General features: G+C 38.6%; 1 protein-coding gene and 1 long non-coding RNA gene across 4 annotated transcripts in view; both read right to left on the reverse strand.

Moving 5' to 3' along the window:
- Positions 1-10156, reverse strand: part of LOC122828474 — a 26943-nt gene extending 16787 nt beyond the window's left edge. For 2 of the 3 annotated variants that reach the window (XR_006370234.1, XR_006370235.1), the window contains exons 1-2: positions 10037-10156; positions 9689-9754 (exon numbers count right to left, since the gene is read on the reverse strand). This is a non-coding gene — a long non-coding RNA (uncharacterized LOC122828474). Of the gene's footprint in view, positions 1-4805; positions 5964-9688; positions 9755-10036 lie in introns of those variants that run through there. The other variant, XR_006370233.1, reaches the window with a different exon arrangement.
- A 6605-nt stretch (positions 10157-16761) lies between these two features.
- smarca2 (SWI/SNF related, matrix associated, actin dependent regulator of chromatin, subfamily a, member 2) lies at positions 16762-54520 on the reverse strand. Its single transcript, XM_044112073.1, has 34 exons — positions 54369-54520; positions 53144-53404; positions 52282-52414; positions 51112-51564; positions 49710-49811; positions 49227-49473; positions 48369-48495; positions 46995-47168; positions 46723-46896; positions 45793-45963; positions 45181-45231; positions 44530-44660; positions 42533-42590; positions 42261-42358; positions 41970-42117; positions 38330-38493; positions 37825-37891; positions 37631-37741; positions 36378-36620; positions 36042-36155; positions 34924-35028; positions 34403-34489; positions 34043-34089; positions 32856-33022; positions 32334-32497; positions 31469-31696; positions 31035-31112; positions 30239-30457; positions 27538-27761; positions 21837-21942; positions 21446-21547; positions 20377-20503; positions 19837-19970; positions 16762-19322 (listed from the first exon to the last, which is right to left on the reverse strand). Exons 2-34 carry the CDS (start codon positions 53375-53377, stop codon positions 19287-19289), a joined length of 4824 nt encoding a protein of 1607 aa, XP_043968008.1. The 5' UTR covers positions 53378-53404; positions 54369-54520; the 3' UTR covers positions 16762-19286.
- Between the last annotated feature and the right edge of the window lie 17569 nt (positions 54521-72089).

The following is a 72089-nucleotide window of genomic DNA, read 5'->3' on the forward strand; positions in this document are numbered from 1 at the left end:
AATGATATTTTTTGATATTTAATGAATATTTCATGTGGATAAACGGCCGAAGCACATAAAGATGTATTAGTTTTCCCAGAAATCCACCTACATGTGGACCAGGCCTGAGTCTTTTAAGATTAAATGTTGGCTGATTTTTTTTGCATTTTTGTTAGACTTCCAGGCGCCGCATTTTTATATCAGACAGAGAAAACTTGGTCTTCAAATGATGACTTCACTTCTTGAGGGAAAAAGCTACCCAGAGCAGCCTGACCCTGTGTGAAAAGGTTACAACCTCCTTAATTTGATAAGTGGACGGCTGACATGTTGATGTGAAACATTTCTGAGGTTTCTTTCTTCAGAGACTCCAGCTTTAACAGAAATACCATCTGTGGTTGAGTTATGTCACAGCTGATCTCATCTAATGCTTTTTAATTACATCCATGTGGATCAAACAGCAAAACCAAACTAGAGAATTTATGTTTATAGTAAACATTCAGAATGAAGCATACTGATGACTTCCTGGTGTAAAATATTATTAGTATTACATTACAATAGTACATCTGCACATCAGTTTGCATAAATTGACTCAAAGCTACTAGTGGACAGTAAAGGGACCAAATGTCACCCAAATCCATCCGTATCTTAACTTGGCATTTGGCTGCAGAGAAATGGAAATGACTGAAGATCGTTGCATAATCTGGAAAGTGGTTTATTTACACATTTAGCAAACAGCAGAGTGTCACTTCCTGGATTTTCACATTGCTGGGATCAAATGTTCTTAATGTTCCCCAGTTTCTGATTACATTTGATAAAAGTTTTGAAAACTTTCCAATCCTTTCCAACAAACTTCACTACTCTGTGTGATTCCAGTGAAATACAATGAAGTTTGGGATCCTAAAATGGAGAAAATGTTGGACATTTGAAATAGAGAGAGAATGACACAGTGGGTCACCCGTTTTTGCACAAAGAGGAGAAGCTGTAAATTTATGGAAAACCTCGGTGTCCGTCACTCACGTTGAACCTCCAGCTGCTCAAACAGCATCACATTATTCATATTAACAGAGAGCGCTCCATCTGGGCTGATGGTGAAGAGGGTCATGCAGAAATTTAACAGCTTCCCTGGAGATAGTCAGAACTCAAATCTGTCTGAAAAGCTCTCCCTCAGGTGTTTGAGCAATGCCTTCATCTTTTTTGTGACATTGCTCCACCTTGTCTTCAGCGTTCACAAGTAGCAGAATAAGAAATCAATTCAGTTTTTAAAGATGTCAAACTTTTTTCTGGGTCTGCTGCAGATTATCTGATATTCAAATTAAAAGTTTAGGAGCATTATCAGGTTTTTATTTGGGGTAATATTGAAATAAAACTTGCATTGAGACGAGACTGCTACATAAATGGAGGTTCATTTTCAAAAGTAACATTTTCACCATGTCATTTATTAATGTCAGGGTTTCAAACTAGCAACCTAAATACTTAGCTTATAAACTAAACATTTAGTTATCACTAAATATTTAGCTCTAAACTAAATGTTTTTAAAACAAAAGATGGCTCTTGCGAACCTAAACTCCCAATTAAGCTAAATATTCAGCTTAATTACTAAACATTTAGTTCAAGCAAAATATTTAGAGGCTAAACATTTGGCTTGTTAAATAAATGTTGAGCTTCAATCTAAATATTTCCAAGCATTTGAGTGAATTCCAAGTAAATAATTGTCACATTTGTTCATTTTTCATCACTTTTTATAGTCAAACAATAGAAGCTGAATTTTTCTCCTGTTTTTCTGGCTACCTTTTTTTTTAGTGTAATGAAATTTCAGGGAACTTTAAGTGGCAGCGTTTGATGGGTGAACGATGAGTCCCATCAACTCTTTGTGCCGTTCTGCTGGCTGCTGTCAGACTCTGCGGAGACGTCGTTATGCAGATAATGTTTTTCTCATCACAACATGTCACTAAAATGAAAAACAACCGACAGCTGCTCCGTCCTTGATGAAACCTCAGTCACTGTTTCAGTACTCCTTTTGTCATTGAGGGGTTGGATATAAATTACATTTTATTTGCACCACTCCCACTGACAACAGCTGAGTCTTGTCAGATCTCATTCCTTACAAAACGTATAGACTAAATGAAAAATGACATTCAACCCAAACCAATAGACGTAAATATATGCAGGTTCTTCCAATAGAAACAGGACGCTCAATCGTATGTCACATGGTGGTCAGTAAAATAAAATATCACTTACAGAATCTGAAAAGGAACACAATATTTTACTACATATCTGCCCCCAACACAACACCAAGTCTTAAATGTAATGATGTGATATCTAAAAGGAAAAGGCACGCGGTGCTTTGCTACTAATTCTCAACATTTCAACAATTAGAAAAGGTCAGGAGAAAAATTTTAATTATGACAAAAACAGCAAGGCAGAAGGAAGTAGCTCATTTATGCTAGCTTGACTTTGACAATTTTAAGATGTAGATGTGCTGTGGAAATCTGTGACTTTTGGGTTCAGCTATAAAATAGAAAAGGTGATGTAAATACAGACTCTTTGACAGATCATCAGCAGAGCAGGTGTTTAAATTATCTGATCTACGTAAGTATTCAGTATTGTAGCTAAATGTTTAGTTTCTATCTAAATATTCTTAAATGAAGAACACTGAATACATGACTTTGAAAAATGAGCTCCCATTTTTTTATTACAATAACCAAATTTTTTACATATTAAACCGCATAACCTTACTAAATTCACCCGTTATTCCTCAGTAATCTCTCTGAAAGCCAAACTAATTACCCAGAATCCTCTTCTTTCTGCAATCCTCCATTTCTATTCAATCAATCAATCAAATTTTATTAGTATAGCACATTTCAGCAGCAAGGCATTTCAAAGTGCTTTACATCAAATCAAACACAAAAACACAATGCAACATAGAATCAACAATAAAAACAGAACATCAAGTCAGGTTCCGTCAATAAATTTGCAATTGATTACGTTTTGAATACAACTCTAAACAAGTGGGTTTTTAGTTGAGATTTAAAGGAAGTCAGTGTTTCAGCTGTTTTACAGTTTTCTGGAAGTTTGTTCCAGATTTGTGGTGCATAGATGCTGAATGCTGCTTCTCCTCGTTTGGTTCTGGTTCTGGGGATACAGAGCAGAACCAGAACCTGAGAGGTCTGGAAGGTTGATACAACAGCAGCAGATCTTTAATGTATTGTGGTGCTAAACCATTCAGTGATTTATAAACTAACAACAGTATTTTAAAGTCTATTCTTTGAGCTACAGGGAGCCAGTGGAGAGACTTTAAAACTGGTGTTATGTGCTCTATCTTCCTGGTTTTAGTGAGAACTCCAGCAGCAGCATTCTGGATCAGCTGTAGCTGTTTGATTGATTTGTTGGACAGACCTGTGAAGACGCCGTTACAATAATCAATACGACTGAAGATAAACGCATGGATGAGTTTCTCTAAGTCTGGCTGAGACATTAGTCCTTTAATCCTGAAAATGTTCTTCAGGTGATAGAAGGCCGTCTTTGTGACTGTCTTTATGTGGCTCTGAATATTCAGGTCAGAGTCCATCACTACTCCCAGGTTTCGGACTGATCGCTGGTTTTTAGTGATAATAACTGAAGCTGTGCACTGACTCTAGATCTATAACTCTAGATCTATAACTCTAGATCTTTAACTCTAGATCGTTCCTCTTTAGGTCCAAAAATAATAACTTCAGTTTTTTTTCTGTTCAGCTGGAGAAAGTTTTGGCACATCCACACATTTAATGTGATATCGATCTGTCCACACACAATCTGCACACTAAAGAAAAACTTTGTATTTTTGTAAATTCCCGCTGTGGAAGTTTATGATTTATTTACCAGCTGAGCTTTACAACAGTTCATATTAAAAATGAACTACAGCAAAAATCTTTAAAGGCTCATATTTTAACAAATGTTTTTGAATCAATCAACAAATTATGTGAATAACTTAACTATTCCCAATTCACAACATCATTTAAATTTACTCATGTTTTAAAAAAACATTTTCTGAAACAGAAATCTTGAATATTTCTTTGATTGGGCCTCAAAGTTTCACTGCACTAAAATCACCGGGAATGAAGTGGAAGTTAAGAAGTTATGAAATATTTTGAGTGTGTTACGCCCCCTGGTGGTTTGTCAGCAGGAAGGCAAAACAACATGAAACTACTAAAAACTCCCAAAAAGTTTCCAAAACATCACATTTTACACTCACGAAAAACATCAGGACTTGTAGAGCAACTTGAGAGTCGGTCCGTGTTTGATAATGGAGTCCATTTTATTTTCTCTGGTACTTTCCTGAATTTAACTCCAACCAAGACGATCCAACTTTCCTTTTACTGTAGCAGAGTTATCTTTGTATAATTCAAAGACCTGGTCTATAATCTGTTACCATGGAAACTATAATTTTCTTGCCTAAGGTGGAAACGATGCATATTGTTAATACTGACTGAAATAATGAATCACACCTTAAAGTTAGATGACAGTTTGCCAGAATAGAAAAAAATTATAATTAATAGGAAGTGTATTTTTGAAAAATATCCTGAAAATTTTACACATGAAAACGTCTTTAGCTAGATTTATAAAATAAAAAATGTAAATAAATGTATTTCCTAATCCAATTTGTTTGCTATTTTTAACACCTGAATGTGTTAAAAATACAAATCGATTTACATCTATTGATCAAAATAAAAAAATTTTCCATTGCAATTTTGAGAAATATTTTAATTTCAATACAACCGAAAAACCAAATCATCCAATTGCAAAAACTTTTTATCAAAAATTTTTATTTATTTATTTATTTGCTCATTTTAATTTTTTTTAATTTGGCATTTGCATTAAGCAAATTTAATTCTGTAATTCCAATTTTGGCAGAATGGAAACGCAGCCAATGTGGTTTGATTCAAGTCCATTTCCCACAAAAACCTTTTTTTTTTTAAATGTCACAAACAAAAAAAGAAAAAACTGAATTCAAATCTATAAATATTGGCAACAGAAACTTTTACCAGAGGTCCAAACCTTTGGTAAAAAAAAAATAAAAAATCACTGTTTTCTTTAGTTTGTCAGAAATAATTTGAGCTTTTCAGAGGAATCCTCTATGGAGCGTTTTAAGCTGGCTGAGCTCTTCACTCCTGCAGTGCTTTTGGTTTTTAAAGCTCTGAGAATAAAGTCACTGAGTGACGGGTAAAACAGGCCGACATTCTCTGCTTTCACCCAACATATCCCAAACCATCCATCATCCTCCACTTCAGCTTTCTCTCAAAAGCACAACAACAAAAAACAAATTTTGTTTAACCTTCTGCTGTTTGAGTCTTGAAGTACGTATTTATAGCCAGAGCGTTTCAAAACGAGCCCACTGGGCGGTGAGTGATACGGCAGAGGGAAAGCTCCTCCTGATGCTCCGGCTCTGTCTGCAGACCCTGCAGGGCTGCAGGAATGCAGATGGCTCACCTTCACGCCACCCAATGTTTGGTCAGCAGGGTGTGTGTGGGCAGCAGAATTAACTTCTGTTTCATGCTTCAGAGGCAGTTCAGCTGCCACAAGGACATTTCCAAAGGTCATTTTCAATGTTCCTTCGTCTTTAATTGTCAGTCTGATAATGTGTGAAGTTGGGTTTTAAAATGACTGGAAAATGGAAGAACCTCCAGCTTCTCTGAGGGATTTTGTAAAATGGAAACTAGCAGCTCAGACCTCATTACTAACACATTTTCTGTTTTAAACGAAATGAGAGTCTCAGGCTCGTCTGTGAGGCTCAGGACCGGCTGCCGTCCTGTGTGCCTGGAATCAGAAGCGCTCTGTGCCGCTGCTCCAGGTGTGACCCTGATGACAGCACAGCTGTCCGAAGATGACTTGGCTGCTCTCAAGTATCACACCGCTACACTTTGTCACATCACTCAGTCACATCATCCGCAGGATAATCATGTGGCAAAGCAGTCAAAATGATCACATGGAGGAGTGTTTGGATTTACCTGGATAAAAGGTAAAAAGATGCTGAGTTTTAACATATTCAGAGCAAAACTCATTTCTTTAGGAGCAGAGGAAAATAAGTGATCATAGAGAACAGATAGAGAACAGCAATTTAACAGGAGCTAAGAACTATAGAGTTTATAGGCTTTTATTTTTATGGATAATTATTTGACTTCTATTGAAAGAATTAATCCTTTTTGTGAGTGGGATCAGATATTTTTGATAACCTTCCCAGTTCTCACCCAGTCCTGTTGGAAACTCTTAGATTACGCCCCAAACGGCCACACAGTTTATCTACAACACTAAAACCGGACAGAATATTTTAATACAAATTTTACGGCTTTAACTGCAGCAACTTTACAGACGTGCAGTCAGTAATGAGCAGAGATCATATCACCAGTTCGGTTTCAGCATTTTCTAATGTGCATCTATTGTGAGGAAATCTCGCTGCCTGGCCAGTTCGTATAAAACCGTAAACTTATTTAAACGGAGGTCAGATAAGACTGAGTGTGGAGGAAGTGTTGGTAATTATCAACGTTCTGTTATGAATAAAAAATTAAACGAAGGGCCAAAAACATGGTGGGCATAATCTATGTTTAAACAACCAAAGAATCCAGAGTTTAATTAAAATCACTGAAGTTAAGAAGACGTGAAGTTTGTAGAAAACCAAGAAAAATCTAAGAATTGATTTTCAAATGAAGTGTTTATTGTGATTTTTGGACCCTAAAGACTCAAAGCAGAAACAAAGCTGCTCTCTGAGGCTTATCTCAGTAAATTTATTCACTGATTTATCTTTGCTTGGCTAACAAACCCCAGAGGCTTTCTTAGGGGTTTGTGTCGTTTCCAGGGTTACTTCATTTTAAGCTTAATTTGTTTTTCATTTTGTAACTGAAAACATTTGCTTTTTCCCTTCATTTCATTGGTTTCCTTCCATCTGCTTTTAGACTTAACGCCAGTTTTCCATCAAAATATTTTTATTCTAAACTTTTTTTCTTCTTCAACAAAATAATGACAGTGACAGAAATGAGCCCTGCTGATGAACACAGCCAAAGGCTGGAGACTCGACTTCTGACACCATTTCTTCTGCTTGTGAAAGACTTGAAACTGAACTTGTGAGATTACTGACTGGCATAGCAAATATTTAAAACTAAACGATGAACTGCATTCCAAAAACCTTACTCCGATTCTCCTCTGAAAGGTTTTGGAGACTTGAATCCAGTTTTTCGCTAAACGATTTCAGAGACTTTTTATCGATTCCGTCCAGAGTTTATTTCGACTTCAGATACTGGCCCCTAACGGCATTAAACCAATTTAAAATGGACTTTCCCTTTAAAACTTAGACTTGGGAAAGTGAACATTTCTGGTTTTAAGTTGTGTCTGGTGTTTCCAAACAGCCAACAGTTAATAAACCTCAGCAGATGCCTTCAGCTTGTTGATTCTCCGCTGAGTTCAGACTCATTTAAAGTCGGCTCTTCAGCGCCACGCTGAGGTTTTAATCTGATCTTCAGAGTAAAAGCTGCTCCCCTCCTCTCCTGGCCATTTGTCACTCTGAAGATCACTTGAAAACTCAGTGATGGAGGAAGAAAATCTGAGCCTAATGCGTCTCAGGAAGCAGCTATAAAATCATTACTTCCATTTGAAAAACGTGTGAGGAATTAAACAAAAGAGAGGCACTTGTTTATATTCCCACTGTAAATCATGGTGTTATGATTTATTGTGCTTCCCTAGGTTAGGATAGAGCTATATTCTATAAAAACACATTCATTACATTTTTTTGCACAAAATAATTTTTAGATAATGAGATTTTTAATCTGCTCAGTTCTGCCCATTTTGAGCTGTTTTTAGGGTTCTGTCACTTTAAAACCAAACAATCTGCTGATGGCCACAATCTCAACGTTTACACTCACATGAGAAAATGGCTGCAAACTGATGCGCAATCATACAAAAATACATATTTGAAAAGCAGAAGTGGAGCCTACTGCACAAACAGCAAGGATGCAGCAAGTGGTTTCTGGGAGTTAAGTCAACAACAAAACACGTCTTTTCCAGCAGCCATTGTACAGCAATAAAACCAGCTGACCTGCTGTGCTGGAGCTACATTTCATTGCTAGGTAACGGGCAGAGCTCTGCTGGGGTTGCTCGGTAACAGGGAGTGTCTGGTGATTTGTGATGTTACATTTTAGACGTTTTTTAACGGCTCGTTTTTCAGACATCAAAAAAGTTCAACTTACAGCAAAAACTGGCTGGCTTTTTTTATGTTTGGGATGTTTTTAGAAGCATATATATATATACATATATTTATTTTGCATAATATATCCCCTTTAAAACATATTTACCTGAAAGGGGAGTGCTTCTTATAGCTGTTTTTTGGTTTTTTTGATTCGTCACGCAGCAACTTGACGCCTGTCACAACTGGAAACATTTCACACTGAGGCCAATTAGCCCCTCACCTCTTCTGCTAAACGAATGCTCTAATTCTGGGACAGGTCTACGTCACAGCAGGAGGTCAGGCTGTGGTTTTATGCTGCAAACTGATGGAGGGAGCGAAACCAAACATCCTAACATGCTGTCTTATGGTTGGCATTGTTTTGGACAGAAGTAAAAACTGTACGGATGTGGAAAGAGAACAGACTAAAAAGAAGAAGAGAACATGAACATCTCAGGTGGATTAAAGGAAAGCAACCGATACGTTCTGAGAGTCTGAGCACGTCCAACCAGTGAACTGGGCATCTGTGAAACAATTCAGAGTAATCACATCACAACGCCAGCAGCATTTCAACCGTCCAATCCGTCTGCGGGGAACGGCTAATTAAGATTCTACAAAGTGCGTCTGAGTGGTCAAAGTGGCCAATGAAATAAGTGAAGCTGCTTATGAGCAGCAGGTTGAGTGAATATCCAGACCGGAAGCTTCCCTGAGCCCAAAGAGGCAAACATGAGGGTGAAAATGTCTTAATGTAATTTATTCTTTAAATTATTTCATGTTTAGTAACTTGTGAGGGTTTTGTTTGATGTTTGATACTGGATGTGAGCTCAGTGTTTCATTGTTGGTGGCAAAGTGAATTTTCTGACTTGGACATGAAAGGATGATGATATGAAATTAAACACAGAAGCACACAACCACATTATGAAGTTTTATAGTTAACTGTGGTGAAAAACAGGGAGTTGTTCTGTTACGTTTGTGCCGCTCAGTTAGAAAATGAACGTTTTGCTTTTTATTTTCAGGCACAACGATGATCATCTGAATGCTCCAGGATTTAATATTTATTTGTTTTTTATTTCAACATCATGCCTGTTTGACCAATAAGAGTGTTTTTACATCTATTTGTTAATAAGGTCTATACATTTGCCATAAAAATGTAAGAAAAAGTGTGTTAATTTGTTAGAAAGTCTGGTTTGTTTGGGAGGTGAGAATACGTAATCGAACTCTGATGTGGGAAAAAAAGTGAACTTCAGTCTCGGTTAGAATGCCTCGATTAACGTCAAGCGGACTGGAGACCGCTCCAAAAGTAGGAAATGGTCTATAGCGCAAGGCATTCTGGGTAAATGCAACCAAAACAAACTCAGCAATAATTTCATTTTAAAGAAAGTCTCAAGAAAAAGTCAATAAAATATTCTTAAAATCCATGATCAGTTGAACATGTTGGCCTAAATGTGCTGCAATCTTCCTGTTTGTGATTTCTAAAACTCATAATTACAAAACTGCATGTTTGTTATGTTTTCCACCTACCTGCAGACATTCTGCTCTGTACCTGCCCGGCCAATGACGCTGATTGGTTATAGAAGACGCAAATCTCTAAACAAAAACAAGAAGTGAAGGTTATGGAGGCTGATGAGGACACACCACAAACATTTGGGTTGAGAAAAAACGCCTCAAAGTTTTGTTTCAAAATATCTGTTGGAACAAACGATCATAATGGACTTGGTCCTGTTAGATATATTAGAGCTAGCACCATTAGCAGCAGCAAAACAGAAATCAAATCAAATAGGAAGATAATTAATGGATGTTTAATATGAAAAACACATTTCTAACACACCATTCTAATTTATTTGAGAAAATATTTAACCCGAATCTCACCATGAACAGCTTGAGTTAGAAACTGGAGCTCTGAAAAATACACTCGCCACAAAATCACGTTTATTATTCGTTTCAGCACTTCCTTCTATTTCTTCTTCTTCCTCTTTTTTATGGTGGTTGGCAAGCAACATTGAGATGTGCATTGCCGCCATCTACTGGAATGGAGTGGAGTGTGGACCGGGACGCTAAATAAACATTTTCCCTCCGGTTCAAATCAAATGTTACTTAATGCGCAAAAACGACTGTTCCGGTTGGACCGTAGCAACAGCATACATCTACCCAGGATGCGTTGCAGCGTAAACAACATGGCGACGCCCATGTGACAATTTATTTTTTTAGTTTATGAAAACTTTTTTTTTTTTTTTACAAGAAAATGTTTCTCAAATAAAGTTTCTTATTACAAATATTTGAGGATCCATTTACTGAAAACAGTTTATTTCACTGGATTTTATTTAGGAGCTCATGGAATGAAGGGGGTTCAAGTAAAAGCAAGTCATGCATTTCAGATTTCCACTCGTGAAAAATCCTAATAAAAAAGGATAAAATTTGTGGTGGTGATGTTCCGAATTATGGAAAAGGTATCAATGATCTTAGAAGGGATGGAAAGAGATGGAAATCCAATGTTTGGCTTGTTTTGCGTTTGCATTTTGAACATGAAAGATATAAAACCTCAGATTTCACAAACAAGATATGAACATATATGGACAAACCTTTTATTACAGCAGAAAGCACAAAGCAGAGTCTGGACATTCTGCATTAATTAATCAAATTAATGAATTTTCTTCCTGCATCATTTTTACACAGAAGTATACTCACAAATGTTTGTGAAAAACTTCCTCCATTTTTTAATTACAAAATACTTTTCATCAGATTTTAGTCCCAAACACTGGAGGAATGAGTCCAGTGAGGACGATCAGATCTGATTATTGTTTTCAACACACTGCAGTGAATTGGGAAAAAATGCCTACAGTGCAACAAAGACCTGATGCTGCAGCTGTGTTATCAGAACGCTGAGACAACATTGCTTTGTTTTTTTCATCTGCTTCATCGGCCGTTTCTAATCCTGCTTCTCTTTCAGACATTAAATTCCTCAAAGTCATTTTACTCTCCATCAGATGGAGAGCATCCACATGCCTCCTCCATCCGGACTCACCGCTCCAGTTCATCCTCCTTCCTGAAAGTGGAGAGCTGCTTTAAGATAATCGTCGTATCACAACAGAAAAAGTAGATTCATGTAAGAAAACAACTCCAATTTTCTGCAATTAAAGATAAAAGGTTTATTGAAAACAGCAGCTGACAAAAGCAATCCTGAGAAGCTTTGTGAAGCTTTCTTTACAAAGACGTAGCTTTAATTTTCCACTCTATAGCTACCGTTTCATTTTCACGTTGTTTATTATACGTATAAAAAAGGCTATTTTAAAGGATTTTCTTTATATTTTTGAAAATAATAACGTATAAACAGAACAAAAAGCCTGTTAAAATCCATTTCTGTGGAGGCTGAAGCAGAACAAGTTGAAGCTGGAAGTGATATCGATGATTTATGATTGTACCTCCATGATTGCAGTAATCTCTAAGCATTACATCCATTTGTGTTTGAAAAGAAAATCAAGAAACGCGTTATTTTCACCCAGATAATTTCCCAGACTGCTTTGAGTCGGGTAATTATGTGACCCTGGCTGAACGGCGACTGTGTTGAACTGTCGCTCCATTTCCAGAAGACTGGAAATCAGACGAAGAGTCAGGCAAGACGAGCAAAACAGGAAACCAAACATCCATTTATTTCATAGTGTTTGGGTTGAATATTCTGTGTAACTAGAGCAATACGCCTTAAATTGGCCTAACTAAAGTTTAATTTAGACCCAATTGTCTTGTAAAGTTTAAGTTTTACATATTTGCTCACAGATTTAAATGTTTTAGATTGTGTCAAATTCATTTTGAGCCATGTCAAAATACATTTAACCCAAACTGTTAAAATATGAACAGCATTCAATAAGTGTTTCTTAAAATTATTAATATTGAACATCTTTCTGATCAGTCTCTCCAGGATTCTGTGATTGATGATTTATGATCAATCAGTTTTAGAGGTTTTTTGCTTTAGAAATTACAGATTTTTTTGTTGACTTCTCTCCTTCACATGTAATTATTTTCTGCTCCAAAGTTATTTCTAAAGCTTTTGGATTCCAGGAAAAACACAAATTAAGAAAAAAATGGATCCACTTCTGGAGAAATCTTTAGTGGATGAACTGGACTCTGCATCTCGTTACATCGAAGTAAAACTAACATAATTTCAGAAAATGGTTGCCTCAGCTCAGAGATCCAGATGTTGGTCGACTGAAACTCACATCAGTCTAAACTTAATGCAACAACTCTCCTAAACATTTGGTTTTCCGTCTGCTCTGTTTTTGCGTCAGCCAGGCCAACAACCATGAACTGAATTTATGGATCCGTCAAAACAAAGCTGCTAATTAACTTTCCTCTGGCATTGCTTTGTTTTCCCTCATTCTGAGAGTTCAGCTTGAAATTCAAAACTAATTTGAGAACGAGTGCAGCGAGAGTCTGCAAAAATAATCCTGACACCAACAGTGAAAGGAAAGCAGGTTCTGGCTAAATGCATATTTTCCTACCCAGATATTAAGCCTTCTTGAGTTGACACAAACATTCATTTCCCCTGCTGCAGGTTCTTTTCATTCACTGGCCGGGTGTCACACCTATCAGACATAATTGGCCCATTTAGCCAACCTGAAAGCGTTTTCTCTTCTTCTACTGTTGAAGAATCCACATCCAGCTGCCTGCTGGATGTGGATTCACGTCAACAGCTTTGGGCTTGTTAAAAACAGGGAAGTTGAGAATAAAATTGTCCATTTTAATGGTCATTTTATGGTCAGAGTGTGAATCTTTCCTCACTATTAATAAACAATTCACACCAGTCTAAGTTTAAACCCAACTCAGTTATTTTATAACTTTACACTCTTTGAAAACTAATATCTAGAAAGTTAAGAGTTTCTTCAGGTTATTTTAATACTTTTTAGATATTTTAAAGTACATTTATTCATTCTTTTAACGTATAATGTCTGTCAGTGAGGTGCCAACAGATTCACCTTCACAAGTGGAGAGTTACAGCTTTCACTGCGATGCTCCACTTCACATATGTTTAAAAGTTGATTAGAAATTTATTCAGGTTTAATTGAGACAGAAAGAAAGGGAGAAAGTTAGTGGAAAAGATTTAAAGGGAACGAAAGAGACAAGAGTAGAGGAGAGGAAATTACAACTCATCAGTCTGATTCTACACCTGCAGAAAGAGAGAAAAATAAACCGAAAAAAACAAACAAATCAGAATTACATCAGTGAAAAGAACACGATGTAAACGCCACATAGTGGCAGCTGCAGCCCAACGTGTCAGAAAAACTCCTTTAACATTTAGTCCATGTGTTTGATGTGAAGCAGGCATCATTATTTTCCAGTTATTTATTTATTGCTGTGTGGGTGGATTAGGAGTTAATTAGGAGAAAACTGATTTGGTTCTTGATCCTTTTTGCCTCCAGAGATTTTCAGATCTGGTGAAGTAAAAAAAAAATTAGTTTACAAATACAAAAGTGAAGGTCTGTATGTGACAGACCTGCGTAAAAATAAAATGCAAATTTACTTTCATTTGCTGAAACAGTTCATTTGATTAATCACAATTAATTGATTATTGAAATAATCTTCAACTAATTTAGTAATCAATTCATTGTTAGCTGGAGAGGATACTCTAAAAAGGTCATCTACTGAAAAAAAAAACAATATTTTCAGAACAAAAACTTTACAAAAATATACATATTTAGCACTTAGAATAAAAAAAACTTTTGTCTCTAAATATATTTTACAAAAAACTTTTCAGTTGGCATTTGGGTTTTATTTTTTTTGTCACTTGGGTCAACATCAAGTCAAAAGTACTCAAAAATAACAAATATCAAGTTAAAAAAGTAGCATGTCTTATATTTTTTCAGTGTAAATGCAAATGTTTAAAATAATTTGCTGTTTTAACAGAAAGGCGTTTAGTTTTCTAATTCTTTTCGGATCAATTTAACAAATTTATTCAGGCTTTGGATCTTTCAAAGGTCTTTGGATAAACATGGTTCTACTTCTGATAAAAGTTAAAAACATTAGTAATTTGTTTTGTACTCAACATTTTAAAAAAACAACAAACAAAAAATAAACTATTCCTCAACTACAATTGGGGGCCACAAGAAAATCAGTCCGAGGGCTTCAGATGGCCCTCGAACCGCACTTTGGACACACTTTGAGCGGATTAAATGGATCTGAATTTTAAATAATGCAGAGACGCTGAATGAGTGACTTTTATTTTTAGTTATTTTCTCTTTTTAATTAGCAGATTTTCCGTAAATGAGAGCAGCAAACATCCTGACTTGAGTCTGCCTCTTTTGATTAACATGCTGCATTATGAACCTAAAAGTTATTCTTCTTGTTCGTATTCATTCTCACACGGTTGAAGGGCGAATCAATTAAAAACGACGCTGAAGAAAAACAAAGTGTTGGAAACGCTGCTGGAAATATTCTGACAACTTCATGCAAGAGTAAAACGCTGCCAGAAATGATAAAGTTTCTTTTAATTCAGAAACATTCATCGAACTGCTTCAAAACCTAATAAATAAAAAACTGGAGGAAGTCTGGCTTATTTTACGTAGTGCGGTTCTGTTAAGTGCTTCTGAGCAGTCAGTGTCTTACCAGCAGCAGATAGCAGAAATAAAACTCTCGGTCAGAAATAACCAATCAGAGCCAGGAGGAGGGTCTTAGCGCTGTCAATCATCCTTATACACCAGTGGCTCTTTGCTACACTACCGCTGGTTCATCATAAATGATAAAGCTAGTTAGCGTAGCCACCAATGACAGCAGTTTTCTGTAATAATAATCTGCTTCTACACCAACACATTTAACAGCGCATACATGAGCTTGATTGACAGTGCTAAGGCTTGCCTTCTGGCTCTGACAGAGACAGTTTTAATAAATATATATAAAAAAACATATTTTTGTAAAAGTTCTGCAGCTTTAATCAAACTCCAGTCCATTTGTCTAAAAGGTCCAGTTGTTTGTTGAGCTGTGAACTCGTAATCGAACTCAATCCACCTGAAAACCTCGGTCTGGGTTTTCTTGAAGTGAACTTTGATGTGTTTTGAATACATATGCGAACACCAAGTGGACTGCAGACTGCTCCAAAAGCAGGAAGTGGACAACAGCACAAGGCATTCTGGGTAAATAGAAGCAAAACAAACATGCTAGCCTAGCGGAAAAGAGTAATCCTACAAATGGTCAAATCTGATGCCGCTCCAGTTTTGTTTACATTTCATGAAGAAGGAAGTTGCACTCTGTGTCTTTTTTTTTTAGAAGTTTTTATGTCGTTTCCTTCAGTGGCTCCTGGTGCAGCGCCTCCGCAGGCGAGGAGGAGAACAGGTGACAAATGTTGCAACTTTGGTTCCAAATTTAACTGAATCTACTGACTATCAGGTGAGAAAACTTTCTTAAATTGAGCTTGAGATCAATTAATTAACAAAAAAATTCTGAATTCAATTTGTTTTTTAGACTAAAATAGTTTTGTCAAGTCCTCCAGATGTAAATAGCTTCTTTTACTACATATTAAAATCTGATGCCAACTGCTTTCGATCCGGTTCAGGTGTGAACTCTGATAAATCAGGTACGATGCATCCTCAGCTGCCCTCCGATCTGACAGAAAAAAAAACCTGAGGATTTTCCCCGATCATGCGTTAAACTGATAGTGAACCCTGGAATCCGGAGGGACACAAAGCCCTCTCCCAGCTTTCCTTTTAAGCTGTGCAAGCGTTAGCACCGATATAGCGCCCGCTTCCCACCTTTGAATGCACCAAACAAACCGGACTCTTTAACAACACGGGACACCTGGCCCTTTCAGATCACAATCCATGAGTCATCAGGAGGCGAAAAAAAAGATTCCTGATTTTATTTGGAGTTGGACAGATCCCCGGCGGTGGAGTGAAGACAAAGGCTACAGAGGGAGAGCAGGAATGGGCCCTGGCACCTGACGTCCCGGCTGCTCAGACGAGGATTAGCATCCAATTTGCCCGTCGTTTCCCGGCTCAGGCCTGAACCAACACGGCGGCGCTTCAAAGCGCCAGATGAAAAGGAGGCCATGGATGGTCACTGGCTCAGAGAAGCTCTGTTTAAAATGGCAGGGATAAAAAAAGGAGGCTGGTTTTTGATGTGCCGTGGAGAGCAAGGCTCTTCTTCTTCTTCTTCTGCTGCTGCTGCCCTGCGATGTTTCAGTTTCAGTCGGGAACAGTGGGAAAAGGTGCTGCATTTGTCAATGTTCTGCTAATGTAAAAAACTCCAACAATTTCACAGTTATGGTGTTTCCATTAAATAGAAAACGCAATTAAAATAAGACACTAAAAACATGCCAAACATGATCCTCCTACCACTTCCTGTCTTCCTCTTTTTTGTGGTTTCCACCAGCAGTAACATCCGGTTGTTGATCATGTGACTCGCATGACACGAAAACAATGTTTCCATTGCGGTTTTGCAAAATAAACCAATTTTATAGTTAGAAATTATTTGGTAAAATTTTGAGTGTTTGAAGAGTAAAACAACAAAATTCTTAGAGCTTCACCTTTTGAATTTTCAACAACAATGTATTCACCCTCCACACACACAAATAAAACATCAAATAAAAACAATAAAATAATAAAAATCACACCTTTTTGTGCAGAAAGTCATGAATATTTATTTGCTCGGGGTTATGAGATTACAACCACAAGGACACTGTGCAAAGAAAGCAAACACCAAGCCGCGCCGACGGAGCGTTTCACGGACCGAAGGGATAAATCTGCATCATCAGTTCATGCTACAAACACACAGAACGGAGGCAGGAGGACGAGGCACACACAAACCAGATGGATAAATCAATACACTTAAAAATATTCTGTTCATTTAGATTCTGCCTTAAAGATAATAAAAGGGGCTTTTATTCCTTTCAGAAACCAGAGAGACGCCGTTTAGTTTTCATGCAACGTTGAGGTGAAACATTTCCTTAAAGATGCTGGAGAAAAAAATACAATAATAAACAAACCGTCTCCCCACAAAGCTGCTGCCCGTTACGATGCAGAGATTTAAAAAACAAACATTTCTTATAATAAACAAGGAAGGATTTGGAAAAAGTGTTTAACTTTTTTAAAACTATCAGAATATAATAAAGGGAGGAGCTTATAAAGCAACATGTAATGATGTTTCCATTCATAAAATAAAGAAACAGCAGACTGCATGTCTAACCGTCTGAATTTCATGTTTTAACTTCAGTTTTTTTATCAACTTTAAAAATGGTTTTAAAGTTGTGGCTGTTAGTTTAAGTCAAAAGAGAAAAGTTTTGTTTTTTATCTTATTTCATCCACTTTCATCAAAATAAAAGCTGACATCAGCATTGAAGGTGGATGTTTCTTTAACTGTTGATTTTTATCTCCCTCTGTGCGTTAAAATAAAAGATTTATATTATTACATCAATTTTAAAGATCAGGTTTTAATAGTTTTTCAGGAAAAGAACAGTTTTATTTCTGATTTATAAAAAAAATAATAATATCACCGCTTACCCAGAGTAATGAAGTAAAAATATTTCTAATGTTGTAAAAACTTCAGAAGATAAAAATAACCGGAGTAAATAGAAAAACTGTTTGTCTGTCTGGTGCTCTGGGAAACACAAACAGCTCTTCATTAAAACATAAATTACTAGTTTTGTATATTTCAGATCAGTTTTATCGATTATTGTTGGAATCCCTTAAACTGCGCCCGTCTGACTGCATGAAGTAGGCAGAAATGTGCCAAAGTCGCTCCATTCGCTGATGTAAAGAAATTCAATGGTCCTAAATTTTTGTTACAAACTGTTTACAGGAAAAAAAGAAGACATTAAAGATGTTTTTCTTTTTGTCTTTTGGAAAACAATAATAATAAAAAAAGATTCTTATTGATCCTGCAAAAAATGAAACATTTCTGTGGAGTTACTGTGGAAAGTGTGCGCTTGGTTAGAACTGGTGTAAAACTAACAGGATGTGAGGAAAACAACTTCCTGCTGGCAGTCAGACATGGTGGAGGAGGTGTCATGCTGAGGGGCTGATCAGAAAATCCCAGAGAAAATTTTTTCTCAAAAGCACATCACTGAACGACTGAAAATAAAGACAAAAACTAATTATTTATGCATGTTTTGGAGGGGTCTAGTCAAAACCTTGATTTAAATCAAACTGTGGTTGTTTTAAAACAATCCTGCAAAGAAGAGTCATTATGAAGTTTGCATCGTTTTTTATTTACTCAGGTTATTTTTTTTCTGATATTAAAATTATTTTGATCTGAAATATTTAATTTCACAAAAATGATAATAAAAGGAGAATAAATCTGTAAAGGGGGTAAATACTTGTTTTCAGCTCAATGTAGCAGTTTTTATTTTCTAAAGAAAGTAAAAGTAACTAAAATATACTTTGAAGCTGATTAAATTTCTGTTTAGAATATAATAACCAAGAAAAATATAATTCATTATGACTGAATATAATTAAAAATTATTTTAAATTTTGTCGTCAAATTAGATGCTTTTAGGTACAACGGGAGCTGAAATGTATTTTAACTGTAATTATCAATATTATTGACTTTCCAAGACAATTAAAACATTAAACTAAGAGAACAGCGTAACCCTAAACAATTAACAGATATTTAATATTTACCTGAAAATGTTTTTTTTTTTTTGTTTTACTCAGTTGAAGTGGCTCCATTTGGGAAAAACAAGATTTTTTTTATTTTAAATTTTTACCATTTCGAGGAACAAAATATGGAGAAAAAAAAAAAAAGAAAACCTGAAACTGCTTTTCTCTCCCCGTGAACGTAAAAACAAACTTTCACCAATATATCAAATTTTATTTGTCTTAAATTAATGTGGGGAATATTCATAAACTTTAAGATGAATTCATAAAATGACCAAATGTGCGTCTTTGTTTTTCATATAGAATTTCTTCTGTGCCAGACATAAAAATATACTAGAAAACTCTAAAAAACAAGATAATAAGCTGATTGGTATTGCTGTAAGTTACTGATTGATTAGTAATATATTTTAAAGAGAAGATAAAACGCACTACAAACAGAAACAAAGAAAACAGCATGAAGCTCGATAGAAAATGAAGATATTGTTCTTTTTTTAAGTGCAACATCCTCACGCTGCTGCAGCTGCTGCAGCTGCTGCTGGTCCTCCTCAGTCGTCGTCGCTTTTGCTTTTATCCGACAGATCCTGCAGGAGCAGAGAGAGTCGACAGTCAGACAGCAGAGGAGAGAGGCGTTTGTGTTTTCAACTTTCAGCTGAACATCAGAGGAGGAACTCTGGAAAAAGGTCAGACTACAAATCCTTCCATGTTTTCGTTCGGTTTCAGTGCTGTCTCCCATGCTAGCAGTTAGCTTCCAGAAGCTAAGCGCTAGCATGGGAGCATTTTAAGCCAAGTTTTCCTTGGACCTCCTCCTCCGTCCTGCAGTTCCTGGATGAAAACAGCGAGGCGCAGCGACGGAAACATCTGGCTCAACATCAGAACCGGTTCACAGTGTTAACCTCAAACATCCTTTTTCCATTTCCTGGTTTGTTTTTGGATCTAAAGTTTACAGAAATGGCACTGAATGATGAGCGGCGGATGATCTCAGCTGGTAAAAAGAGTTAAACCTCCAATAGTAAGAAATGCACTAGAGCTGGAAACAGAAGCGTTCTGAAAGTGGACCGTTCTGCTGTAATCCCTGTTGGATGAACATAAACCTACGTTATCGTCCTGGTCGTCGTCGCTGTCGTCGTCGCTCACCACCGGCTTGGCCTTTCCGCGGCTTTGCCTCTTCTTGCCTTTGTCGTGGCTGCGTCCGTCCCGACCCAGCTTGATCTTCACTCGCACAGACTTGGCTGAACAAAAGTTGGAGAACAGAACCAGGGTTAAGTATCGCTTCCAAGCTGCAACGACTTTCTGCACTGCAAAAACACAAAATCCTACCCAGTATTCTCAACCAGTGTCTAGTGCAAATATGAAATTGAAATAAAATAAAACTAAGTTACAAGTAGCTTTTTCAACGAGACAGGTCTGAATATGTTCAGAAATCTGAGAACAAATTAAGGCTTAAAATGGTTTTTAGTACTTGAACATGTAGATTTGTTATAACAAGTTTCTTTTTCAGTTCAAAGTTTGACAGCTGCAGCGGTTTGGTGTTTTCAGTAGGAAGACACTGAATCGACCTCTAGCGGTGATTTCTAATGAGATGACGCGTGTGTGTGTGTGTGTGTGTGTGCGTGCGTTTTAAAATCAGTGTGTTACCTTCGGCCTCTGAGTCATAGTCGTCATCATCATCCTCGTCGCTGTCATCCTCGCTGTCTTCGTCCTTGGCGATCTTCTGTCTGGCACTCTTGAAAACAGACTGGAGAACAATGGAGTCCTCGTATATCTGTTATTAAAAAAACAAAAATGTCTTTGAACTGAAGGTTAGGAAAATGCTTTAAAGTGGCAGCAGCGGCCGTTTCTCTGCAGAGCCAAACAGACTGAACCCTTCAGGACCAGAAGGCTCAACTATGAACGACAAATTTTAAAATGTATTTTGGGAAGAAAAACATTTTTCCCTCCATTTTATTAAATAAACACAAACTGCATGTGTGAAAATGTAAAAATCCCAACAAAGGATTTAAAGAAGATCCAGATTAAGTGCAAAGTGATGAAATATTAAGGCGATTAATCAGATTAATCGATTATTGTCAACTAATCTGAATCGGAGTATACAAACTCATAAAAAGGTCTTTTACTGAAAGAACAACACAATCAGAGCAGCAATTAAGCCACAACTGTTTAAAAATATACATGTTTTATTTATGATATAAAAAAGGACAAAATATTTTTACAAAGAAGAAATCAGCAGGCAGTTTTAACTTCACCAAATTCTGTAAAGAAAATGTTACTCTCTCTCATTTTAGACAGAAAATTTTATTTTCTTATTCAAAAAATTAGTTTACATGAATTTGAAATGCTAATCAGCTCCTCCCAGTACAAAAAACTAAACAAATAAATGCTAAAATACTTTGTTGCCATGTCCAACTGTCCAAAAGTAAAAAATAAGACAAAATGGGTTAATATGATGCTGTTTGCTCCAGAAGACAATATGCAGTAGAAATTATGATGAACTGTTGTCAATTTCAGCACAAAGCACAACAGAAAGCACTAAAGTGTGAAAAAAGGATAAAGATGTGGGATTCTGCCACGGACGGACGGACGGACGGACGGACGGACGGACAGACAGACAGACTTGTTTCCTGCAAAACGCTGAGATGGAAAACTGCAGCGTTGATCTGAAAGCGTGAGATGAATGAGGATGAATGACAGAAACGGCGTTTCGTACCTGGGATCCCTCCAGGTTGAAGGTTTGTGCGTTCTGACAGAGAAGCATCACGTCCTTCTCAAGGTCGCCCAAACTTCGGTATTTATGGTTTCTCACACGCTCCTGTTATCGGCAAGGAAAAATGTTTTGCTTTTTAAGTTATCTGCAATCACACTGAAGGTTACATTTTCTCATGTTAATGAATCGTAAACCTACAAATAATTATGATCAAAGCTGCTATAAAACGTCCTAATCTCAGGAAAATTATTCAGAAACATCCAATCTCCCAAAAAACCGTAGAGATATTTAAGTGGTACCAAACATTTCACAAGGCAGGTTAATCAAAAGCTCTTTCTAAACCAGGATCTTATTTTTAAGTTTGGGCTTAAAATAAAAATGTCACTCAGCAAACCTTGATCTTCTTGAAGTCGACGGGTTTTCTGATCAGCTCGTAATATTCTGGCAGTTCCTTCCTGGACGGCAGCTGCACAAACACCTCACTGAGCTGCCTGCCTGACCTGGAAACAGAAAATAAACCTTAAAACTGGGATCCACAGGTCAGAGAACAGACTTTAAAACACTGCTGCTGGTTTATGAACCTCTTCATTAAAGACCTGCTGCACATCAAAATGTAACGAAAGTTACATTTTAACTTTTTATTTTTGTGCTTTTCTGATGTAAAGCACTTTAATTGCCTTGTTGCTGAAATATGCTACATAAATGAACTTGACTGATTGATTGATTGATTAATGACCAAAAACTCTGACTAACTCAGAAAAATTGAGCTTTTTTCTTCTGAAATGTAGAAAAGTGGATCAGTGTGTAAACAACAGAGCCGTCATAAAGACCAGAAAGATAATTATGACCCACAAATGTGAAAAAAAAACCTGCAAAAACTAGAGCAACAACCAATTTATGGAGAGGATAAATATATAAGTGTGTATTAATTATCAGATTTGCAGGTTGAAAGATAATTTTACTGAAGCAATTCAGTCAAATACAGTTTTATAATTAGCAGCTAATCAGAAGAATTCCTGTTTTATGATGTTTACAGGAAAAGGGAAGAACATATCTGCAGTTTATACCTTTCATTTTTAATAAGCTCAGTCCTGATCATCTTGCAGACATCTACATTTATTAAAGTTGAAGTTAAAAGGTTGTAAAACCAAGTCCAACATGTTGGCAACCCATGAATATTTATTTGCCAGCTCATGTACAAGTAAAGATTACCAGGGTTGTTTACTACCTGAAGTTTCCCCAAAGCTGATTTCCCCAGAGAAAGAAAGAAGAGGGAACAGATTTTAGTCAGGAGGCGTCAGAGTTTCCTCTTCCACATTCATCTTGTAAACAGACACACTTGATTGCTTCTGTCAGAAATGTTTTCTCCCACAAGTTTTCAATGCCAACAACTCAAGCAGCTCCAAATCTGAACCATCTGCTTCAAAGCGCCAACATGATATGATCGCTTCACTGGCGGTATGTGCCAGCAGACTTCCTGTTGTCGCGTTTACAACCAGCCTAATTATTACCTTTCCAAAATTTGATACGATCTTCAAAGTATGGACAGGAGTTTTTGACTTTAATCACAACTTCAACAGCCCAGATGGGGTCAAAATAAAAAATAAAAACAAACCAGCATCTTTTCATCCAGATGTCTCTCATGTTTGTCCTGGATGATTTGAGAAACGGTTGGATAATACGGCTAATGAAGAGTCATAAAACGATGGTCTAGGAGGGTTTGCTATTAATCTTCTTAATGATTAATCTTCTTAATGACAATCTGTTAGTCGAGTGGACTCTCTGCTGCTGCGTTTGCTGAAATGCCTGCAGGAGTTCTGGAGTGTTTTGCGATTAAAGCGACACAAACCTCCAAGTCTCCCATCAGAAAGTATCAATGCAGCCAAAAAAGTTTTTTCCCTTGAAGATTTTCTTTTTAATGTCAGAAAAAGCAAGAACTTCCATCACTGGTGACAAGTCTCTTACATCTCCATGGAGGAGTTTTGGCCAACTCGTTGTTGCAGAATAGTTTGTGATGCCGCAACGTTCTAATCAGTGATGAGATTTAAAAACGTCTTCTGATTATTCAGTTACTTCTGCGATGTACAATGTGTGTAAAGTTGAAAATGTCTGAATAAAGTGGAAAGCTGTGTGAACTGCAATCTGCCACAATGATGGATAGGATTCAGATTTTTCCTTCACTGTTATTATATATATATATATATATATATATATATATATATATATATATATATATATATATATATATATATATATATATAAAGTATTTTTTAAAATCTGAATGTAAAATAGTTACTTGATGCTATAAATCAAGTAATGTGTCTGGAAATATATAATGCTCCTCACCTGTAAAGTGTGATGTAAAGCTCCTTCAGACTAGTCAGGAGAAATTGGCAAACACCTGGTGGAATTGCTGAGCTCATTATAGGAGCTTCTTCTCAAAGCAAAACGTTAAAAGCGGAGCCATGTTGTGATGATTTCCTGAAGGCGGAGTTTCAGAAAGAGCAGGAGCTTCTTAAAGAAACAGGGGCCCAATTTAAGGATGCTAAATCAGGAAGTGGAGCTTCATTTTAGTCATATTTGATATTTATAACAACTGAAGGTAACAGTTGTATGATTGTGCAAACAAATGGCCCAATATGCCTGGAAAACACCTATTTTTAATAAAAACTTTTAGATATGTAGTCATAAAGATTATTTTCTAGTTCAAGTATTTATTCATATTCTGTTTTAGTCTCTTTGTTTTCTACTTAGATGGAAACCAAAATCTCTAACCTTAACAAAAAAGGTTAAAAAAAAAGGTAAAACATATAATATGAACGCCTCAGGAGTCTCAAATATCACCTGGGCCTGTAGTCTGATATAATCTGTAAAGTCCCCTGGATCTCTTCAGATGTCTGCCTCGCAGTGTGACGATACCATGAATGATTGCAGTTCCTAGAAACCTCAGAGCTGCTTGGTTTGTTTATTTACGGCTCTTGATGTGAGATCAGGAAAACAACTGATCCCAGAACAGTTCTCTGAAGGTGTGGCGGCTGTTTATCTGCTGAGATTTCCACGCTGATAAACCTCCATGTGAGGAAATTAAGCTCTGTTACTAGGCTACAGTCATAGGAGTTTCACAGTTTGGATGTTGTTTTGTTTATTTATTTGGAGGAGAAAAGACAAAAGTCTTCAGTTTGGTGCTTTGGTCTCAACTGTCCCACTCTATTCTTTGTTACAGGCCAACAAACGCTTTGAGAATTACCATCAACGACAGAGGAAGGAATTTGACTTCTGGATTTATAAAAAATATCCGGTTCAATCATATCTGAGTGGCTTTTCAGCTAAAAGTAAAAACCTGAACATTATTACAGGGTCAGCCCGCATAAAAACTGATTTTTTATTTCCTATAAGTAAAGATTTTTTAAGAGAGGCACTAATTAAAGTCTACAATCAGGATTATAGGAGGACCGAAGGAGTTTTTCTCCTGCTGCCTGAATGAAAATTCAGCCGCCATTAAAGCAGCAAAGGGTCGAAGTCATTTACTTATTCAAAGAAAAAGATTCATCTTTTATTGAGTGAATCTGAAAGAATCCCAGTGTGGGCTGATCTTTTTATTATGACTAAATCCTATCAGGTTCTCCCAGGATGTGTCTGAAAATAGGTTAAAAATGAAAGGATTAATAATGAAGACTTAAAGCAGAAAAAGATTTACTGTGGTTCATTCGGCACAGCAGAAAACTGAGATTAAATTATTAAAAATAAAATCTTTTAGATGTCCAACAATAATTTTGTCTTTTCTCCAGGTTTGAAAGTAAAAAATACATACCGTTCTTTTTTTAATGGGGCACTGTTATATATTTTCCAAGCAGATAGTGGCAAAATCAGGTAACTATGTTACCTTCAGTTGTTGTAAAAATGCTGCATATATCAAATATGACCTAAAAAAAATTTGACTTCATAAATAGATGCCCTTAAATTGGGCCTTTATATCTTTAAGAACTCCTGTGATGACTTCAGGAAGTCATCACAACATGGCTCCTTGTTAACCCTTTAACAACGTTTTTAACCAGTGATGCTCTGAGAAGAAGCTCCTATAATGACATCAGCAGTGTTTGCTAATTGCTGCTGGCTAGTCTGAAGGAGTGGAGAGGGGGAATAGCAGAGGAGGGCTTTTCTGTGAAACAGAAGGTTGGAAACTGCAGCTCTGAGGAGGAGCTTCGTCCTTGAAGGCGGGGCTAGGTCCAACCAGACGTTTTGCACAGCTGACTGGTTGCCATGGAGATTAAATGATTTCTCAAATATGCATGAAAGAATCAAGGCAACACTCCAGGTTTGTTTTTGATGAATAGCATTAAAACATGATGAACAGCAGAAAAGAAAGATTCTTTTCACTGCCCCTTTAAAATCCACATAAACTGATCAGTTTTCATCTTTCCAGCTACATGTAGCAATGCTGCAGACAAACATCACGTCTGTTGAGCTTTCAAACATTCGTTGGTCATTCTATTAAAATAAAAATGTTATCATATTAACATTTATAGTTTTATTTTCTTAAGAAAGGGTTTTTCTGCAGTGCCAAAATCTGCTGCAACAGAGTTTGAAACATCAGTTTTGTGAGAAAACCATTGGCTACTTTATGGAAATATATATATCTTTTTTTACAGGCGTCGTATTTCAGTGCTTCATCAGTAGCTTCATGGGGTTCCCTCCTCTTCCATCAGAGTCATTCTGAACATTCACACAGCTCAATGCACAATCAGTGTAATCAGTGTTTTCTATATGGGCAGTAACTGACACCGCTGTACAAACACAGACACACACACACACACACCCACACCCACCCACAAACACACACTCACACACACACACACGCAGCTTCACTCATTTAGCTGCTTGTGTGAACAACTGGCTCGCCTTTTTTCAGTCGGTTCATTGATATGGAGACAAACTCAAACCAAATGGGTTGGGCCACATCTTCCGACATGGAGCCAGCACAGCAGAACCAGAGGCGGCCCGGCGTGGCGCCGACATGGAGGACGATGATTAAAAATGTCTGTTGGACATGTCCTTTATACGAGTCCTTTCAGAACCACTTTGGCTTCAGATTCTGTACCTTCCTATCGTCTCGGACCAGATTTCCTGTTCTAACCTGACAACAAGAAGGTCTTTTCATTCACACAACTGATGCTTTCTCTTTTTTCAGTTATCACAGCAAGAAACTGGCAACCAGGCTGAAATCTGGCTCCAGTAACAGACTCTGACCTAAACATTCAGAGCCACATAAAGACAGTTACAAAGTCGACCTTCTATCACCTGAAGAAGGATTAGAGGACTAAAGTCTCAGCAAGATCTAGAGAAACACATAAACATTTATCTCCAATCCCATTGATTACTGCAACAGCGTCTTCACAGGTCTGCCTAAAAAAACAAAAATCGATCAGCTGATCCAGAACGCTGCTGCTGGCGTTCTGACTAAAACCAGGCAGATGGAGAACATCAGCCCAGTTCCAAAGTTCTTCCACTGAGAGAATAGACTTCAAGATGCTAGTTTATAAATCACTGAACGGCTTAAAGATCTGCTGTTGTTGCATCAGTCTCCCAGATCTCTCAGGTCTTCTGGTTCTGGTCTGCTTCCAGAACCAGAACCAAACATCAGTCCAAAAACATGACTCTCAGGTTAACTGGTTTCTCTAAATGTGTGTGTGTGGTTGTTTGTGCTGAAAGCATCTGCTGCCCTGCAATGGACTGGCGACTTGTCCAGGCTGACACCGCCTGTCGTTCGAAACGTTTGCTGGAGATCGGTACCAGCACCTCTCCCGGCCCCAGGAGGGACCAGGGTGTTAGAAAATGGGTGGATGGATAATTGACTGTCCAGCGACATTTGTTGTCATGACGGGCCGAATCATAAGCAGGTTTTTTCAGCTCTATTTATTGCAATTGTTTAATTACTGAGACAATTTCTGGTCTAATAACCGGCCTAGCAATATGTGTATATTAGCATTTATTTAGATTAAACTTGTTGGTGGGGAGAGTGTGGACTAAACAACATTTTCATGTCTCTGGGTTGTGTTTTGCTGTTTAAAGGGAAGCTGCTCTACAGAAAGCCGTACCCATCTCTGTAGTTGATGACCGTGTCGATGATGGTGTTCATCTGCTTGATGAGTTTGGGCGGGTTGGGCGAGAGCTTCTCGGCCGGCGGGCGCCCTCGCCTCTTCTTGGCCTTCATGCCGCCGTCGTCTCTGCTGGACGAGTCTTTGTCCTGACGCCGTTTGCGTTTACGCTTCTTCAAGCGGATTTCCTCCTCCATCTCCTCCAAGTTCCCGTCCTCAATGGCCTGAAAGTCAGAGCAGAACAGAGACCGGGTTCAATGTTACTGAGCCTCAGTAATAATAGTGATAACAAATGTTGCTGGATAATAAATAGTCCCAGAAGTTATTGTGATAAATGATGATGTTGCTGTTTTGAGACCATTTTCAATTATTATAATGGTAAGACTGACATAATAACAAATCAACACGTTCTAAAAATCAATCAACTATAAATTCTAATAAACATTTAACACTGGAACTGGAAGACATTTTAAATATCCAAAATAAATAAACAGAAACAACAAATAAAATTAATTATAAAGTCTTGGTGCACAAAACTGTCGATCACAAAAAGGAGCTGATTGAGACCAAAACGCCAGACTGAAGACTTTTGTCATCGACTTTTTGGTAGAAAGGGAAAAAGAATAAATCATGCAGAGTCTTCATGATAATTTATTTATGTTGATCTTTAAAATGTCTTCCAGTTCCAGTGTTAAATATTCATTAGAATTTAACGTTTATTAATCTTTGAGAATGTGTTCTTGCATCATTTTGCCATTATCACCAATTTATTACTTAAAAATAGTCTCAAAACAACAATATTATAGTTTATCAAAAATAACTTCTGGGACAATTTATCGGACAGCAAAGTTTTTTATCATGACAAACCTCAGTCACACAACCAGATTATCACTATTTCAGATCTTTAAAACAAAAAAACATTATCTATTAACTAATATGGAAGAATTAAATCATGACACTTTTTTCAGTCGTATCATCCAGCACTACTTTCGCTCCATGAAACTATAAATGTTTTAGTTATTTACACATCTGTCAGTGTTCCACACACTTTAATTTTTCAGAAAAGAGCATTTTCACCCTGTTTTTAAACCATTAGACGTGCAGCTGAACTTGGAGTTCACCTTGTGGAGGTGGTTTCTGTTCCTCTGTCGCACGCAGCCAGCATGCCGGCCCACATTTTTCTTCCTCTAATGAGCGTTTGTTTGAACCTCAGCTGACTCTGGTCTCAACATCCTGTCACCTTGGCCTCAAAGTGTCTTTGTTCTAATCCCGTTTTTCCCTGAAGCCTCTGAGCAACTCAATAAAATTGATTTGTTGAGCTTTTGGTGTTTCTCCGGAGGAAAAGTGTTTATTTGTTGTTTGTCACCAGCGTCCCACAAAGCTAAACTTCTAATTATGTTCATAAGTTATAATTATATAATGTGAAAGTAATAAATAGCCTCATCATACATTTAAAAGTGGAGAATTTAAAGGGATGCAGTTTTTAAAAAGTAGTTTTTCCAACTAGGCATCAGAAGCTCAGCAGAAGCAAAACTGACAAAAAGAAACAACTTGACATTCTCTTGTTTTTCTGTAAATCAGAGAAAATTTAAAACCAGCAGCACAGAAATCAGACGTGTCACATTTCTGTTGCTCCAAATAAAAAGATCACAGAGTGGTTGAAACCAAATCGATAGTTTTTATCTTTAGTAAAATAATAAGGGAGGGTGAGCATCGACTGGAGTTTCCTGGCCGATCAGTCTTTGTTTTGTCTGGAAAGTCGCTAAATAAAGGGACAGTGGCTGAAATTAAGATCTATCTGGTATATTTACAACACACAATATCAGTGGAAAAGACATGCAAGTATCACTGATCTAACAAAATTAAGAAAAACGTGGCTGATTTATTAACGTTCTCCTAACTAAGAGTAAATTATTTGAGAATCCAATTGTTATTTTTGAGATAGTATCACCAGACATGAGGAGTAACAAGTTACATTTACTCAATTAAATCAAGCAAAGTTTTAACTCTTGTATTAAAATGAAAGTTAGAAAATGTTGTGGATCAAACAGAGAAACAACTGTGAAAAAAATAATAGTGGCAATAATTACTGATCATAAATAAGTAATAAAAACAATAATCTGTGTGTTTGTACAAGTGGAGGAAGACGCTTCCTGTTTTTAAACTGAAGAAGGCGTCCACCACCGACACGACGACTGTTGTAACCGATTCACATAATTAACAGGAAACAAAAGATTAATCCAGCTCTTCAATGAATAACTTTAAAATTAAACTGCCTTCAAAAATCAATATTTATAGCCAAATAAAATATTTAGAGAAATACAGCAACAGAGCCAAATAAAGGCATCAAAACAGAAAAATGTTTTTTGCAACACTAATCCTAAACTTCTGATAACTGGGTTCAAGTTAGAGTGAAAAAAGCTCTAATTTACTATAAATACCATCATCTGCTGTAATGATAGAGAAGCCTTCAGTAAAATCATAAAATAAAACAGCGGCTGATTTAAATGATTATTATTATTCACATTCTATATTAACATATATTGCTTTTTCAAATAGGAAAATCTAAGCAACTTTGTTTGAGTTTAACTTTATATTTATGTCCCAGTTTTGAGTTTTTAACATTTGGTTTAATTAATCCCATGTTAATTAATGTTTGCAGGTTTTGTTGGATAAATCGTAAATGACAGAAAGTTCTTACTCGCAGCCACTGTTTCTCGGTCAGCGCGTCGCTGTAGTCCACGTCCCGCCGGCAGCGCGACCCTCGGCCAAACATCTTCTCCTCCTCCTCCTCGTAGGTGAGCCTCTCCACCTCGGCGTCGTCCTTGATGATCCACGACGGCAACTCGTCCTCTTCCATCAGACGAGGCTTACGCTTCGGGTTCCGGGCGTCCTCGCGCCGACGGTCCATGTCCATGCGCTGCAGCACGACAGACAAACGAGCAAGAGGAGCTCATAAGAAGATTGTTGTTCTTTCACTTTGTTTTACATTTGATTTTATTTATTAGGGAAAAAGGTTGAGTCATGTTAATAAATCACTTAATTAGGAATAGTTAGATAACAGAGTACACTACAAGAGTTCAGAAAGCAACACAACAAGCTTGAATCTAAAGGACTTCCAACAACAATTTGATTACACTTTAAATCATTTTTGAATATTTCCAATAGGAGTACACAGATTGCAGTTTTCTGGACAATTGTCTTTTTTTGTTGTTGTTCTTTTTGTTGTTCTGAAATGTCAGTGAGTTGGTAACAGCAGAGTAACTATTGTTAACTAAAAACATGCAGTGGTGACCTGGTGGGGCTGGTCGAAATAGAAAGAAACCAAAATGCTAAATGTGAATTCCACTGAAGTTTGCAGGAATCAGGTTGTTGTAATGCAAACTGACGTCTCTGTGCAGCGAGTAGAGAAATGATGAAATGCTGACAGATCATCAGTGTTTAATGTTTTTACTTTCACAGAATGACATTTCAGTAAATGCAAATGAATTTCTTACCATGAACATATCAAATTCGTCTTCATTACGCGCTATCATCTGGTTAAGCGTTTCATCATCAGGGACCTCGTCTTCATCCTGAAACAAAGCAGAAGACGTCGTCATCAGGACGGTCTGCGTCACCCAGTTAGGATTTCAAGCATATTTACTGCCAGACAGAGAAAAACTCAAGTGGCTGTTCAGATTTCAAGTAGGAAATAAACAGCTAAGGAAGGATTAGAAGGCCATAAAAAATAACTGAAGGGCAAATTATTTGCACATCAAAGAGACGCCCTCATTGAGCCGACAAGGATTTAATTAAAGTTTTCCAAACGCATAACACACAGTTTACCTCAAGAAGAACAATCAGCCACTTATGTTTCTTACAGCTGCAGCACTTAAATGACGAACTCGGATGAACAGGATGGTGTCTGAATGATGAAGAGCTTTCCTACCTCGTTCTGCTCCTCATGCTCTAAAATGGCCTGCAGGAAGGCGCGCCGCTCGTGGCTGGAGGATTTCTGGTCGAACATGCCGGCCTGGATGACTTTCTGATCCACGTTCAGTTTGTATTTGGCAGCAGCCAGGATCTTCTCTTCCACACTGTTGACGGTGCAGAGGCGCAGAACGCGGACCTCGTTCTGCTGCCCGATGCGGTGAGCCCGGTCCTGGGCCTGCAGGTCCTGCAGTTACAGGAGAAAATGTCATTAATAGGAAGTTGAAGGCATTTACACTGCATGCGTCTCTGCTGCGCTGCGCTGTCAATCCAAGAGGTGGCTGAGGAGGAAATGTGGAAAATGAGAAACTGTAACATAAAGCCAGTGATAAAAATGTTATAAAATACTGTCGCTCTCAACTTTAACTAATATTTTTTATACTCTTTCACTTTATCTGTGACTTGAGCGAGACTTGAACTTGGTTTCAGAATTAAATCCATGTTTTGTGTGTATATGTAGCATTTATGTATAAACAGATCCATATGTTCATTAACTTAGTTAGTATTTCTATTAAATGTACTCTGACGTCTCTGTGCAGTGAGTAAAGAAATGATATTGTGCTCCTAAAATTTCCTGTTGATTTTTTAAGATTGACTCCATATTTGCTCCAGCATCTGGCAAAAATGGAATCAGTCCTAATTTTATGGGATAACGGTGCAGAGGCAGCATAAATGCCCCCACTGACCCAACAGTCCCAGAGTACTGGGACTGTTTTCTCTGCAACCACTGCAGACGTGGCTCACCAGCCTAAGGCTGGACCCGTCTCGTACCTGCACACCTTCAGAAACAAACGATAAACAAGATTATGTTCTGATGGACGGACCTGATGCGGGTTCCAGTCACTGTCAAAGATGACGACGGTGTCGGCGGCCTGCAGGTTGAGCCCCAGGCCACCGGCTCTGGTACTGAGGAGGAAGATGAAGTACTGAGATCCTTCCTCGTTAAATTTCTTTAAGAGTGCGGCTCGGTCCTCGGATTTGGTGGTTCCTGAAAACAAGGATCTCGTTACTGATTTAAAGATTTACTTTATTTAAACTGAAGCAGAGAATTACAGAACATTTCAGGGAAGAAATAAATTACTCACTTCAGGTCAGACTTGCAGAAACTATTCATAGGAGTTGTTAGTATTTGACTGGTCAATCATGGATCCTATCCAAACTAAGGAAAGTTTTAATTGGATGTCATCCAATTAAACTAACTAACTAATTGGTCAATTCACTAATTAGTTAATTAATTAGTTCACTAATTAACTCTGGTTAATCAGTGAACTACTAAAAGTTCTTTCTTTAATGCTCAACCAGTAAAATTCTGGCAAACTCAGTATATTTCACAGCTGTGATCTTACCATCGAGGCGCAGATACTGGAAGTTGCGATAGCTGAAATAATCCTCCATGATCGTCATCAGAGACGTCATCTGGCAGAACAGCAGGACTCTGTGTCCAGTGGCATGGAGCTTTGGTAGGATCCGATCCAGGAGCTCAAACTTCCCAGAAGCTCTGTACAGATCATGCCTGATGGAGACAATGGTGTTTAAAATGATTTACCTGCTCAGCTGCTGCTTCTTTGTAACATAAAACAAATAAAAAGTGTTGCTAAGAAGAAATGTGGTGGAACATTAAACCTTTTGCACTTGTAAAACATTCACACTTTGCTCATAATCTGCCTGAAAAACATCTAAATATTAATAAATTTACATTTACAAATGAATGAGGAAAGCTTGCATGTCCATACAGGGTTGATTTGTATGAATGTAACGAAAACATTAACAATAAAAAATTATACTTTAACAATCACAGATGAAGCAAAAGATAATAAATTTTTAATCACAACACAAAAGCCATAAAAAACCCATAAACCCATTTAATACAGAAATCATTTTCCAAATCTAATCTGATCAGGTAGTTTTATTTTATTTTCCAGAATCCAAAACTGTTTTCTTTCTGCAAACTACTCAACTCCCTCAAAAACAAATATTTTCCATTCAGAAAATTATTTAGATGTGAATATAATACAACAGCAATATTACACATTTTATGCTTTTTTTTATTTGATCAAAAAATAATGTCACTTAAAAACAGAGTTGTTTTTTTACAGTCACCAGAATAAAGAACATATTGATATGTTTACTTATACAAAATCACCTGATATGTTTAGTGTGTCCAGGAAAATAATGAAATATTAATGTAAACTAATTTTGGCAACAAAAACACTTTGAAATCATCAACCAAGTGAAAATAAAAATACTTAAATATACAGATGAAACAAACAGACTGTCTGTGTTTTGGTTTTTAGCAAACTGGTTAAATAAAGACTCATTAAAGATAATAATGATAATAATATTAAAACATAATACCAGCACTAATTAAAACAAAACCCTGAGCCGTACTGTAGAATATTTCTGGTCAATCGGCTTCATTTTCACTCCTGTGCTTTATTGAGTCGTCTTCTTTCACATTCATGGCCTTTTAAGTTAGATGATGAAATGAGCTGCGATGCTGTAGAAATGAAGGGCTCTTTTATGTGTAACTTACCCAGTGATGATGCCATTCGGGTAGCCCAAGTGCTCAGCAAAAGACTCCTGAATCAAAGAAAATGTCAGATTTTCATTAGAAAAAGGTGTGAAGTCCTCAAGAGAAAAAAAATATCTGAGAAGATCTTTGAAAAGAGCATTTTGAATTACCTTGATCTAAACAATGAACAAAGATAACAAACCAAAATGTTCAAAATGGAAGATAATGAGGTTTTAACGAGAAACCTACACAAACAACTCCAACTTTTAATCTACGGTAGCCCAGAGAGCAGACACAGCTACGTCAGAAAAACTGACATATCTGTAAAGGAGCTGAACTCATGAACATGAGGAAACATGTTTTCCTGTCAGCAGAGCTCACCTCTATGTGCTGGAACATGTACGGATGGTTGCAGATCTTCTTCAGCTGCATGATGGTGTTCATCAGAGTCTTAGCTCCGCCTTTGCCCTGAAGAAAATAAAAATATTGTTACACTTTGTAGTGAATTTAGCTAAACTAACAGTGACAATAACCAGCAGTAATTGTTCACAGTAGCTGCTCTCACAGGGTTTCTGCAGGTTTCACCAACTCAAATCTAAGACCATTATGAATAAAGATATATAAACATGTGATGCTCTTGATGTTTTTATCCTTTGCTGTTGTCCTTGTATGGAGTAACTAACTTAAATGAAGCATGTAATCAATCAATCAATCAATCAATCATAGTACGAGTTTCACTTTTTGATTTGAGTTACTGAACTACCTGAACTTTGAATGAACTTTTTATATTTATTTTGTATGTTATCAAAATGCACGTCTACACATTAGGCTGAAAAGTGTTCAGAAGAGGCTCCTTTGATGTAAAAACAGCAGGGAAGCGTCAGTGTGAGGATAAAAGTCACCTTCTTGTCTTTCTCCGAGCCGTCGGTCAGCAGGATGCCTTTCTGCATGTGGCGGTAGAGAACCCTCTGGATGGCAGACATGTCGCATTTTATGACGTATTCCACCTGACGAGTACAAAACAGGAGGGATTATCAGCACAGTGGAGACTTTCTGGCTCAACGGAACAGAGAGAAAACAGTGAACACAAAGTGAATGAATGGAAGGAACCAAAACAGATTTTTTGACAACTTCGTAAGGAAGTTAGTTCACAAGACGTGTTATTTTCCCCAAACTGCACATTCCTGACATGGTGACCCCATCACTGTTGATAATTAACAGCTGCAGCTGACAAGTTGCATATATCAGCAGTTAGAGGCTGGCAGCTTTAGTTTCCCCTCGAAAGGAAAAGTGCCACTAAAAGGTCAGCAAAGACAATGTTACTTAAAGAGAAAGTTTACTTTAGAGACAGCTGGGCAGAGATTCAAATATGATTTAGAAAAAATAAAATCAACAACTCTCTGAGGGAAGCAGGTGCTGCTTTAGGATCGCTTGCACCAGCACACCAAAACATTTCGTCACCATAAAGAACAATGATGAAGTTTCTCTGTTGAAAATATTCTCTCCAGATTTCAGAAGGTTTTTTTCACCACTGATGTCAGCCGGCTTCAAAGAGGAGGAACGTCTGAGAAACGACTTCAAACAGGGCTGGGAAACGTATAACCATTTAAGTATTTCAGATCAATACACATAGATAATTATTGATTAGTTTTTTGGTTTTAAATTTCGGTCATACTGCCAAACTAGCAGAGATTAACTAGAGATTTCCTCTGCCCACATCACCCAGAATGCCGTGCGGTTCAGTGAAATTATTGGACATTCTTTTCAATAATTTTATATTTACCAATAAAAAATAATAAAATGAAAGTTTGGGGATTCTGAGCTCTGGTCAACGGGCTGCATCACCTCCACATGTCAGAGATTTTATAACTTAACTGTCACCCTATAAACGCCAACATGTCCATGAGGACAGCGGCGTCATCGTGACAGGTAAGGGGTTAAAAGTCGAGCAGCAGATACATTATCTGACATTTTGCATGTCGTAAACAGAGTCACGCAAAAGTCAAAGTAAACATCTCACTTTCTCGGGCAGCTGAGACTCCACCTCCTTCTTCAGCCTGCGGAGCAGAAACGGGCGCAGCACCTTATGCAGACGGCGGATGATCAGGATGGTCTCTTCCTCGTTAAGGTCAACCTGAAACAGACCAGAGGCAGAACCTCAGAGACCGGACTGGCAGAGACCCGGCAGTCAGACTTCCTTAATATAAGAATAATGAGTTTGTAGCCACAGTTCAAATAAAGGAAATTCTGAAAGATATTTTAAAAGGAAAGCTGTTAATTTAAACCCATTTGTAAGGTTTTTCTAAGCTGTTAAGAATACTCTCACAGTTAGAAGAGCAGCAGTTTAACCAGTTACCCTCTCTCCAGTCATGGCGAACGGCGCGTTGAACCACTGCTCAAAGGTGCTGCAGCTTTTAAAGATGGTGGGCAGCAGGAAGTTGAGCAGGGCCCAGAGCTCAGGCAGCTTGTTCTGCAGCGGCGTCCCGGTGAGCAGCAGGCGGCGCGGAGCCACGTAGTGGGTGTTCAGCACCTGCGTCAGCTTACAGTGGTGGTTCTTCATGCGGTGGCCCTCGTCCACGATCATGTACTTCCAACGGATCTGGGTGGAAGAAAACACCGGCGGTGGAGTTAGAACTGAAGCATCGTTAAAAACAGCAGCGGTGATGAGAACTGAACACAGGAAATATAAGAACTTTATGGAAAAAAACTAAATTATTCCCTGGCATCAAACTTATCCCTGAAGTTCTAACTAATAAAATACTGGATTTTCCAGAAAATACGCTGAAATCCTGTCATAGTTTTCAGGTTAGGGCTGGACAATAAATCAATAACAATATATATCACGATAGACATGTGATCCATATCAATAGATAATATATCTGACATAATATTTTATATTATATAAATAGAATATTCACTTAAAAGGGATCCAGAACCATGCGGCCTTCTGGGAAATGTAGACAGAAAAAAGACTTTGTCTGCTAAACCTCTCAGCTAGCTAAGCTGTTGGTTGGTAACTTAGTATTTCAGATATTTAAAATAATAATCAATATCCACTGATATACATCATCTTCCTGACTCATTTTTTGACTAACAGGACTAAAAAATACAGTACATGTGATTTCAGTTTAACCAAAGAAGGAACCATAAAATACTGTTTTTGTATCAGTTATTTAAATTATTTTACTAATGGGGTTTGCATTAGCTGTAGAAATAAATGCTTGAAATTCATACTTTTGGAAGTTAATAAATTTGTAGATTGTTATTTAGATGCACCTTTTTTAAGATGGAAATGTGGAAAACATTTCCATCCATCTAAACTCCCTGCTCTCACTCTGAGGGACATCAAAGCTCTGATTGAAACCAGAAGTTCAATACTGCAAAAAGAAACAGATGCTTTTAATTTTTTTAATGCCGCAAAGCTCATTATTTCATTCAGGACTTATTTAGCAGCATTGTAGAGAAATAAAAGTCAAAGAAAAACAACTGAATATAAAGATTTCTTTCTAAAGAGAGCCAAAGAGTGTGTTTTCTGAGACAGAGATGTGGTGAAAACTTGCAAGTTCAGAGCGTTTTCAGCCAACGGGACGCATCTTTGATCTCTTTTACCTTCGCCAGGATGTGCTTGTCCTTGATGATGTATTCATACGTCGTTATGAGGACGTTAAACTTGCCGCTGCGGAGCTGAGGGACGAAACCCCGACGCAGACCAGGAGTTCCCTTAAATGGAAAAGACAGAAAAAAAATAAAGTTAGCAAAAGAAAAACAGCTCCGGTGAAATAAAACAATAGATTTGATTTTACCTTGTAAGCAATTTTGACCACAGAAGGAGCCCATTTGTCAAGTTCATAAACCCAGTTGGACAAAGTCCTGAAAAAGAGCAAATGAAATGTTCCAGCTTGAACTTTCATCCCTGGATGGTGTGAACCCGGAGCACTCAAAGCGTCTGTCTTCACAGGCAGCAGCTGAAATTACTTTAAGAGCCACTTTGATTCCTTCATGTGCAAAGATACAGGAAGGAGAGGGGAGAGATACTCGAAGATTACTGCAGAGAGGATGGGCCACCTAATTGGACGACTTTTACCAAGGTTCAGAGAAAATTGTAGACATCAGACAGAAGAAATCCTCCAAGATGGCCGGAGGATTTCAGCTCAGATCAAGACATTTCTAACAAAACGTTTTATTAAAAAATTAAGCTCTCCTTCCCAGAGGTCGCATTAACAGAATAGTTTCCATATTTGACTATTTTTTTTAAACGACAGGAAAATTGAAGACCGTCGGTCATTTTACAGGTTATAATTCACTTACGAGAGAGGAACTATGATGAGATAGGGGCCGTTGAGCCTCTTGTGCTCCATCAGGTAGGTGATGAGGGCGATGGTTTGGATGGTCTTCCCCAGGCCCATTTCATCAGCCAGGATGCCGTTCAGGTCGTTGTTGTAGAGGGACACCATCCACTCCAAACCCTGGATCTTAAAAAGATACAAACAAGAAAACATTTCAGACGCAGAGCTGCAAAGTTTCTGTCGCAGAAAATGACACTGCAGATGAAACCACATTTCAGTTCTGTTTCTTCCTCTGTAATTCAATTCTAGTTTGTTCGACTAGAAGGTCTGGTTCGTTTGTGGAGGTGTGAATGCGTTATAAGATCAAAAAAGTGAACCCTTTATGGTGACAGTTTGAAGGGAAAACTGATTGTCAGATTTTCCTGGTGAGCTCGCTACGTTTGTTTCTCCATCTTGCTGCGTTTCAGAACTGCAGCAAATAAAGCAGGTGGAAAAATAACGACAAGCTGCAAAATAAGAATGAACAAAAGACGGGATGACGAAGCTGAACAAAAAGGAGGCCAGCGGCTGCAGAGAAACGGTCCAATTATAAACTTTGTGTTTCTGATCAGTGCGTCCGTCAGCGACGTCTCCAGAAACTGAAGGCAGCTCTTATATTAACACAAATGAACAATAGAAATATTACTGCTTCTGTAAATTCCCCAGGTTTGTTATGCAGATCGATGCTGGAAGTGGAAACAAGTGATCCAATTATTGGATCCCTAAGGAGCAGCAGCACAGCTCAAATAAAACCAACCAAACAATAAATTAGGGGATGTGCAGAGAGACGACTGGGTGCTGAAGGAAGAATAATGTCAGCCGCTCCCAATTTAGTGGTTCCTCCTCCATCTCGGCAATCTGCGGCACAGTGAATCTAAGATCTCAGCAGATCTGCTTGGTCTCACCTGACTGCCTCCAACAGGTAAAAACTCATTTACAGACACGCAGGACAAGACGGGCATCGGCTTAAACGGCTCCAGACGGATCCAGATGTCTGACTGAACTGCAAAACATTATGCTAATGGATGCAAACAACAACAGAACTGGGCTACAGTCAGCCAGCTTTGCATAATTTATATTTTAATTAAGAATATGAGGATTATTAAGATGCATTTATTCCTAAACAAATGATCTGGCTGCTGCTTAACTTCTATTAAAAGTACAAATCTCCAGCAGATTATTTCCTTTGTGTTCCTGTTAAGAGTTGCACTGAGCAGCTTTTTGCTGAACAATACAGATCTCCAGGTGTTGTTTGAGCTCTTAAAATTTTAATTTTTATTTCTAGAGACGATAACACAGAAAAGCTCATTAGCCTGAAAACACATGAACCGTAAAAGACAGGAATGTGCTGCAGGTTTGTACCTCTGACTCTCATCTAGGATGAGAAGATAATGTGACTATGAGCCTTATAGTCACATTAACTTTTATTTTTAAGTTAAAAACTGAATCTAAGATGGAGAAGAAACAGTAAATCAGATTTTGAAAGTATCTGCCCTGCTTTTCTCATCAAGACTCGACAAAAAGATTCAGGCATCACAAATTACTACAGCCAGGACTTTAATACGTTAATTTTGATTAATTAATTACAAAAATGTTAATAACATACAATAAATCCTTTCACTTTTATTTTCAGAACAGAACCTTGTGAATCCAGAGTTTCTGGTACACCCATAAATCTGATGCACAACCTGCATCAGCTGACATGAGTGATGGGCGATAAAGCTGCTTCTCTCGGCCCATAAGGGGTTAATTTATGCTTCTAAAAATGATGATGTATGTGAGGACTGAATTGTGTTTGCAGCAGTGTGAAAAGCGCCAGAGCGCAGAGTGGAAGTGCTATTATCTGATGGTATCTGTTCTCCCAATAAAAGGCTAATAGAGTCTGCAGGTATTGACTTTGGATTGCCAGTTCAGTTTGAATCCTCACCATCAATTTTCATCTCATGGACATTTGCACCCTAAATGCTTGGATATTAAAGTTAAACAGAAACTATGCAGCTCAGGTTTCTGTTAAGATCATGATGTTTACATATTAAAACCAACATTGAATAAATCATTTCTAAAAGCAGTCATTTTTTGGGAATTTGAAGTTTGGGTTGGAAAATCTACAACTTTTAACTTTTGTAGTTCAAAACTTCAACCTGTTGGTTATAAAAGTGGATTTTTGTTTTCAGTATGAAATCTCTAAATTAAACTAAAAGCAGATGCTCTAACATGAAGGCATGCTGCACTGTGTGCACTGGAGGAATCTTAAATTACAGCCAGCTCTTTCACTCATGGAAACAATTTGTTAACTCCAACATGCTTTTAACATCCATCTTAATGAGCAGAAAATGACTACTTCATTAAACAAATGTCTTTTTCACTGATTACAGCCAGGAAAATGTACGACTCTGTAAAAAGACCTCAAACTGCCGGCGCAGCGTCTTAACAGGAAAATATGCAACATTAAACAGTCAATAAGAGGAAAAATGACTGCAGATGAAGTTGAAAGGAGTCTGACAAGAAAAGTAATTTTAAAACCAAAATTAAAACTTCAGATACCAGATTAGATCTAGGTACAAATATGTTTTGTTTTAATAGAAATATTTATTCATATTTTTAACCAAAAAGAGAATAAAACAGCACAATCTTGGGGGGATTTTAAAACTGAAGACAAATTATTTTAGATTTGTTTTCAGATTTTATGTCTCCGCTGCCTGCTGCTCTTTATGACGCCGTTTGTTACGTTTGTTCTCCTCTGAGGCCTTCAAGAACAGGAGGCCGAGTCCCACTTCCCACCAAACTTAGAAAGTTTCATTATAAAAAGGAAATATTTCCTTCATCTTTCCTCTTAGTGTTGTTCCTCTTTGTGTTGTTCTGCCACACCAAAAACCCAACAAGCCTCTTTGGAGGTTTGAGTTTCTGAGAAAACATGAAAAAGCTCAAGAAGAATCAAAACGTGAATGAATTCAGTTCAGCCTAGGAATTAGTTTATTTAATTTACACACGGACTTGAAAAAAATTCTAGATCGGTAACAATGCGCCCAATCAATGAGTGCAGATCTGTTCAGTCTAATTCTACGCTCTGTGCCCTGAGTGATGTCATACTTTATTATTTGTTTTAGATTATATTTAGAATTCCTAATTCCACTTTCTGAACCATCTGAAAGGTTTGTTGGTGTTTTTACTGGTATTTAAGTGTTTAAGTGAGCTGCACTGCTGCAGAGTTATCAAATAAATTTTTATTTCAGTACATTTATGTCTTCAGAAACATTTTAAGCCAGTTCAGCTGTTTCAGTTAATGAAGTTTATTTGCACGGTGGTTCAAGACGCTTCACAGAAAAACTCAAAGTTACAAAGTCAGCATTACATTTTTCCTTCACCAGAATCAAACACATCAAATGTTTTCAATGTTTCATTTAATTCGGTTCAAAAACTCTAAACTCTAACCAGGTGGGATTTTAGTCTGGATTTAAAGGAACTCAGTGTTTCAGCTGTTTTGCAGTTTTCTGGAAGTTTATTGCATATTTGTGGTGAATAGAAACCCAGTAAACCTCAGATATCGGCCTTGGAAGTGAAAAACAGTGGATTGGTTCGCAGCATTTCAAACGTAGGAGGGGGTTTGTTGCGAGCGTGTTTACCTGGTACTGTTTGAGCATGCCGTTGATCAGCAGAGACGACTGCTTCTCCACCCTCTCGATGACGGCGTGCGCCACCCCGTAGTACGACTGGGAGCTGGTCTGCCCAGTGGGGACGCTGTACTCATCATCCACGTCTTGTTTGGCCGTCCTGAACGTGTGCAGAGGAAGAGAACAGCTGAAGCGCTTTTGCTCCCGTCTGACACTTCTTTAACTTCATTATGCCTGCGTTGGACTTGTGTTTTCTCAGAGCTGAAGTGTAATATGTGTGATAATGAAGAACAAATGCAGTACTCGATGACGTTCTTGGCGTCGCTCTCAACCACTTCGTCTCCGTTGGGATCAACTTTCTTCTTCTCCTCCGTTTCTGCCTTGCCCATTTCCTCTTCGTCCTGATAAGGCCAAATTGAAAGCAGATCATTAAAAAAAAAAAAAAAAAAACTCCAAACACATCAAATGCTAAAGCTTGCAGCTACCGCCCCCTGGTGGAGGAACCGGTTCACATACAACCAGCAGGCAGCTGATTCAAAGCAGGGCAGAACATGATTCTGATGAAGGTCACTGACCTCTTCCTCGAACTCTGAGCCGCTTTCCTCGCTGTCTGAACGGGGAGCGACTTCATACCTGGTCAGAACAAAAACAGACAGGAAGTTTCTACCAGCAGGGAAGATTTCAGAAAACAGGCAGAAACAGAAACATCACGAGGAACGGCTGCAGACCGCTTGATTTGGTTTTTCATTTAAAACCAGAACAATCTGCATGGAGGTCAGAGTCTAAGGCTCAGTAGGAGAGATCAACAGGTTCCTACAGACTTACTTTTTTAATGTTTCCAGTAGATTTTATGCCAATATAGACATTTAAATCATTTAAAAGTTTTTTTTTGACATCTCAAACAGAGATGTCAGAGATTCTGTTTCAGAATCTGTAACGGCTCAACATTTCACATCTGGTTTGCATTATTCTACAGAAAATCAGAGATGACATCAGTTTCATATTGAGGTATCAGCTGCTCACCCAAAATGAAAGTAATCAGAGGTGATTCATCGGTTCACCCTAATAAAAACACAAGTAAATAAAAAGCAGATTTGAAAAGTATTTTTTGGACTGGCTTTTAAAGTCGACCAATTTTAAACCAAAAGGAAGAGAAGTTTAGATTCTGGAGGCCACTGAACAGAACGCTTTGTCTCCTCGTTTCTTCACTTTAGCATGGGGAGCCATCAGCAGAACATCAGGGATCCTCCGTGCACATCTGGCTGCAGAAACGTTGTGATACCGCCTGTCTGCCCATGAACTGCTCACCAAGTCAAAAACAGACTCTTAAACTAACCAGAAGCCCGGCAGCAGTAATTTGATTACTTTGAAAAAGCTCTCAGGAGGTTTTGATAAGACTTACCCATAATTCATTGCAATATTCCAATTGTTTTGAAACAAAAGGATGAATAATTATTCCCAGTTCAGGACGTGAGACAATGCAGCTTAACTTGACAATGATTAAAAACAAGAACAAAACAGAGACTCTAGATGGTCCCCAAGAGAGTCTCCTTTATCTTATATGTGCATTTTTGTGGCGCAACAATAAATATTCCAGTTTTATCTTAATTTAATTGAAGAAAATCCACCGTTAAACGGCGTCTCAGAACTTTAACAAACGGTGGAGCTGAGACCTTTTCGTTTGGTTAAAATTATGTGTAAAACTGAATATCATCTGCATAGTCTCCATTTTCAGACAGGTTAAAATCTTCTTCTCCCTATAAATATTTAATGATCTTTTTTTTAGTTTTGAGTGAGCGTGTTTATGAGTTGGTTCTCTGACAGCCAATTTGGTCGATGAGTTGTACAGAAATTCAGATGTGATGTGGAATAAAGGAAGGGATTTTACTGTTAATTTAATTTAATTTGGTGTCTGTCTGATAAATTAATTCTGCTAGAAACCAGTACAGGCATATTTTCAGCTTGACAAGCGCGTAATCAGACTTAAAAGATGACACTCTTCAGTGTGGATGCTATTACTGAGAGAAGTCGGATCAAATTTAGCCATTTTCAGGATCAGTGATGTGTTCCAAGTGAAGTCAGACGGAGCATAAAGAGGTCAAAGAAGCTGTTTAAAAGGAAACTTTCTACAGAAATGCATCTGCTGCTCATTCAGGCCGATAGTTTTGAACAGAGTTAGACTCCAGCAGATCCCAGGAAGGCTGAACGTATCACAGCAAAGCTCCAGTTTATCCTTTCAGCCTCTGCCTGTCAACTACAGTCTGCTAAAAATCACAGACCGCTCTGGACAAGATTAAAGTGAGTCAGAAAAGAAAAAAAACTTTCCATCTCAAATGCATGTTTAAACATTTTTCAGAATCAAGCTCTAGTCTTTTCCAGACAGCATAAGAAACCTATTTATTTTTACAAACTGAAGCCATTGAAATAATTCAGCAGTAGTAGGAGAAACAGTGATCCAGCCCTGGTTTGCTATTCCCATTTATTTCCATATAAATCTGCCTGTCAACATGCTCAGAGCAGATAAAGGGTTCTGCAGCTGATACCGGCTCAGCGTAACAGTATGGCTTCTCACCCAGGGTTCATCTCCAGCCAAGCCTCCAGCTGGCTGGACTTGGGGGCATCGGTCCCCTGCAGAACCTTCCCGGTCTCCGTCTGGATCACTTTGACTGGCAGCTCGCTCATCTGGCTGCTCTCATCCATGGGCTGCAACACAACGAGACGCTTTGAGCTTTTAGCAGAAAAAAGGAAACAAACTCTACGCAGCTTCACAAAACTCTCCGACAGGTTTTTGTCTCTAAAGATGCAAATAATAAAAAGGCAAACAGATTAAGACCAAGCAATTAATCTGTACTGTTTGATAAAACAGACCAAACAGGAAACTGAAACTTTAGATTTCAGCACTAAGTAGAAAATCTATTTCTGCCTTGGAGTTGGATTAAAGTCTCTTAATCCAATCGATGCAATATTCCATGTTTTTCTGAGTTTGCTTTGGTCTCAGCTCTAAACTCACCAGGTTCACCCATATTGAAAAAACCAAAGTTTTAAAGTTTTATTACTGATGAGAGGAAAATAAAGAGTCAACAGTCACTAAAACATTTTTCTCTCTGCTCTGAAGTGAGAGCAGAGCTGCATATTCACTTCTAGAGAGGAAGTACATGACCAACATTTCAGAAAAAAGAAACAAAAGGTGGAAAAACACCAACATTCAAATACAGTGACTAACCTCGCCATCCGGTCCAATGGCGCTGGTACCTTCACCGTCTCCCTCCACCTTCTGGAAATGAAAAGAAAAACTGCTTTATTAATGATCTTCACCCCCTTCAAAATAAGAGCATGAATGTCACTGCTTAGCTGCTTGAAGAAGTTTTAACAGTTTATATCCAAAACTTCAACATAGACGTCAAACTGAGTTCATAAAACAAATCAAAAAATTCCCCTTTCAAATTTATCCAGAATAAATTTAGAGGAAGCTAACTGTGCTAAATATTTTAAAAGTTAGGAGGAAGTGCTAACTGATAAAGGAGCTCTGCTATGAGTGGAAGTTTGTCCACCACTGCTCAAAACGAACAGGATTAATGATACACATTTAATTTATGTTTTACATAAACAACATTACGGTAACGACAAAAAAATTAATCAAGAGTAAATAGTTTTGGTGCCTTTGGCTGCATGTTTCCACCTTCTCCTTTCTTTGCCCATTTTCTGTCTGTAAATACAGGCTACCAGTGTTACAGAAATATTATAGAAACATTTTCTAAAAAAGAATATATATTTTTGGTTCTGGGATTGAGAGCCTTTGCCAGGAGAAAAGAACAAACCCAGAACTTCTTCCCACCTTCTTTTTCGTCTTCCTTCTCTTCTTCTCCTTGGCAGCCTGAGCGGCTTTGTGTTCGTACACCAGAGTGGTGAGGTTGGCCACGTATTCATCCGTCTGCTGCAGCAGGTAGGCCAGACGCTTGTCCTTCTTCTGGTCAATGAGTTTTCGATAGCCTTCCTCATCCTCTTCCTGGACAGACGGTGACAGGAGGGTAATTAGTTCACCTTCAGACTCCTAATGCAGCCCTCAAGTTCAAAACGGACACAACGTCCTAATCTCTAAAACTACTACAAACAACAGCTAGGAGACAAATCCTAAACCTTGTCAATGGATTCAGTTTATGGATGTTCTAAACCCTTTTATTAGTAATAGTAATTTCCCCCTTTTGCAGTAACAAATAAATAATTCAGTTCCTTTTTTTAAAGAAACCATTTCCTTACTTAAAATACAAAGAACACGCTCAGTGAGAAATAAAACATTTCATATTGAATTTTAAAAATTAAAAAGGAAGATTAAAATGAGGCACTGCCTTTCAAACAACTAAATATATATATATATTTTAGATAATCTATTTTTTATTATTTTTTTGCACATTATTACTCTTCTAGACCACCAAGCAACAAAATGGAGCCAGAAGATATTAAGCTAAATTATATTCCAAAGCCTAGAGAGAGCAAAGTCAGGTTTGGAAGTCATTTTAAGTGATAAAAGTTTAAAATAATATTTCCCAGAGTGAGCGCTCTCTTTTCGGCGGTGCGTCTTCCTCCATAGCTGCTAACAGCACTTAGCATTTGTCACCAGCTCACTGGTGGAAGTCAGATCGTTGTGCAACAGAAATAATCGTCCGGCTGAAACACAGCGCACTGAACAGCAAGACATAATTTAACAAAACCTCGAGGCAAATAATTTGCTTTTGTCCTTTAGTGGCTGATGTAGCCACAGACTTACCAGCAGCTTCTTCATCCTCTCCTTCTCCAGCCGCTCCGTCTCCTTTTTCTGCTCCCGTTCGGTGTTTGTGTGCCAGTTGGCGACGGCTCGGGTGAGTTTCTGGATTTTCCCGGACACCGAGCGGTGGTATTCCTTAAAGTCCTTGGCATGTTGGAGAATACTGTTGAGATATTCCTGCAAACCAAGCAACAATGATTCAGGTTTAAAAATCTTCAGGATTTTTACCGTTTCACACTAAAAGCTACACATTGACCCTCTGCTCAGAGGCTCACCTGGTGTTTCTGTCGCCGCTTCTTCTCCTGCTCCAGTTTCTGCTGCTTCTCCAGCTTCTCCGTCATGCGCGCCTCCCTGAGCGTCTGCCGCTTGCTGCGCCTGTACGCCTTCGAGTTGAGGGCCGTCTCCAGGGTCGTGTCGCGCCTCATACACGCCACCACATCCTGCCTCAGCTGGACGTTACGTCCGATTACATAAAAAAGAAGAAAAAAAGTTTCCATCGATGCTTTTTTTATGCACATTATTAAGTATCACATTCAAAAGGGCTTAAAATTTGAAATAAGTGATTTCATTTCCCAAAATGTTGAGGCTCTGAGTTCTTAGTAAGTTCTGACGTAGCGAACTTTTCCATCCACTGGTGGGTCTGAGCCTCACCAGAAGCAGAAAACTGAAGAGTTCAAACTCCAAACGGACTCTTCATCTTCCTGAGATTTGTGGTTTATGCTAGTTAGCAACCTGTACTTCCTGTTTATTACAGACATGTGTAATAATGCTGAGCATGCTAAAGGTGGTGTTAACTTTTAACAACCACTAGTTATTTAACATTTTTATAATACTAACCACATTTCTATAAATGTTTGAGCTCCTAATGGTCATTTTCTTTTTTACGACGTTTGAAAAGTTTGTTCATAATTTGTGTGACAATTGAATGAAAACATAGCTGTAGCATAAAAATACATTTTTTATTAGTAAAAAGAAATTAAATGGAAAGAAGTATTTCATAGAGAAGAAAGTTACAAAAATATTTCAAAAATATTTTTGCTTTGTTTTCTGACATTTGTCAAATATAGATAATTTTTGAAAATCCAACTAACCTACAATGGAGAAGTTTAGTCTGATTTAACTTCAGATAGTGAAAAAAAAATGTGACTTTTTATTCAGTGAAAGTGAAAATCTGGTTTCAACAGTACAAACACGAGTCACATAAGATCTTCTTCTTTTGGAGAAGATCTAAAAAATGACTCGACTTTATGCTTTTTTAATCGCTTGTTTACATGACAGGAAGAAAAAGTGACAACAGATGTTAAAGTAAAGAGGGGAACTGTTTCAGTCATGGCTAAACAATCTAGATAGCACTGTAGCAAATGTCTTTCTTGTTCATTTTATGTCCTGGTTTGCAGTAAAAAACTGTTACAAAAAACTCACCTGTAAGTGAAATGTATCATTTTTGAATAAAATAAAAGTTCAATAAAGCCAAAAAGAATAAAACAAGTCAGTCTTTAGTGGCAGTCCTGAAGAAAATCTGATTAATTTTCCTGCAAAAGTTGCTGTTAATTATTTTTGTTGTTTTTAGAAAACTAAGACTTGCTGGATTAAAGTTCCTGTTCTGAACTGGAGGCCGAAACATTTTCATTTAGGTCCAGTTCTCCTACCTGCCGCTGGAAGTTGAGCAGCCGCAGCGCCTTGAGCTCCACCGTCGCTTTAGTTCGGAGGTCCGGAGGCAAAGAGCCGGGCAGACTCTCCAGTTCCTGGATCCGATGAGCGATCCGGGCCTGCAGTCTAACAGAGACCATCACGCCGTTACAAAAAGACACAGAATGCACCTTTATAGGTTTTAGAAAACAGAAATCACTGCAAGAAACACATTTTCAATTTACGATTATTGCATTCGCTGTCCAACCATAAGAAGGAACAACGGCAGAATGGAGACATTAATCACAGATTGTTAGGGAGTAACCAAAACTAAAGAGAATCAAAAAAAACTAAATTCAGTCTGGAAACAGTCAACAAAAACTGCAACATCTCCAGTTTACGTACCATCGTCACAAACTGAGGCCAGGTGTGTTACAGACCTGTTACAGATGCCAAAATTAGATTAATTTCTCCCATGTTTGTTAAATTCATCATAGCTAAATAGCAAATGAACTAAATTTATAGAACATTTATCCAAATTGAGACTAAACAGGACCTCCACCAGACCCTTCGGTTTCTATCAGATTGAAGGAGACACAGTTTGGTAGATCATTTTTTTATGATTAATTTTCAATGATTTCAGTTCAAGCTCCAGAGAATTTCATTCCTCTGATAAACAGCTACATCTCATAGAAATGAACTTTAATATGTTTTAATGAAATCTAACAGTGTGGGACGACAGAAGCCTTGTTCCAGATCTCATCTTCATTTTCAGTTTTCACATTTTAGACTAGGAAAAATAAAAACTGTGACACTTTATATTTTTGTTTCAAAGAAAAGTAAGAATAGTGAAGTTGTGGCTCTGGTCCAAACTCTACCTGAACTCTCTCTCCTGCAGGATTCCCACCGGGTCCAAACCCTGGGGCTTCTGGACCGGTGTGATCCGGTTCTGTTTCTGCTGCATTTGGAGCATGGGGGACACCTGCTGCCCTGGAGGGTGAACGGCCCCTGAGCTCCCCGGGACGGGGCCCGGGGCCCCTACAGGCGCCTGGGGGGGAGCGGGAGACGGACGGCCACTGGGGACCGGGGTGAGGTGCTTCTGTGCTTGATTGTCATTAGATTGACCTGGAAAAATAAAATAAGACTTTTAAAGATCTCACCCTTCGCTAATCTTTAGTGTGTACATGATGTGAAGGAGCTTTTCGGTTTCATATTATACCGACATGACAAAAGTGACAACTTTAACAAATATTTGAAAAACATGTTGCTTGTAAAAGTTACAAGCTGCTGAGGCTGGAACAGAAACTGACACAGGAGTCGGTTTCTGTTCCAGGTCAGAGAGGAACAGCCTGAGGACTCACCGTCAGCCCAAGGCTTGGCTCCGGTGCTTTGATTGTGTCCTTGCAGGGCTGGTGTTGGGCAGGGGCTGGATTGGGGGCCGCTCATGGGAGCCATCGACATACCTTTCAGACAAAACCAGTTAGATCCAACAGACAACCGGACAAGTTTTCTGAAAATGACAAGGTGGGCTGAAGAAAGCAGCAACAACCAGGAGATGCTTTCTGACTTCAAATAAACGCTGGAGATGTAAAAATACCACAACAGCTGTAAGCTGTAGCCATATGTATAAAAACTTACTTTATTTTTTATTATTGAATGCATTTGTGTCATTTATAAAGTGGGAAACAGATAAAAGAGCTGCATTATTAGAAAAATTAATTATTGTTGAAATTAAATCATGTTTTCATATCTTCAGGTAATAAAAAGGTCTATGCCTGTTGCAACAAATAATCTCATGATAAATTAAAACAACTCAATAGATTTATTGTTTTTCTCTTTTCTCTCTTTCTACCAAAAATTGGTTGATAAAAGTTTTCAGTTTGGTGTTTTAGTTTCAACTAAGAAACTTCATAATTCATTTTATTTGTTGTTTCGGTTTATTTATTTTTGCATAAATATTTTTTTAAAATGTTGCAAAAACATTTTGCCAAGTAAAATACATTAAAGACCTGCTGTTGTTGTATCAACCTTGTGTCGGGTCTTCTGGTTCTGGTTCTGCTCTGCATCCAGAACCAGAACCAAACATGGAGAAGCAGCATTCAGCTTCTATGCACCACAAATATGAACAAACTTCCAGAAAACTGCAGAACAGCTGAAACACCGAGTTCCAGGCTAAGAAGCCAGCTGGTCGAGTTGCTTTTGAACAATAATTAATGAAACACTCACCACCATTCTGATGTGTAAAGTTGGCACCAATTTATCTGTCGGCCAATTTATCAGCGACGATTTTCTTAATTTTGGGTGATTGGCTGATATTAACATGTCAAGCCATGTTTTCCTCGGCAAAGGTCTAAAACTCAGCTGCTCTCTCTTCTGCTCTGCAGTGAGAGGTTTGACTGACAGACGGCCCACCAGGTAAGGTCTGCATGCTTGCAGTTTAACGACAGTCACTTCACTGTCGCCAACTCAGCAACTTTCTTGTTAGACTTTGCTACTTTTCAGACAAAATAAATGGTATCAGCCAAAATCAGAATCAGCAGATTAGGTTTGGTAATCGGCGATCGGCCAGAAAACTGAAATTGGTGCATCGTTACACTTAACAAAATGTCATGTTTACTGGTTGACTGTGTTCTGTGGCTTTGTATTTTTATGATGTAAAGCACTTTGAACTGCCCTGTTGATGAAATGTGCTACAAATAAACATGATTGATCGACTGAAAAAGGGAAACCCGTCATTAAATCCTGTCTGGTTGCTCTTCCTACCTGAAGGCCTGTATGGGCTAGCACCAGATGCTTGCTGCTGCTGCTGCTGCTGCTGCGGCTGCGGCTGCTGCTGCGGCTGCTGTGGTTGTTGTGGCTGCTGCTGCTGCGGCGGCAGTGGCGCCTGCTGCTGCTGTTGCATCGTGGGTAGGCTCCTTTTGCCTTGAACAGCCAGCTGGAGGTTCTCGGGCAGCGGCTGCCCGCGGGCCAGGATCTTATAGGCCAGGATCTGCGCCCTGAGCTGCTGCAGCTGGACGGGGCTGAAGGAGGAGGGGCCGCGCCCCGGCTGGCCCATCCCCGACATGCTGGCCATGCCTCCCTGAGGGTCCATGGACATCATGGGGCCGGGCTGAGATGGAGGCATGTGGGGCGGGGTCGGCCCGCCTCCACCTCCAGACATGGGGCTGGAGGCATGCTCATGGATTCCCATTGGGGATGGATGTGGAGACATGTATCCTAACCCCACAAAACCCCACAAAAAGTTTCATGTTTCAGAAAATTCACAATCATCAGCATGAAATTTGTATTTTACTTTTTTTTTGTGACAGACCAACAGAGATCTGCAAGATGTTCAGATATTTTGTTAGATATATAAATGTATTATTTATTTCTGTTCACTGCAAAAACACAAAATCTTACCAAGTGTTTTTATCCAATTTCTAGTGCAAATATCTCATAACACTTGAGTAAGACAAAACTAACTTTTGAGCAAGAAACAGAAACTTGTTTTAAGTCATTAATTTCACAGGATTGATTTTAAAAAGTCCTAATTCCACCGTCAGATTATTTCACTATTAACATGACCTCTAATAAAAGATGATGAACACAAATGCTAGCCGCTCTTTTAAAAACATTTATCATGTAGCTTCCATTAACATATAACTCCTGTTGGTTTCTCCCATAAAACATTAAAATACATTGCAGACTGTGGTTGTTTTATTTCAAGAGGAGTAAAGACTAGTATTTATTTCTTAATAATAATAATAATAATAATAATAATAATAATAATAATAATAATAATAATAATAATAATCTTTGCTTTCTCGGTTTTGGGTTATTAGTTGTCATTTCTTCTATATAATTAACAGATTTTATCACTGATAACTGGATGATGGCATCAAAAATAAAGCTGAACTTTGAATATTTATTTGAATTTTACAGCCAGAGCTTCACCTTGGCTGTGCTGGTCCATGGGGCTCTGAGGAGGCCCCATGCCGCTGTGCAGGGATCGCATGCCGACACCTTTCATGTGACTGAAATGCATCGCCTCGGCCATCGTCTTGTCATTCATGGCCGCCTCCATGGGCTGAAACAAGACAGAGAAACAGGAGACTTGGTCATGCTGCTCTTGTTTTAAAACGCTGGTCTGCTGGATAAATCTGACTGTTAGTAAATATATTAACAAGTTTTTTATAGCTTTTGTTTTATCTTTTTTGATTGGGGTTGATTTTATTTATTTTTTTACAATTAATCTCTCTGCTTTTGCAGCTCGTAGGTCTTTTGCTCTTTCTTTTTATTGCTTTTAACATTTATTATGATTTGTAACCATAGCAGCAAAGTATCACTTTTACTCCCTTCAGCAGCTAATTAGTTTCTTTAAGGTTCACATAATATCTGAACTACAACCCCAAATCCCACAGGAGTTGAAAAGGGAGCTTCATGAATGCAGAGCAGAGAGAGAAGCAGAAACAACTGTCTTCAGTCAGAAGCATTTCCAGATTTGTTGCCATACTGACTGCTACCGGAGAACCTTCCTGTAGCAACTTACAGCATCAACTTCTACGACGACTCTTTTAAAGATACTTGGCTGTCATGAATTACAACATTTGATTTCCTTTTGGGATGAATAAAATATTTTTGAATAGAAGTGAGGACAATCACTTGATAAAAATCGAATTTAGCAGAAAATTTAACTTCATTCCACTTACAAAAAAATGAATTGCATGCAGATAGTTTGAATTGCTTCAGATGTTTAGTCAGTGCATCAACAAAGAACTGTTAAACTCTCAGTGAGGCAGTGGAAGTGGCAGCCGACCTTATGCATAGGATACATGTTGTCCTGAGAGTAATCGCCTTGTCCCTGGGCCTGCATGCCGTGCGGTGTGTTGGGTGTCCCTGGTCCAGGACTGGGGCCCATCATGCTGTGAACAGAACCTGGTGAAGGGTCGGGTCCGGGGCTGGGGCCCAAGATGGGCCCTGGGGACAGGCCTGCCCCTGGTGAGGGGCCAGGATGGGACATGCCACCTGACGTGTCTGACGGCGTGGACATCTACCGGACTGAGAGGACACCAGTCAGCTGAGGGGGAATAAACAACAAGTATTGGATTTTAAACCAGGTAAACAACAAGCAGAAACAAAAAAGGAAAACATTTTATATGTACTATTTAATTTTTTGTCAACCAGATAATAAAATCATAAAATCTAACATCATTCCAACTCTGTTTTCAATCAAATCAGAAAACACTTTAAAAACATATCTTTAGATATTCAAATTTCAAATATTGTGATAGAACTGGGGAAAAGTCTTCTAATGGCAGTATTACTAATCTTCCAAATACTGGAAGTGTGTAATGTTTATTGCTGTCTTTTCCTGATAAAAAGTTATTGTTTTAAATATGCTGTCAATACTAAAAACAGATTTTTCGGTACAGTGTAAAAATGACATCCTCGGTGAAGGGAGTTCGTCCAGGTTAACAATAGCAACATACATAACAGACGCATAGTTCAATGTTCTATCGATTAAAAGACTGAAATGCACACTGCCGCTGATAAACCCCTGTATTTAAATAACAAAATATAAAGGTTAAAGTTAAACATACAACGGGATCTCTGAGACATTCCTGTACAATTGTATGACCGTTAGCTAGTGAACTATCAACATGAAGAAGCGACTCTGATTGGATCATCATGGCTTCCCTAAAAAACTGGTGGCCATCATGTGCAGACAAAAATCAAACTTAAGATGAAAGTCGGGCTTTTGTCAGCGTCGTGCCAGCACCTTTAGAGACGTAATGCAAGTTAAATACGACGCTCAGAAAGACGGAGCGTCGCAGAGCAAATAATTGAGCCGATTTTAAAGGTGTTTGCTTGGCTCGAGCGAGAACGTAGCTAGCAGCTAGCTAGCTTAGCCTGCTAGCTGTCGTTTCGCACTGCTACCCTGTGATGTGTTCCGTGTCACAAAGTTTGGACAGATGAACACCGCGCAGAGTTATAAGAAAAGCGTAAAGATTAGGAAAAAATAGCGACGTGAATTATTTTACCTTTCAGTTGTAGTAAAACCGCACACTGTTAGAAGGGATTACTGTAACGTTTCTTCAGAAATATGACGGGTGTCTAGAAGTTAACTCCCCCCTCGGTGTTGTTTTGCTGTCATATTCAGTTTGCTCTCGTCTCGCCTTGCCGACACTGATTTGTCAATGTCACCGGAAGTTCCGCCTCCCGACGTTGATGATTGGGTGAATATCAGTCAGTCTTTTTGTTTTGTTTATATGGGCGTGTGCATTCTCTATTGCCAATTATTATCGGGAGTTAGAGCTCTTTTCTGAAACCTGGATCTACTTTTTCTGTTTACACTCATTTGGGTTATAGAAAGGTACTAAGATTTTTTTTTTCAGTATTTATATTCAACACGTGGAACTCTTATGCAGACTCATTACACAATAACTATGTATTGTGTATTCAAGTTCATCTGTTGTCTGTCACATCCTTTATGCAAGTGGTGGTATAAACCCTGTCCATCACAGGGCAATTCAATGTTTATTTTATTGCTAGTTTTGATAATTAGCTGTATTTATTAAAGTAAGAAATAATCCAAAATTGACCCAACTAAAGTTTCATTGATTGATAAGAATTATGTTATGGCCCTTTTAATCTCGTAGAAAACTACTGACTACAGTTGTTCAGTCAACAGTTATCCTAAGGTGTCCACAACATGTCTTGATGCTCAGTTCTAGCAGTTTTTATTTTTGTTTTTATTTTTTCTGAAATCTATTTTTTTTTTTTTTTTTTGCATAGTTGTTCACACTACTAATTCAATCCGACTGCTTCTGAATTAGTTCCATATGGATGGCACAGGTTGGATGTTTCTGGGTGTGAAAAGATCAGAACTGGTTCAAAAAGTCAGATATTGGTTTTATATGAAAAGGGCTGCAGTGCTGCTCTCTTCATGCTTTCTTCTACTAACAAACTTCATGGAGATGCTAATTTAATTTCCCAGCATAACTTGACACCAGCTCATACTTCTAAACACTAACATATTGTTTTGTAGGTATTTCTGGATTAAAAATCTTAAATTTCAAGTTTTATTGGTGTTAAGAAATGTAATTAGATGAAATTTGTGTTTTCATTGCCACAATTGTGAAATATTGTTTGTCGTCAAAGGTGAATTTTTGTTAGTGAATGTATTTTAGGTTAAATGTTGTGGCATGTTTTAGTTTCTGTAGGCAGTTCGTTAAATGAATACTAGATGGCAGCACTGATCCACAGTTGTCGTAAAAAATGGGTTTTGTAAGGCCCTGGAGTTTAATACCAAGTCTTTATGAATAACACGCACCTGAGCTCAAAACAAACAAGAGTTGAGTCTGAAACTATGTAGCTGGTATTTAAATATCAGTAAGTCTGACTATAGCATTGTGGAGTTCCAGAGGCTCGGCATGCAAATGAAACACAAGTTTAGCAAAGCTTTATTTGCATCATTTTGACATCAGAAACTGTGTTTTGATTTCATGATGAAAAGATAAAGCTGTTTTCACTGGATATTTCTTTGTTAAACCTCAACAGTCGTATTATTATTATCCTGTTCTTTCCCTGCAGCTCAATATTTGTTTGTATTTGACATCGAGTGTACCTCATTCAAATAAATAAAATAATGTTGGTCAGCTTAAATAAATGTGTATTCAAAATATGTCTCATCATTCACTCTGAGAAATACCTTTTGTATAAACATGAGCTGTCAAAGGTTACCTTTATTTAAAGGGAAAGAAGATGCATTTGCAGCAATCGGAAATGTTTAAATGTTTTTTTTTTATTCAGTCAGAAGGATTTGCAATGCGTCATTTATTATTGAAAATAATAGTTTGGTATGTGTGCGTTGTGGATGAGCAGTGACTCTGGGATGACCTGGGAAGACGCTCAAAAGCTTCACCAACCTCATTTGATTAAACTCACAGGTCAATGACCAACGCTCATTTGAACTTTGATCTTTACTTCCCCTCCTCAACAATTCTCTTCTTTCTAATGTATCTACAGAAAGGATGCACAGAGGGTTCTCAAATGTAAATTGTTCCCAAAGTAAACAAATCAAATCAACTTTGCGGTTGCAGCCGCCAGCGTCTTTAGAGTCACAGAGCCAGGAAAGGGTTTGGCCGCAGTCATTTGTCAGTGAAAGGACTAGTGGTTGTGGCTTCCATTCACCTTGAAACCTGCCATAAAAAGTCTCCGGGAAGTCAATGGCATGACATTTTATTCAAAGGGAACCGGCCTTTTTTAATGGATGGGTGGAACAATGGAATATTCAGGTACAAAGACGGTGCATTCTTCTTCTAAAATCCTGTTTTATTTGTGCGAAACCTGAACAAACCAACCAAAAAATTGTGTTTTTTATTAAGTGACTGCATTTTAGGTTTAGACTATTTAACCATTAAAAATATTCAATGCAAATTATACTTTTGGCAAAATGCATACAAAACTTTTTTCATTTTTATTGCAGCACATTGGGATGTGGTTTGTTGATTTCCAGCTGATTGCTTAGTTGTGTCGAATCAAAATACATTTTTAAATATATGTCAAGTATATTCAAATGTATTCAGCAGTGTTTCATAAATATTTCAATATGTTACTTTATCTACTTTGTGAAGGAGAAAATTTGTGTCTGATTTTGTACAACAATAACTGACAGATTTTAGCATAAAGGTTTTTAAATAACATTGATCCTTCTTCATAACAATCTTATTATTTTTGACCTTTCAGTACATTTACATATTTATACATTCTTAAGTATTTTAGGGGTGTACTTAAATCACCTTAAATATACATATATTGTGTTTATTTAGAAAACCTCCTTTACTACTTATGTAGAGGAAAGAATAATAAAAGTTACTTGTTTTCTAGAAGAATGAATGTGAACTACATTTGTGGTAGCTATATTTGATATAATCACTAATAAAATCCTGTTTGTCTCTCATCAGACAAAACTAAAACATCTGATACTGTAAAATAAAGAATTACATATTTGTTTGGTAATTTAAAACAAATCTGTTATTCCTGATTTAAATTATTAGAAAGAACAACAAAATTAAATTATACTAGATTCTGTGTTAATGAAGTTATGAAATAATTTAATCTTTTTTGATTATCCCCTTTCAAACATGTTGTGCCTCTGACAGACAGCTACAGAAACACAGACATCGATGCCGCTCCGCTCCGCGCAGTAATCTGCAGGTGTGTGCAAACAAAAGGTGTGCTATAATTAGTTTTACATGTGCCACATTTGGCAGCATGCTGTTTGCTTTTCTCCTGTGTCACCTGAGCGTCCCATTTGAATAACCAATGCTCACATTGCGGTGTAGTTATTATTTTTCCCAGAGTTTGATGATGAAGTGACTGTTTAAACAGCAGAGACAGGCAGCATGCTGCTCATGTGCTTGTTCAACATACGACAGTTCACACTGTTTGAGTCTGTTTCACAATCCTTAAAACATTTAGTGTGGAATTTATGACTGATATTAGCAAGAATTATTATAAGCTGACTTAATCTCCAGTTTTTTTGTCATTTTGCCTTGAGGAATGTTTGATTATTTAGTTTTAGATCCTGCAGCCAAAAGGATGTTGGTTAAAACCAAACACAGTTTACCAATGGTGGATTTGAAATGTGATATTTTCTACAGCGCAGCTGAATATCTAAATAACTTCATTTTAGTGTATTCTCAGAAAGGCCTGTCACAATAACACATTTTACTGGACGATCAATTGTCCCAGAAGTTATTGTGATAAACGACAATATTGTTCTTTTGAGACCATTTTCAAGTAATATAGAGGTAATGACATAATAATGATGCAAGAATAAATCCTCAAAGATCAATAAACTTTAAATTCTGATGAACATTTACCACTGGAACTGGAAGACATTTTAAATATTCAAAACAACAGAAACAACAAAATTATATTTTAAAATTGTCCTTCAAAAAATGGACTACTTGAGACCAAAACACCAAACTGAAGACTTTTGTCATCAATTTTATGACAGAAAGAAAGAAAAGTAAAAAATAAACTTTTTTAGTTTGATTAAACTTATCATGCTTTGAGTTAATTGATTTATTGCTTACTGTGACAGAAATACACTCTGCCATATTTGGGTTTAAAAGAAGAAGTTTGGCCTGTATCAGCACTCATTAGACTATTATTCTCCAAAATTTCACAAATATAAAAAAATAGTGAAATCATCTTACCAAACTGTCAGTTTGAGAAAAAGATCAAACAAACAGCGTCTGGAATGTTACAGTGTTGGCATCCTAATCAAAAGATTTCATAATCAAATGGCAACTTTTCAATATAAATTTTATGATATTTTAAATATTTATCAATTTGAACTAAAATCCAAAAACTAAAAACTAAGAGCTAAATTGATGACTTTGGTATCTAAAAATTTTCATATTCTGTTTCCTAACTTAACAGTAGCTTTAATTTTGAGTCAACGTTTGAAATGTCAACACTGCAAAAACACAAAATCTTACCAAGGATTTGTGGTTTAGTGAATATATATTAGAACCTAAAAGTAACATAACAGCATGAAATAGGAGATTGTTTTAAATAAATAAATACTTAATATTGTTGAAAAGCAATATTAGTTCTAGTTCCACTGACAGATTATTTCACTTTAACATGGGGAATTTGTCTTGTTATAAAAAGTGAATTTATCTGCCAAAGGAACCGGCATTTTCTCAACAATATTAAGGACTTATTTTATTAAAATAAGCTTCTATATCTTGCTGTGAGTCAATTTTGTTGTTTTATTTTTGATTGGACTAGAAACAAGAGTAAAAGTTCTTGGTAAGATTTGGTGATGGTAATGACACAGTGGTTTTCCTTGCAGCATCAGATTTTTGAATTGTCATGATGAAGATGATTTTACTGCTGAAGGTTCGGCTCTTTTTGAACCATGAAAGAAAGTGATCAGTCAGAAAGTCCAGATACTTGCTGAGGTCATTTTCACACCTTCAGGGACTCTGAACTCTGGCCATCTCTCTCTCTCCCCATGATTTCGGCCCACAGCATGACTCCACCACCTCCTTGTGACGTCACAGCCGTGTTGGGACGTGGTGACCATCCACCACCGATCCACTACTGCGTCCATCTGGACCATCCAGGGTTGCACAGCAGTCATCAGTGAACAGTCTGTTAGAAAATGAATCTTCATGTCCGGCTGGACCCACTGGGACCGGTTCTGCTTGTGAGTTCTGGTTGGGGGCCCAGTAGTAGGTTCATGGACCACAAGCCTCTGGAGGATCCTCCACCATGAGGTTCCAGAGGCTCCAGCAGCTTCAAATAACTGTTTGCTGCTTTATAAAGGCATTTTAACAGTTGCTCTCTTAATCCGATGAATTTGTCTAACAGAAACTTTCCTCATTTTGTCTTCATCTGTACAAACCATCTTTGTTCTTTAATCAGCCACAAATCTCTTCACAGTACGATAACGCTTCAGTTTTTATTAAATATCCAATGTTTTCATACCTTGTCATACGGCACTACACTATCTGATGATTTTCATCAGCAGAGATCCTTTCTCTTTCCCATATTGCTTGAAACCTGTGGCCTGCTTAATAATGTGGAACATCCTTCTTAAGTAGATTTCCTTTAATTGAGCTCACCAGACAAACTAATCAACCAGCTCTCTGAAATTAATTATAGGGATTCCAAGAGCCCTGACACACAAAACCATCTATAAATTTAATAGCACAACAAAATATGTAATCTTTATGACACTTAAATCCAATTTGCATAATAATTTAGTACACGGTGTAGATCTTTCAAATCATCTGTCTGAACCAGAAAGACTGCTGTTGTCATAAGGAGGTGTGGGTGGTGGTGGTGAGGCAAACGCAGCAGACCCAGATGTGGTGTAGATGAGGAGTTTAATGATGAATGGAAAACAAAACAAAAACAGTCCACAGACCTGGCAGCACTGACGGAGCGGAAGGCTAATGCTCCCAACAGGTAGCAACAGGATATAACGAGGACTCGACGTACACAGACTGACGGAGACGGAACTGAGACGTTACAAGACGTTCACTGACGTAGGACCCGACGAAGACAGACACACACAGGTGACACTAAATACACAAGAGGGTAATCAGGGAACGAGACACACCTGGGGACTAATCACGGGGAGACAGGACAACACAGAGACTCAGACACACAGGAAACTTCAAAATAAACCCAAAAAACACAGATCACGACAGTACCCCCCCCTCAAAGGGCGGCTCCCAGACGCCCAAAACAGAAAAACACAACAAGGGTGGGTGGAGGGGAGCTGGACGGGGGGCCAGAGTCCAACACAAACAAAACACAAACCCAACCGGGTGGGCGGAGGCACACGAAGGCCAAGAGTCCAAAAACAAACAAAACAAACCCAACTGGGTGGGCCCGCGCGCCGGAGGCGGAAACCACGGAGGCGGTCCAGCGGCCGTCGCAGCGGCGCCGAGGCGGAAACCACGGAGGCGGTCGGCGGCCGTCGGCGCTGAGGCGGAAACCACGTGAGGCGGTCCGCGGCGCCCGCGGCGCAGGGAGGCGAAACCACGGAGGCTGTCCGGCGGCCGTCAGGGCGCAGGAGGCGGACGCCGCGGCGGCGGCGAGGAGAGCACAAGGAGTCTCTGGGGCGCGCACGGCGGCGACGAAGAGCAGGGAGTCTCTGGGGCCGCACGGGCGGCGACGAGCACAGGGAGTCTCTGGGGCGCAGGGGCGGCGACAGGAGCACAGGAGTCTCTGGGGCCGCGCGGCGGCGCCGCGGAGCACCGGGAGTCTCTGGGGCCGCACGGGGGCGGCGACGAGGAGCACAGGGAGGCTCGGGACTGGCACAGGGAAGGAGCTCGGGACTGGCACAGGGAAGGAGCTCGGGACTGGCACAGGGAAGGAGCTCGGGACTGGCACAGGGAAGGAGCTCGGGACTGGCACAGGGAAGGAGCTCGGGACTGGCACAGGGAAGGAGCTCGGGACTGGCACAGGGAAGGAGCTCGGGACTGGCACAGGGAAGGAGCTCGGGACTGGCACAGGGAAGGAGCTCGGGACTGGCACAGGGAAGGAGCTCGGGACTGGCACAGGGAAGGAGCTCGGGACTGGCACAGGGAAGGGGCTCGGGACTGGCACAGGGAGTCTCGGGGGGAGCACAAGGAGTCTCGGGGGGAGCACTCTCTGTAGCGCCGGCTGGAGCGGCGGCAGGAACGGGCTCGGGTGCGCCGGCTGGAGCGGCGGCAGGAACGGGCTCGGGTGCGCCGGCTGGAGCGGCGGCAGGAACGGGAGCTCGGTGCGCCCGGCTGGAGCGGCGGCAGGAACGGGCTCGGGTGCGCCGGCAGGAACGGGCTCCGGCCGCGGAAGCGCTGCTGGCGGATCCGGCCGCGGAAGCGCTGCTGGCGGATCCGGCCGCGGAAGCGCTGCTGGCGGATCCGGCCGCGGAAGCGCTGCTGGCGGATCCGGCCGCGGAAGCGGTGCTGGCGGATCCGGCCGCGGAAGCGGTGCTGGCGGATCCGGCCGCGGAAGCGGTGCTGGCGGATCCGGCCGCGGAAGGGCTGCTGCTGGCTCGGGAGGCACGGGAGATGTCGGAGCTGGTGTGGTGGAACGGGAGGACAGAGATTCGGGTCTGGGAGGCAGCGGTTCTCCAGCCATGACTGCTAGCGCTGCCTCACGCTCCCACTCTGCCTCCCTCTGCAATTCCACCAGCTCCGGAAGCGGAAAACGTGGAACCCAGTAGTCCAGCAGCAGACCCAACCGGATGGCAAATCCGAGCCTTCGCCAGGCCATGTACGGCTTGGCCATGGCCTCCTCGTACTCGCGTATGGTGTCCTTTAACTCCTGCATCTCCTCTGGGTCCATGTTGGGCTGCGTGCCTCACCGTGTGTTGGTCGGGTCCTTCTGTCATAAGGAGGTGTGGGTGGTGGTGGTGAGGCAAACGCAGCAGACCCAGATGTGGTGTAGATGAGGAGTTTAATGATGAATGGAAAACAAAACAAAAACAGTCCACAGACCTGGCAGCACTGACGGAGCGGAAGGCTAATGCTCCCAACAGGTAGCAACAGGATATAACGAGGACTCGACGTACACAGACTGACGGAGACGGAACTGAGACGTTACAAGACGTTCACTGACGTAGGACCCGACGAAGACAGACACACACAGGTGACACTAAATACACAAGAGGGTAATCAGGGAACGAGACACACCTGGGGACTAATCACGGGGAGACAGGACAACACAGAGACTCAGACACACAGGAAACTTCAAAATAAACCCAAAAAACACAGATCACGACAGCTGTAGGTTGTTTTGTTTTTTTTGCTTTGTTTTTTGGATCTCCTGAAGCTCTGACAAGTGTTTGCTATTTCTCTCTTTAACTGCAACTCATGAAAGGAAAACGTCAAGCAGATTTACAGGCGGTTGTCCAGTGCCTTCCTTTATCATTCCACCTCAGTTTCTCCATGTTTGCAAAAGCTGCTTTCGGAGGACTCTCCGGGGACCGGCATCTGGTCCAGAGCAACAGCACTGAGATCTTTTTCCAAGATGGTGCGGGGGCCATGTCGGAGGCTGTGAAGAAAGGAAACGCTGTCAGAGCAAGCCTCTTTGTAGTTGCCTTTGTTGCAGGTGCCCTGCCATTCACTGTTAAAGCCTGCTGTTTAATATTGCAACCTGCTGGACATCTGGTGGCTGTGGCTGAAAGAAAGCAGCAGCACGATGATGACCCTGCTTGATAATATTCTCTGACAGATAATAACAGATGTTGATTATTAACAGATGATAAAATCAAATTTCAACTAAGCCTTTTATGGTTTAACAAGTCTTGTTCTGTATCCTTTATACAAAGTAATACTTATTTTCTTATCTAATGTTTACTTTTCATAACTAAAACAATTAAGCCTGAATTGACTGAGCCAATTTATCTACCGGTATCTAGATCCAGCTAGCCAACTAGCTAAATAGCTAGATAGATAGAGAGCTATTTTTCTAGGTAGCAATCTAGCTAGTTGGCTAGCTGGAGCTAGCTAGCCAGATTTAAATCGCTATCTAGTTATTTAGAATAATTTTTTCCCATGTTTGACAAGGTAATATATCAGTCAGTTTGGATATCTATTGAGCTATCTAGCTAGCTAGCTGGCTAGCTGGCTAGTTCTGGTTAGCTAGATAGATAGCCTATATGTAGCTAGTTAGAGATGCAGCTATTGATAGATGACTAAGAATAACCTCTTTTTGAAAGAGGTTATACAAAGAACAAAGTCATATGATCTGTATCTGCACACAGTGTGAGAGATCATTTAGAAATTGACAACTTTCTGCAGTAAAATGTCTACATTTCCGAGGTGCTTAAAGTACCAAAAAACTACTCAAGAGTAGCACTACTTCAACATATTTTACTCAAGTAAAAGTAAAAAGTATCTGGGGCGTGCTGTGGTGGCGTAGGGGATAGTACAACCCACATTTGGAGGCCTTGAGTCCTCGACGCGGCCATCGCGGGTTCGATTCCCGGACCCGGCCGGCATGTCCTCCCCCCTCCCCTGTCAGCCTACTGTCATATAAGGGACACTAGAGCCCACAAAAAGACCCCCTGGTGGGAAAAAAAAAAGTAAAAGTATCTGTCCAAAAAATAACTCAAGGAAAAGTAAATTGTATTCGATAAAAGGTTTCCTCAAATACATATTTCAGAATTACATCATCAAAAGATAAATTTTAGTGGAAATTCTGGTTTTTTAAGGTCCAAATGACAATAATTTATAAAAGTAACACAAAATAAAATCAGGCAAAAGTACTTTTTTTCCAAATTAGTTTCTTTCAATAAAAACTTATGAAACTTTAACAAAAACTGCAGGTGTGTGTCCGTTTGGTTAAAACATGTTTGTTTTTCACTCAGTAGAGAATCCAGAAATTTTGCTCAGTTTAGAGATACTTCATAATAAAATCACTCACGTAAAAGATAAAAGTACAGCATAGAACAAATACTCCTAAAAGTTACTCAAGTAAATGTAATTGAGTAAAAGTTACTAGTTACAACCTAACTCTGCTAAATTTGAATTAAAAAATTAATGAACAAAGTATTTAATGCATTTTGCTGCAACATTTTAAGGTAAGGAAAAAATGGCTTCTGGAAGTTTACTGGCGTCTATAATTGAGCTGTGTCCTCTTCTCACAACCCGATGGAACCAGAGAAAACAGATGAAAGAGAGCAAGACTGGATAGTTTGGACCTTTTTATCCAAATGTGTTTCCAGGCCTTTCAAGTTGTAGCAGAAGTGAAGCAGAAAGCTGAAAGGCAGCATGTGTTTCAGGCTTGTCACAGTGAGTCGATGGGGGGGTGATGGAGTCAGTCCTGAATACCTGCCCATCGTCAGGAACAGTCACCATCTGTAAGCTGTTAGCACCACTTCATCTCAAACAGATGCACAGAAGTGGGCTTAGTGGTGTTAAGCACTTAAAAAAGAGGCAACATGTCTGTTTGTATTTGGAGAATCAGGCATCTGAAGGGGGAAAATGCTGTCTGTCTTTTAATACGTGGCATGAGGTTTGTATTGTGATTTGGATGATTTTTTTTTCCACAAACAACATTCAATTATAGTACTCCTGGATCTCATCTATTTCTTTTTTTTCCAAGTTCATACCCATAAAATACAAGTGAGGTTTTGTTTCAACTTAACTTGAAGCACCATATGGTTTAGTTACACAGTGAAGCAAGTGTTGGAAACAGTTCGGTAGGTACTTTCAGAAAAATACTTGGCAAGTAAAAAGGTGATCCATCATCATTCACCATTCATCTTGAGTACAATTCAACCTGCAAGATAAGCAAATCACCACAGAGTGGCTGAAGAAATCAAACAAAGACATCGATCTTCTCAGGTCTTTTCCAAGAGATTCAGATGTTATAATACATCATGATGCAGCCATGGTAAAAGAAAACACTCCCTGTCAATTCCAGAGTTTAAACATGTAAATATCTTGATTCTAATCTGATATGTAGAAAACCAAGCATTATTTATTTAGAAAGGAATGTGAGAACACATAAAGCGGAGACTGACGGAGTTGCAGCTTCTTCCCTCCTTTGGCAGGTGTAGAAACTTAACTATAAAATAAATAAATAAGCAGCAAAGAGCAAAGTAGTTTTTTCTTCCTGTAGAAATGCCAACAGAAATGTGTTTACAGAATTTAACAGAAAAACAACCCTATAAATTATGTAGCTGAAACTAAATCTCCATTTGTTGCTCCTATTTCTGTAAGAGCTTCTGTTAGCAGAGCTAGCGGCTTCAGGAAATCAGAAACATAATAGTTTAAAATATGCATAATCTGATCCCTCAGAAGTTTCCTGTTTACAATCAGTTATTGTTTTTGTTAGAGAAATAGTTAAGAATTATAACAGCACAAATATTTCCACCTATTTTAATATAAAATCAGAGTTAGCACTGCAGCGTCGCTAGTAGCGGTTAGCAGCTTGTTGTCTATGTTTAGGTACAAGCTATAAGAGCTACTGTTAGAGCTAATGGCAGCATGCTAGTTGTTAGGAGAAGTTTAAAGACTAAAGATTTGGTATAGGGTTAGGTTTATATACCCTTGTACATAAAAACTGAGAACACCTAAAGAACCTTAAATAGTTATAAAATAAGTAAATCTTTAGGATTAGAAGAGCGCATGCTTTCTTCCAGCCATGCTCACAAATGGAACATCACTTATAAATCTTTATGAAAATGTAAAAGAGAAACATATTTTAAGTGTTCTTCAAACTTTATGTAAAAACAAATAGATATTTCAGATAGTGAGATGCTCTCCCCTTGATGCTGGTACAAAATTAACAAACAAGCCAGAACGTGATATTTTGTAACTATTAAGAAGTGCTTTGTGTAAATAATCTGTTAGAACCAGTAAACTGTGAATTATCCTCCCTATTGGGCTGCATAAAGGGAAACTTTAACTGGTCCAGCAGTGACAATTGTGAATTGAAATGCTTTGTTGATTACAGAAGCAAAGTGTCTTTTAACTGGGGAAGATTTCAACAAAAGATGTGTTCAGCAACATGACAGAAGTGATAGATGAAGGTATTTTGCAGTGTTTTTTCACATGGGTTTTGACCTGTGTGTAAACTCTGCTACATTTGTACCGGTGACGTAAACACAGGTGAGGTTGTGTGTCGTCCTGACAAGTTACGATACTAACAATGAGAAATTCTGTCCACTTGATGGGTATATACATTTATTTTCTGTGTAATTTTAAAATGTTTGTGGTCAAAATCCCTGAAATGAACCTGGTGGTGCTGGATTACTGATGCAGGAAGTTAGCAGATGCTCACTGCTGGCTCTCTTTACGTCGCTAAGTTTGATTACATGCTAACGTCCCAGTTAGCATGTAATAAATATGTCACACACATTCACGTATAAAGTGAATGTGTGTGACATATTTAGTGTTTCTGATGGAACATTAATGTGCAGTGAAAATGCAGAGGGTGATAAAAAAAAAAGTACCATGCCACACTGATAGGGGGCAGTGCTGAGCTTCATGGACACAATGGAAACAGGAGCTCTTTTTCGCATCGGAAAGACTGAAAACATAAAGTTGGATTAGGACGAATCCAGAACAACCTTTCCTCATAGCGTGAGGAAAGGTTGTAAAGTTACACAGTCAAAAATTAGCAGCAGTAATTTCTTATTTAGCTGCGATAAGAGAAAAGAAATCAGGGTTCATTTTCCAAAGTCATATTTTCACCATATGTTTTATTTATCTGTAAATGTCACAGTTTCAAATTAAATATTCAGTTTCAAGCTAAATATTTAGTATCAAACTATATTGTTCACTAACTTAATATTTGGCTTGATGTTAAATATTTAGTTCTAATCTAAATATTTGGTTAGTAGCTAAAGCTTGAGGACAAAACTAAATATTTAGTTACTGGGCTAAATATTTAGTTTGAAAGTAAACTAGCTTACAGATAAATAATTAGCTTGAAGCTAAACATGTATATATAGCAAATTCAGTTGCCAATAGCTGGAAGTGGAAAATATGGGGATTAAAAATGAACCCCCATTTTTCTCTTGTAACAGGATAAACAACCCAAATCACTGCTGCACAAGTAAAATTTTGACTCCCTGATCTATTTGGTGATTATCATGAGAAAAAATCTAATTTAATTTATATAAAACTCTATAGTATAGAAAGCATAATTAAAGGCATTTAAATCAACTTAATGTTTGAAGTAAGGTCAAAATTTAACTTTACTTTGGGTTTTCTATTTTGGTTTATCTCTCTGAACCTTTTTGACTTGTCTCCGATTTTATTGAAGTCACATTTCTTCTTTACTCTACATGTTAGATTAAAAAAGGTTTATTTCAGTTTCATAATCATTTTTTTCCCACCATGATCTTCTGAAAACGTGCTGGTTTATCGTTCGCAGGTTTCCACTTGCTGTAATGCACACCGCTCTTAATAGCGTGTGTGTAAACAGAGGATGATGTATGTTTTGTCAGCCTTGTGCGGTTTGACAGCTTCCAAGGCTTTAAGCCATTACTCAGGTGAGGACAGACATGTTTCTGACAAACTGGATCAGATTCGTCAGCCTTCATCTTTTCACTCGAGACTCAACACTCACTTTGGCAGAACAATGCGTAAGAAAAGTATTTATATGTTGAATACGAGCCTGCGGTATTTCACCTGGCGCTGCAGAGGAAAGCTCACTGACAGCGAGTGGCAGCCGCCCTTCACTGCAATTAATATGTGACTCCTCTGCTAACAAAGCGCTTGTCAAAAAGTCCAACCTCCCAACTCTAAGGCCTTTCTCAACACAAATCCCGCCCCCTCTGCACCATTACCCACTGAAAAGGCATTTCTCCTCTCTGTTTCTGTAATTTTCTAGCCCTGGACACGAATCTTGTGACAACTTGCTCACCATCAGATTGGCGTCACATTTTTGTCAGGCTGGAGTTTCGTTTCGGCACTAAGCTTTCACAGAATTGTGTGTGAAGAGTCTGTGGTTGTTTCTACGTCTCCTCCTTCGTTCCATGAAACAGAGTAACTCTGGCTCTTCGTAAGGCCCGGTCCACACGCAGCCGGTTTAAAACGATGACAAACCAAATGTTTGTGTCTGTAAAATCAATCAATCAAGTTATTTGTATAACACACTTCAGCAGCAAGGCGGTTCAAGGTGCTTCACATAATAAAAACACAACATTAAAAAGGTATAAAGAAAACACCATACTGAACAGACATTATATTTTGATGAGTCCTTTTACTAAAATCATCGATACACATGAAAACGTTGGTCAGTGTTTCATTTATTACGGTTCAAAAGCAGCTCTAAACAAGGAGTTTCAGTCTAAAGGAACTCAGTGTTTCAGCTGTTTTGCAGTTTTCTGGAAGTTTGTTCCTGATTTGTGGTGCATAGAAGCTGAATGCTGCTTCTCCATGTTTGGTTCTGGTTCTGGATGCAGAGCAGAACCAGAACCAGAACTGAGAAGTCTGGAAGGTTGACAAGACAACAGCAGATCTTTAAGCCGTTCAGTAATTTATAAACCAACAGAAGTAATTTAAAGTCTCTTCTCTCAGTGGAAGATGTGCTCTGTAGCTTCGTCCAACACCTGATTGATGAAAAGTTTTCATCAACACAAACCCACTGAGCGTTGTTTTAAACATCCCACACCAATAGGGGGCAGTGTAGAGCAAACATAAAACCTGTGTCTGCCAATCACAATCCTTCACAACAACCACTAACATGAGACTCATTTGTGTGGACAGGCAGAGAGATTTAACTATTCTTAAATAGAATATAAAGTTGATAAATCATGAAACAATTGACTGATGAAGCCAGATGCACTGAACAGCAAGCAGCCTCCATATTGGAGTGAATAGTTGGTGCACAACGGCTGACCTCCAGTCACTCTTTCTCCTTTGTAACTCAACATACTGAAGCAGTTGGGCTTATAAAAAATAAGTGAAAAGCGTCTGAACAAACATAAAAACCAGCAGCTTTCTGATGGCAGCCATCTTTCCTCAGATGTCAGAACTGCGTCATTTGTTGCAGACTGACCTGCGTTTACCACTAAATCTCTGGTTTCTGAACACAAACGCAAAAAAGGACAATTCACAAATCTTCACTTTGGCCGGATGTTTTATTATCAGTTGTTTTTAGTGATATTAAACTGAGATTACGTGTGGATTAAAGGACAAATCGCATAAAAATCTGTTTGGTTTATCAGCTACGGACAAGGCCTCAGTCTGCAGACATGTTGGGTTAGCCCAGTAAAAATCTGGTCATGAACTTTTTTCACTGAGCCTTATTGCTAAAAAGCAAACTTTTGGAAAAGATATACAGAGATTCCCCATAAAATGAGCCACATAAAGCATAAGCAGGATAAATGTTTCTGTTACAATTTTCCATGTTTGACTTCTAAACAGACATTTTAAATTTAGACTAAGTTCAATCAAAGCCCTAAACTCAATACCAGCCAAAGGATGAGAGGCAGGAGCAGGCATGTGTTTTTAGAAAAACTCCAAATTAAAACTCTTCAAGCCTTCAGACGGGAGTTGCTTCTTCCATCTTATGACAAAAAAAAAAAAAAAGAAGCAAATTCAAAGCATGATTTGCTCCACCATTCATCTCCTGACAGGTCTCCACTCAACTCCGTTTCTTCTCTGAAAAGACATGAGCTGAACGCCATCTCTGACATTAGTCACTTTGATTCTATTTTTATTTTGACTCAAATAACACGAGCTTACAGGAAGGAACATCCCTTAAAAATCCACCCGAAAACCCAAACATGCCTGAAATTGTCAGAGTGATGTGTTTTCCAGAGGTTTTAAGTGTACAGCTGGGATAAGTTTGTTCAGGCAAATTGCTGTATGAGCCCATCAGTGAAATGTAGACGGGCCTGGCCGGCTGCCAGGAGCGCAGGAGGCCCAGCGCAGTCATCAGGAGGAATCTGATGTGCAGTCAAAGGAGCAAAGAGGGAATAATGATCTGACCAGAGGAAATGCTTTGATGAAAGAAAGTCAAATGTGTTAACACTCACAATAAAACTGAGCAACAAAAAGAAAAGCACAGGAAATTCTGTATTTTTGGGGACGTTTCGGACAAACTGCCCTCAAAGTTCTCAGAAACTCAGAGGTTTCTTTCTGTTGAAAGCCGGAGTGGGAGTTCAGAGGGAAATATCCTGGACTCGGTCACCTGTGCACAGGTGGGTTCTCTCCAGGTACTCTGGCTTCCTCCCTCAGCCCTAAACTCAGGCATGTCACAGTTAAACCCAAAACTATTTACACCCTGTCACAATGTCAATGCAATAGACGATAATATTGTTGTTTTTTCTGGGTCTCCACTGCAGGTACATTATTAAATTAGAAAAAAGTCTGGCTGCCTGGAATAAAAAGACGGATTTATGAGATTAGCACGCTGTGCTCTCAATTATTAGGCAAGTCTAATTTTTTGAGGATAATTTTATTAATCATTTAAATCAGGACTGTTTAGAGTCGACTCTGAACCATAATTACTGGAACATGTTTTGTGTGTATTGATGTTTTTGATGATTAAGTTCCACAAACTGTAATGTTTGGTCTCTAATCGGTGACTTCATGTTGCTTTTGGGACTTTTTGTTTTCGTTTCTATGATGTAAAGCACTTTGAACTGCTTTGTTGCTTGAAATGTGCTGCATAAATAAACGTGATTGATTGATTATCACCACCTCCAGCGCTCTTTGCTAATCCGAAACATTATGGAAAACGACAGAACTGGAAGATAAAGGATTCCTGGTTGATTCTTCTCTTGGCAGCTAACATGCGTCATTTACTCCTCAATACGTTTCTGTTGAATATTTCCAACAAAACGTTTGACGGTTCTGTGTTCGCGCTCCAATATATTAGAGATTTCAACCCTCTGAGAGACTTTTGGTTTTGGTTTTTGACTTTTCAGAGTCGGTTAAATCTATTTTTTGACTCGTCTTGCCTAAACAAAAGAAGCTCCCAAATTATTCTGCACATTTTAATAAAGGTGTTGACCTGCTTTGGTAGTAACTAGTTACATTTAGTTACTCAGGCAACTGTAATTGATTACAATTGCCTGAGTAACTTTTTAAAAAAGAAATTATTTTTAGAAATATTTTTACTAAGCTGTACTTTTTACTTTTGAGTCATTTTATCGTGAAGTATTTCTGCTCTAACTGGATTTTCTACCCACTGACTGAAAAACAAACAAAAGTTCAGCAGACAGACACTCACCTGCAGTTTTTGTTAAAGTTTTCTAAGTTTTTTTCTTGAAAGAAACTGATTTGGAAACATTTTAACATTTTTTTTTCTTATATGAATTATTGTCATTTTGTTCCTTAAAATACCAACATTTCCACTTCCACCAGCTTGGAGTTTGAAAATATGCCCAAAAATGATGATGATGATGATGATGATGATGATGATGATGATGATGATGATGATGATGATGTGGTCAGAAATACGGTCTTGCTCTCTACAAACAGAGTACTGCATTCATAAGTAACAGGACAATGTCTCTGACATCCTTTATAACAGCACAGATCTTTTATTTGATCTTTTATTTGATCTTTTATTTGATCCAAACTGCAGAGTTTGGTCTGTGCCTCAACAGGTCAGAGCTGCTTTGTTGACAGATCAGATGGGATTTTCACTGCATTCAACAGGAAGTGACTGCTAAATGGGGAATTTCTTGGCATCGTCAGGACACTGAAGAGCATTTAATCACAGGAAAGAAAACAGATCAGCTTCTGTAACTTCAGTGGGGCTTGACTGGCTTG

The sequence above is a fragment of the Gambusia affinis genome, linkage group LG03, assembly GCF_019740435.1.
Source record: "Gambusia affinis linkage group LG03, SWU_Gaff_1.0, whole genome shotgun sequence".
Lineage (NCBI taxonomy): Eukaryota > Metazoa > Chordata > Actinopteri > Cyprinodontiformes > Poeciliidae > Gambusia > Gambusia affinis.

Bases quoted from the DNA above. Each gene is read 5' to 3' on its own strand.
- smarca2 (XM_044112073.1), bottom strand. From the start codon at position 53,377: ATGTCCACGCCGTCAGACACGTCAGGTGGCATGTCCCATCCTGGCCCC. The intron at 52,415-53,143 runs GTCGGCTGCCAC...GTCTTGTTTCAG, and splicing joins ACATGTATCCTATGCATAAG to CCCATGGAGGCGGCCATGAA. The intron at 32,498-32,855 runs GTAAGATCACAG...CCTTGTTTTCAG, and splicing joins CCAGTATCTGCGCCTCGATG to GAACCACCAAATCCGAGGAC.